Raw genomic sequence first — 72,089 nt, 5'->3', positions numbered from 1 at the left:
ACCATCTCATGCAGCACATAAAACATCTGCATCTCTGGCTGATATGGGCATAAAAGGGGACAAACTTATGGTGTGACCCCCATGCTCCCCTGACCTTTACCCCATTCAGAACCTCTGGAGCATCATCAAAAGGAGTGTCTATGATGGCGGGAGGCAGTTCACATCTAAGCAACAGCTCTGGGGGGGGTATTCTGTCCTCATGCAAAACAATTGAAGCAGAAACCATCCAAAACCTGACAAATTCAATGGACGAGAGATTTCAGAAGCTCCTTTCGAACAAGGGGTCCTATGTGAAAATGTAACATCACCTAGAATAAAGTTTTGAGTTGAAAACTGTTTGATTTCAGTTTCTAATAACCTGCTAATGCTTATAATTTCAAAAATGACCATTTTTTTGGTCTTTATTAAAATGAAAAGGTTGATCGAAAAGTTTGGGGGATCTAAGAGTGTGGCAACCCAGTAGTCATGATTACTTCGAATTCTGACAATATGAGGGTCATGTTGCAGGTAGTGCAGCAAGAAGGCACTTATGTGTCTTGCGCATCTCGGAGTCCCAAAATTATTTTCCGGGCTAGATGCAGCTAAAAATTATTATTAATTTTAAATCTGGTGGAGCTTAGTATAGATGGCCTAATAGGATCAGTGCTGCACACTGCTACAAAGCCCAAATTATTTTCCAGTCAAGATACAGATAAACATGATTAGTAATTTTAAATCTGGTGGAGCTTATTATAGATGGCCTAATAGAATCAGTGCTGCACACTGCTACAAAGCCAAAATTATTTTCCAGCCAAGATACAGATAAACATGATTAGTAATTTGAAAGCTTAAAACGGTTGGTAGGGTAATTTTAACCAATCATCAAGCTTTTACTCTCCCCAGGATGACACAGGGGTAGAAAAGTCATTTCGGATCCATGATTTGTTCATCTTTATGAACGTGAGTCTGTCTACATTATCAGTGGAGAGCCGCGTGCGCTTAGCTGTCAGCACACCAACAGCAGCGCTGAACACACATTCAGACAGAACGCTGGCTGCGGGGCATGACAAGATCTACAAGGCGTAAGTGGCTAGCTCCGGCCATTTATCCAGATTGGAAGCCCAAAAAGAGCAAGGGTCCAGTGACACAGTCATGGCTTCAATGTTTACTTGGAGATACTCCTGTACCATCGTCTCTAGGCGTTGACTATGTGTCAGACGTCTTGTCTCCTGTGGCCTTGCAAAGTATGGGCTAAAAAAGTGGTGAAATGATTCGGCAAAATTGATGTTACCAGCAGATACTGTGGTTCTGTTACGGTTTGAGTGCTGAACACTTGACGGTCCCACGGTTGGCAAGTTGGAACTGTGAGATTCACTACGTGCACCACTGGTGTTTTGTGGAAAAGCACATGTAAGATTCTGCAACAGTCTCTGCTGATACTCCTGCATGTGTGCATCCCTTTCTATGGAAGGAATAATTTCTGCAAATTTACTTTTGTACCGGGGATCTAACAGTGCGGCAACCCAGTAGTCAGGATTATTTCTAATTCTCACAATTCGAGGGTCATGTTGCAGGTAGTGCAGCAAGAAGGCACTCATGTGTGTTGCGCATCCAGGAGCACCAAGTCCCTGTTGTGTTGGTGGCGAGGTAACAATCATGCTTCCTTCCTCTGTCCTCTCCCCCCAACCTCGCACAACAGAAATGTGATCAAGGTCTCCCTCATCTGATGAGTCTTCCATCAGTTCGTCCTCCACTTCTTCCTGGGCTCCTGCACCTTCCTCACTAGTTTGGCTGCTACCATGCGCCCTGGTAAAACCATCTCCCCCACCCTCACATGCCTGCCGCCTTGGTGCTGCCGACCGTCTGGACCTTGCAGATGTTAGCCCTTCCGCATACAACTTCTCCTCCTCTACTTCCTCCACCTCCTCTTGTGCCACCACCTGACTCCGAATTCTGTTTAACATGTGCTCCAGCATGTAAATCACCGGAATAGTCATGCTGATAATGGCAGCGTCAGCACTAAACATCTTCGTTGCCATTTCAAAACTGTGCAGAAGGGTGCATAGGTCCCTGATCTGAGACCACTCCTCCAGCGTGATTTGCCCCACATCTGGATCTCGTTGGCCCAGGCTATACGTCAGAATGTATTGCACCAGGGCTTGTCGGTGCTGCCACAGTCGCTGCAACATGTGCAGAGTTGAATTCCACCAGGTAGGCACATCGCATTTTAGCCGGTGAAGTGGCAGGCCCTACGACTTCTCTAGAGATGTAAGTCGCTGAGCTGCGGGATGCGAACGGCGGAAGTGAGCACACAGCAATCGTGCCCTCTGCAGAAGGCCATCTAGTCTGGGATAGTGGGCTAAAAATTGCTGGACAACCAGGTTCAACACGTGAGCCATACAAGGCACGTGTGTGACATTGCCCCGGCGAAGGGCTGCACCCAGGTTTGCAGCATTGTCGCACACGGCCTTCCCTGGTTTCAGGTCCAGTGGAGACAACCATTCATGAAATTGGTTCTGCAGAGCTGACCACAACTCCTCAGCTGTGTGACTCACATTTCCCAGACATTTCAAAGTAAAAACCGCCTGATGACGTTGAGCCCTACTGCCAGCATAGTAAGGAGGTGTGCAGGATCCCTTCTGCGCAGTTAGAAAGCTTGTGGCATGACCAGACAGGCTTTGGGTGCAGGTGGAAGACCGAGAGGAGGTTGAGGAGGCAGAAGCAGTGGAGGAACTTTGACATAAAGTGGATTGACGCACAACTCGTGGGGACGGCAAGACTTGGAAAGCAGCCCCTTGTCCTGCTGTGACCATAGTTACCCAGTGCCCAGTCAGCGACATGTAACGCCCCTGTCCATGCCTACTCGTCCAAGTGTCTGTGATGAAAAGCACCCTGTCACACACAGAGTTTCTCAAAGAAGCGGTGATGTTGTGTGCGACATGCTGGTGGAGCGCAGGCACACCTTTCTTTGAGAAGTAGTGCCGACTGGGCATTTGCTACTGGGGCACTGCGACGGACATAAGGTCTCAAAAATCCTCTGTGTCCACCAGGCGAAAATGCAGCATTTCTGTAGCCAAGAGCTTGCAGATGGTGAAATTCAACCTCTTAGCTTTCTCATGGCTAGGAGGAAATGGTCTTTTACTTGTCCACATCTGAGGGACCGAGGGCTGGCTATTGTGCTTAGATGGGGTTGATAAGGGTGTCCCCGGCAAACTGCCGGTCTGTGAGGAAGATGCAGGCGGACATGTTAGGTTGCCTTGATCCAAAGGTGGTGCTATCGATGTCGGACAGCGCTCAACACCAGCTGGTGTTACCACCTACAAAGAAAATGATGACCTGCCAATCACGCTGGCTGTTGCGGGTAAAGAGGTGGCAGGTCTGCGCCCCAAAACAGGTGTGACTGCTGTCCCCCCAGTCACAGAGGATGAAGAGGCCGTGGATGCACAAGATATGGCAGACGGTGGTTGGCCCGGCCGGTTAGGCCGCATGGTAGCACACTGAGCTTCCCACTGCAACTTATGCTTCATGTCCATGTGCCGGTTCATGCATGAAGTACTCAAACTATGTATTTTTTGGCCTCTACTTAGCTTTTGCTAACAAATATTACAGATAACACGAGTTGGGTCATCTTTATCGATCTGAAAAAATGCCCAGGCTATGCAAGGCTTAGCACCCATGCGACCTGAAGAGCCACCACGACTTGTGGTGAGAGGCAGAGTTGTGTTTGAGGATGCAGTTGTTGACGTGCTTCCAGTACTACGTCTCTGTCCAGGAAGGCGCAACCTGACCTCGTCGTCACTAGCATCTTCCTCCACCTCCTCTGCTGACCTCATCTCTTGGCTGACTGTGGGTTGACAGTAAGTGGGATCAAAAACCAGGGGAGAAGTCCTGAGGAGATAATTTGCATATTCCCACTGCATTTTGGGGTAAGTGAAGAGTCTCCACGAGCTCAAAGAACACTGGATTTTGGCTGTTGGAGCTGAAAAGAGGACATCGGTAAACCAGGGGAGAAGTCCTGAGGAGATAATTTGCATATTCCCACTGCATTTTGGGGTAAGTGAAGAGTCTCCGCGAGCTCAAAGAACACTGGATTTTGGCTGTTGGAGCTGAAAAGAGGACATCGGTAAACCAGGGGAGAAGTCCTGAGGAGATAATTTGCATATTCCCACTGCATTTTGGGGTAAGTGAAGAGTCTCCGCGAGCTCAAAGAACACTGGATTTTGGCTGTTGGAGCTGAAAAGAGGACATCGGTAAACCAGGGGAGAAGTCCTGAGGAGATAATTTGCATATTCCCACTGCATTTTGGGGTAAGTGAAGAGTCTCCGCGAGCTCAAAGAACACTGGATTTTGGCTGTTGGAGCTGAAAAGAGGACATCGGTAAACCGCGCGCCTACCGGCGCGCGCATTTTGAAGCTTTTTTTTTAAGCTTTTTTCACTGTTTTCAGAACATTAACAATAAGAACATGGAAGAGTCCAGGAGCCATTTGGTGAACTGCATATCCTGCTACATGTTCACAGACTTGCCAGTGGAAAAGCCAAACTTCACATGCCAGAAATGCAAGCTTGTGTCCCTGTTGGAGGAAAAGTTGCGAAATCTAGAAGAGAGGTTAACTACCTTGAAAATCATTAAGGAAGGTGAAGAGTTCTTAGACAGAGCAGAATTATCTCTTCATGATTCAGAAAGAGAAGAAATTCGAACTGCACCTGAGGAAACAGAGGAATGGAAGCATGTGACCCACAGAAGCAGGAGGATCGAGAGGCAGTCAGCACCCATACTGCTCAGGAACCAGTACCAGGCTCTCACGCAGGAGAACCATGAAGAAATACAGCAAAATAAGACTTTGCCAGCAATGAATAACCTTGTAAGCCCTCAAAATCCTCCTGGATGGAGAAAGAAGAATGTTGTGAAGAAAAAACGGAGAGTGGTGGTCATGGGGGATTCCCTGTTAAGAGGAACAGAGGCCGCTATCTGCAGACCAGACATAACCTCAAGAGAAATGTGCTGTCTTCCAGGAGCAAAAATTAAAGATGTGTCTGACAGGATATCAAGACTCTTCAGACCTACAGATCACTACCCATTCCTGCTAATACATGTGGGGACAAATGACACCGCAAGAAAGGACCTGGAAACCATCTGCAGTGACTTTGAAGACTTAGGCAAGAAAGTGAAAGAATTGGGAGCGCAGGTGGTCTTCTCATCCATCCTCCCAGTGGATGGCCATGGAACAATGAGGTGGAATAAGATTCTACAGGTGAACAACTGGCCACGTCGATGGTGCCGTCAACAAGGATTTGGATTTCTGGATCACGGAATGAATTACCTATACGATGGACAACTTGCTAGAGATGGGGTGCACCTTACGAAGACTGGAAAACATGTATTTGGAAGTCGCCTTGCTACACTCATCAGAAGAGCTTTAAACTAGAACAATGTGGGAAGGGAAGCAAAAGGCCAGAAAAAGCCATACAACTGACAAATACTATTGAGATCTCTGCTACTGGAAGTGGAAAGGAAGAACAAAGACAAAACAATTTAAATAATAAAAATATGGGAGGAAGAGAAACCAATCACAAACTAAAATGTTTTTATACAAATGCACAAAGCATGGGCAACAAACAAGGAGAATTGGAACTACTAATGCAGGAAAAGGAATATGATGTCATTGGAATCACTGAAACTTGGTGGGACGATACACATGATTGGAATAAAAGGCTAAAAGGATACAACTTATTTGCAAGAAACAGACTTGATAAACGAGGAGGAGGTGTTGCATTGTATGTTAGAAAAGCGTATATCTGCACAGAGATTGAAGCTTCAGAGACTGGGAGTTCTGTGGAAACTGTTTGGGTAAGAATACAAGGAGAGAACAACGGAAAGGACACCATTGTAGGCATTTACTACAGGCCACCTGGGCAAGCTGAAGATATGGATGAACTCTTTATGTATCAAATGACCAAGTTCTCCAAAAAATATGACGTAGTGGTCATGGGAGATTTCAACTATCCAGACATTTGTTGGGAATCTCTCTCAAGTAAAACTAACAGGTCAAGCAAATTCTTATCCTCTCTTGCTGACAACTTTATCTTCCAAAAGGTAGGGGAGAAAACAAGGGGATCTGCTACTTTGGATCTAATCCTTATAAACAGGGAGGAAATGGTTGAGGAGGTAAAGGTGGCTGGGACCCTAGGAGGCAGCGATCATGCTATTATAGAATTTTGGATAACTAGAGGAGGAAGACATGTGAAGACTCAAACTTCAAGGTTAGATTTTAGAAAGGCAGATTTTAAGAGACTCAGAAAGAGAATAGGAGGGATCCAATGGCTGGATGTCCTTAAGGACAAAAATGTCCAGGAAGGATGGGAAATTTTTAAAAATGAGATTCTCAAAGCACAATCGTTAACAATCCCGAAAAGTAGGAAGAATGGGAAGCATTTAAGGAAACCAGGATGGATGAACACAGAACTTAAACACATGCTAAAAAGAAAGAAAGAAATGTTTATTAAATGGAAAGAGGGAGGCATATCTAAAGAAGATTATAATGCAGTCTGCAGATCCTGCAGGGCACGTATCAGGTTAGCTAAAGCTGACAATGAATTAAGGCTTGCAAGAGATGTCAAAAGCAATAAAAAAGGATTTTGGGGGTATGTCAAAAGTAAAAGAAAAGTCAAAGATGCTATAGGATTTTTACAGGATGAAAATGGAGAAATGGTAAGAGAGGATGTTGAGAAGGCCGAACTTTTTAATTCCTATTTTGCATCTGTTTTCTCTCAGAAACAAAATGTAACATCAACTGATCTTCACTGTCCTTTTAAAGGAATAGAGGAATCCAAGTTATCTGTAAACAGAAAGATTGTGAGGGAATTTTTAGCTAACATAAATGAGTTCAAGTCTCCAGGTCCAGATGAATTACACCCCAGAGTACTGAAGGAGATCGTAGAAGAAATTTTAGAACCACTCTCCATAATCTTTGAAAATTCTTGGAGAACAGGAGAAGTCCCAGAAGACTGGAGAAGAGCAAATGTTGTTCCTATCTTCAAAAAGGGGAAGAAGGTGGACCCAGGGAACTATAGGCCGGTGAGTCTGACTTCTATACCAGGAAAGATCTTTGAACAAATTATTAAACAACATGTATGTAAGTACATGGATAAGAATGAAGTGATTAACCAGAGTCAGCATGGGTTTGTAACTAACAAGTCATGTCAGACTAACTTAATTTCCTTCTATGACAGAATCACTGACTGGGTGGATCAGGGAAATGCTGTAGATATAGTATATCTTGACTTCAGCAAAGCATTTGACAAAGTATCTCACACCATCCTTATTGAAAAAATGACCAAGTATGCAATGGACCAGGCAACTGTTAGGTGGATTCATAACTGGCTTAGTGATCGGACTCAAAGGGTGGTTGTAAATGGCTTCACATCCAGCTGGATGAATGCCTCAAGTGGGGTACCACAGGGCTCCGTCCTGGGACCTGTATTGTTCAACATCTTTATCAATGATTTAGATGAAGGAATTGAGGGTAAACTGATTAAATTTGCTGATGACACAAAGCTAGGAGGGATAGCTAATACTAGAGAAGAGAGAGAGAGGATTCAAAAAGACCTAAATAAACTGGAGCAGTGGGCAGCAACCAACAGAATGGTTTTTAACAGGGAAAAATGCAAAGTACTACATCTGGGCAATAAAAATGAAAAAAGCATATACAGAATGGGAGGAATAGAACTAAGCAACAGTACATGTGAAAAAGACTTAGGTATACTAATAGATCATAGACTGAACATGAGTCAACAGTGTGATGCAGCAGCAAAAAAGGCAAATACAATTCTGGGATGTATTAACAGAAGCATACAGTCTAGATCACGTGAAGTCATTATCGGTCTTTACTCCTCTTTGGTCAGACCTCATCTGGAATACTGTGTACAGTTTTGGGCACCACATTTTAAAAAAGACATAGACAAACTGGAGCAAGTTCAGAGAAGAGTGACCAGAATGGTGACTGGTCTGCAAACCATGTCCTATGAGGAACGGTTGCAGGATTTGGGAATGTTTAGCTTGCAAAAAAGAAGACTGAGAGGAGACTTAATAGCTGTCTACAAATATGTCAAGGGCTGTCACATTGTAGAAGGATCATCTTTATTCTCATTTGCACAAGGAAAGACTAGAAGCAATGGGATGAAACTAAATGGGAGGAGACACAGATTAGATATTAGAAAAAACTTTTTGACAGTTAGGGTGATTAATGAGTGGAACAGGCTGCCACGAGAGGTGGTGAGTTCCCCTTCAATGGACGTCTTCAAACAGAGGCTGGACAGACATCTGTCTGAGATGATCTAGTGAATCCTGCTTTGAGCAGGGGGTTGGACCAGATGACCCAGGAGGTCCCTTCCAACTCTACCATTCTATGATTCTATGATTCTATGATTCTATGATCTCCAACCTCATCATCATCACCCTGTGCGTTATCACACCCGTCGTCCTCAGAGCCAACCTGTTCCTGCCCTGACAAAAAACTAAAGTTGTCGCTCCAATCAGGTATTTGAGTCTCATCATCGTCTTCCTCATTGTCTCCACCAACAGGAGTTACAGTTTGGGAATGAGGGTCTACATTATGGTCAGAACCTTCTGCGTCTGGTCCTGGATCCGACTCATAAAGATTCTGGGCATCAGTGCAGATCATTTCCTCGTCTGGATTCACAGAAGCGCTGGAGTCGACCTCTGATTCCCAGGCTATAGTATGAGTAAACAGCTCTGCAGACTCAACCATCTGTTCTACCTCATACTCAGTCGGGCAGCTGGAGATTTGGGAGCTGTGAGGAAGCAAGGGCGATTGGGGTGACACCTTTGAGGACTGGAGTATTTGTGATGTTGAAGTTGATGTGGAGGAAAGCCCACTTAAAGGAGCACTTGATATCCGTTGAAGCACCTGCTGTTTTTGTGCCTCATCTGGAATTTGTAGCAATTGGCGTGGCCGTAAGAAAGGGATCTTATCACATTGTCCGCTAAAAGAAGTAGACATTTTAGTTTGGCTGGAAGATGGTCTTTCTTCTGCAGATGTTACTGTTGCTTTAACACCTACCCCACGGACACAACCTTTTTTCCCCTTCCCAACACGCCTATTCCCCTTTCCACCAGCAGCAGGCCTTTTTCCACTCATTTTGTTGGTTAACTAATTCACAACTCTGGAGTTGTTTGCACAAAAAAACAATGGATGGGAACCGAGCAGAGCTGAGTGGCCAAACTGTGGTATTAGGCCAAAACTATTGGCTGGGTTAGATGCAGAAAAAAATTATATTCAATTTGCAACCTGATGGAGGTCAGTATAGATGGACTAATAGAACAAGTCCCACACACAGCTAGAAGCCCAAATATTTTTTCAGAGGTAGATGCAGAAAAAAAAAATATTCAGTTTGCAACCTGATGGAGGTCAGTATAGATGGACTAATAGAGAAAGTCCCACACACTGCTAGAAGGCCAATATTTTTTCAGAGCTAGATGCAGACAAAAAATTATTTTGAATTTGCAACCTGATGGAGGTCAGTATAGGTGGACTAATAGAACAAGTCCCACACACTGCGAGAAGCCCAATATTTTTTCAGAGGTTGATGCAGAAAAAAAATATATTCAGTTTGCTACCTGATGGAGGTCTGTATAGATGGATTAATAGAGAAAATCCCACACACTGCTAGAAGGCCAAATATTTTTTCAGATTTAGATGCAGATAAAAATTATTTTTAATTTGCAGCCTGATGGAGGTCAGTATAGATGGACTAATAGACCAAGTCCCACACACTGCTAGAAGGCCAAATATTTTTTCAGAGCTAGATGCAGATATAAATATTTTTAATTTGCAACCTGATGGAGGTCAGTATAGATGGACTAATAGAGAAAGTCCCACACACTGCTAGAAGGCCAAATATTTTTTCAGAGCTAGATGCAGATAAAAATTATATTCAGTTTGCAACCTGATGGAGGTCAGTATAGATGGACTAATAGAGAAAGTCCCACACACTGCTAGAAGCCCAAATATTTTTTCAGAGGTAGATGCAGAAAAAAATTATATTCAGTTTGCAACCTGATGGAGGTCTGTATAGATGGATTAATAGAACAAGTCCCACACACAGCTAGAAGCCCAATATTTTTTCAGAGGTAGATGCAGAAAAAAAATATATTCAGTTTGCAACCTGATGGAGGTCAGTATAGATGGACTAATAGAGAAAGTCCCACACGCTGCTAGAAGGCCAAATATTTTTTCAGAGGTAGATGAAGATAAAAATTATTTTTAATTTGCAGCCTAATGGAGGTCAGTATAGATGGACTAATAGAGAAAGTCCCACACAATGCTAGAAGGCCAAATATTTTTTCAGAGCTAGATGGAGACAAAAAATTATTTTGAATTTGCAATCTTATGGAGGTCAGTATAGATGGACTAATAGAGAAAGTCCCACACACTGCTAGAAGGCCAAATATTTTTTCAGAGTTAGATGCAGAAAAAAATTATATTCAATTTGCAACCTGATGGATGTCAGTATAGGTGGACTAATAGAACAAGTCCCACACACAGCTAGAAGCCCAATATTTTTTCAGAGGTAGATGCAGAAAAAAAATATATTCAGTTTGCAACCTGATGGAGGTCAGTATAGATGGACTAATAGAGAAAGTCCCACACACTGCTAGAAGGCCAAATATTTTTTCAGAGGTAGATGCAGATAAAAATTATTTTTAATTTGCAGCCTGATGGAGGTCTGTATAGATGGACTAATAGAGAAAGTCCCACACACTGCTAGAAGGCCAAATATTTTTTCAGAGCTAGATGCAGAAAAAAATTATATTCAGTTTGCAACCTGATGGAGGTCAGTATAGATGGACTAATAGAACAAGTCCCACACACAGCTAGAAGCCCAAATATTTTTTCAGAGCTAGATGCAGACAAAAAATTATTTTTAATTTGCAACCTGATGGAGGTCAGTATAGATGGACTAATAGAGAAAGTCCCACACACTGCTAGAAGGCCAAATATTTTTTCAGAGCTAGATGCAGAAAAAAATTATATTCAGTTTGCAACCTGATGGAGGTCAGTATAGATGGACTAATAGAACAAGTCCCACACACTGCTAGAAGCCCAAATATTTTTTCAGAGCTAGATGCAGAAAAAAATTATATTCAATTTGCAACCTGATGGAGGTCAGTATAGATGGACTAATAGAATGATGCTATGCCCAAAAGATTTTACTTCACTAGGTGCAGTAAAAAAATTGGTGTTCTATACACAGGTGGTATATCTTGCAACACAGATAGGCTACTCCACTGACTAACACACTCTGCATAGGCCAAAAAGGATTAGCTTTGCTAGATTCAGCCAAATGCTGTGAAAAAACTTGCACAGCACTGGCACAGACCTGCCTGGCAAAAACTGATAGGAACTGATGTAACCTAGTTCTGAAAAGGACTGCAATTACAATTAGTCTTTACTCCCACAATCTATCTATTTAAGAGCACAGACCTGCCTGATAAAAGTCGTAGGAAATGCTCTAACCTAGTCCTTAAAAGGACTGCAATCCCAACTATTCCCTACTCCCAAGCTATCTGTAGATTTGTGCGAAAATTGGCTTGAAATTAACAAGGTATAGCGCACACAGCAACAGCGGTGCCGTCTAACATGCAGCTGCAGCAGTGAGAAAATGGTGGCGACGGGGAAAATGGCTTGGTCTTATAGGGCAAGGACATGTGACATACACTGCCAATGACACATGCCCTTGCTTGTGTGAAAAAAATCACTTGGCTCCGTGTGTGCGCTGCTGATAGGCTGACAGATTGCACCTCCCCACTGTAAATGTGGGAAAGAGAAAAAAAAATGGAGATCTTCATTATTCCTGCAGAGATCCATCCCCTGCCCCTCCCCCCACCCCGCTGTACACTCAAACTGCGTATTAACATTAATTTTCATCATTACTGAGAAAAAATCCAGTTATGATTTTGGTGCACGAACAGTTATCGAACATAACCTCGAACAGCCGAATTTTTCTCAAATCGTTCGTGTTCGCCGAACGGCTCGAACACCGCCCAAAACAGCTCGAATTTGAGATTGGCGAACAGTTCGAGTAGAACAACGCTCATCTCTAATCATCAGCACCTCCAATGGGGCAGAAGTCACAATGGTTTATATGGGGACTCGCCGCTCGGGGGGCTTAACCAGCTCACAGCTCCGGCATCTTTGACAAGTGTCTTCTATTGTTGTTAGCAGTCGAGGGTGATACACCAGCCTCTGCAACCACTGAAATGTCTTCTCTGGTCCGAAGTGAGCCCCTTATTCATGACCCTCCTTAGCCACTACTCCGACCAACTTCTCTTGGATCTCCACTTGTCAGGTGGTCCTGAACTCTCGTAGTAGCTGTCCTCGTCAGTACAGCAGCCCATCTCGCAATAAAGGCTCTCCCATTGTCCCAGCATTTTCAGCACTCACAGGGACAGGGTACTCTTCTCCTCTCGACTGGGGACCTTCCTCACAGCCACCCATTGACATAATTGAGCAACTTCTCTCAGTCTGTTGAAGTTGGACCCAGTCATCACTTGGTTGCCCTAGCACTTGTTCTTCAGACGGCTCTCCGATCTGTCCCTGCACCGCGACCAGCGGTCTGACAAAACTTTGGAAGCTAAGGATCTCATCCGCCTCCAAATCTTCATCGTGGTCATGATCAGGCCGTTCATATGTCACTCTGGAGAGGGCGTCGGCGTGAGTATTCTCTGCCTTAGCCCGGTAGGTGATCTTATACCAGTACCTGGCCATGCGGGCCACCCACCGCTGCCCCAGGGCCCCCAATTATGCATTCTCCTATTTAGCCAGCGGGTTGTTATCTCTTCTCACCAGTACTTTGGACCAGGACAAATTCTATGCAAACTTCTCAGTCATTGCCCAAACCAGAGCCAGCAACTCTAATTTGAAAGAGCTATAATTATCTTGGTTCCTCCCAGAGTCGTGAAGGGAGCGACTGGCAAAGGCAATCACGCACTCTTTCTCCTCCTGTACTTGGGATAACACGGCTCCCAGACCATGTAGGCTCCCATCAGTGTGGAGTATGAATGGTTCGGAGAAATTCGCATAGGTAAGTATTGTGGCCTCGGTCAGGGCCATTTTTAGGGCACGGAAGGTCTCTTCCTTGCTGCTTTCCCACCGAATCTCCCAATTCTTGGAGCCCGCCGGCACTCCCTTAAGTAGCTCCAGCAATGGGTTGGCTATGCGGGTGAAGTTCATCACGAATCTTCGGTAGTACCCGCAAGTCCCAGGAAGGCCCAAACATCCTTCACTGTCTTCAAGGTGGGCCACTCCTGTACGGCGGCCACCTTTTCCCAGGTGGGCCTGACTCCTTCACCGGACACAGTATGACCGAGATATTCGATCTGTTGGTTGAACAGGTGGCACTTCTGGGGCTTCAACTTTAGGTCATGACCCTGTAGGCGACTCAGTACTTCCTCCAGTCGCTGGAGGTGCTCCTCGAAGGTGGCGGCATAGACAATTATGTCGTCTAGATAAATCAGTGTAGTCTTGAAGTTCAAATCACCCAGGCACCTCTCCATCAGATGCTGGATCATCCCGGGGGCATTAGTCAGGCCGAAGGGCATCCGATTGAATGCAAACAGTCCCATGGGTAAGATGAACGCCATCTTCACATGGTCATGTTCATCCACGGGCACCTGAGAGTACCCGCTGGCCAGATCAAAGGAGGAGAAGTATCTTGACTTCCCTAAGGCCGACAGGGACTCTATGATTCGGGGTAGTGGGTAAGAGCCTCGTACTGCACAGGCATTCAGTCGTCTATAGTCCACACAAAACTGCAGGGTCCCATTTTTCTTCTGGACCAAGACAATCGGGGCTGCCCACGGACTTTGACTCTCCCATATTACACGATTCTGTAACATATGGGCTAGCATCTCCTTAACCTCTTTATACATAAAGGGAGGTACAGTATCTGCCGATATCTCTCCTGCACTGGGGCAGTGCTCCCCATGGCAATCTCATGGGTAATGGCTTTGGTGCCACCAAAATCATCATCATGGCGACCAAAGATTTCCTGGTACCAATCCAGTACCTCCTCAACCTGTTGCACCTGTCGAGGTGAAAGTCCCATCAATTCAGCCCACATTCATTCTAGGATTCTTTGTCCCCCCTTCACACTAGCACGGTGGGATTACGGCGACACGGTGACCGTCAGAGTCCAGGGGTCTCCTAATACAGAAGACAGCTGTACTCGATCAGGTTGCATCAACTTCTCTGGCATTCCCAGAATCTGGGCTATTTCTGCCCTCGGAGGGAGTGTGAGATCACGTTCGCCCAGATTAACGCACCGCACTATAACATTGCCACCCTGGACGGTGGCCAGTGTTCGAGCCATCAGGAGTCCGGGGGGGTACTTTGTCCATCGATGTTAATTCTATCTGAACTTCGACCCCCTCAAGAGGTGTGCAGGCCCATGTGGGTAACATGAGTACAGTTTTTCCTGGCGGTAAGGTGAGTGCCGTAGCTTCAAGTACTATTATTTTCCCCAGGACCTTCCCTTCACTTGACGTCTCCTGACCCTGCGCGGCTCGGATTGATTGTTGAAAAACCCTACTTTGGGGGGCTCGTGTGTCCCACCAGTCTAGAGAAATCTCTTTTGGCTCACTAATCAGGATTTGCCCTATCTCTTTCAGCACAATCATTCCGAGGGTCACCGGGGGTCCACTTCCGGTTCCCCTTGCGACCAAGACAATTCCTTTTTTCCCACATCTTTTCCACACACTCGGATCTTTATCCATACCACCCCTGCGACCGGGTTTCAGGCCACGCTATCTCTGGGAATCGTTGTTGAAAGTAGGCTTCTGTCATCATAGTTACCTGGGATCCCCTGTCAATCAGACAGTGAACAGCCCGACAGCTTATTTCGTCCCAGACAGTCGGTCTGGTGGAAACTAGATCCTTGGGACTTCCTCTCTTTCTTTCCTCTTCCTAAGGCTCCGGGCTGTGTCCCCCAAACACGGAGCCCGTTAGTTTAATGGCTGCTGCGACAGGGGCTGCCCTCGGCTAGCACAGCAATTAAATTCTTTCCCTAACTGGGGAAATCGATCTGGGTATCTCTGGTGTCAGTGCAGGGGTCTTCTTGAGACTGGACCATTCACTCCACATCTCCTGTATCTCTTTTCGCATCTCTCGAGCCCATTCCAACTCAGCTGCAGGCGGGGTGGGTACCTTGTTACTCCGGACCATCCCTGCCAGGGCTGTCACTCCCATCTTCTGCTCTCTCACACGTGCCTTCACCCCCACTTCTAGAAAAGTCATACGTGGGTTAGCGCACAGGCGCTACCGCAAGGCCTGCTTCAGCTGCACATCCCTGAGGCCTGCCACAAATTGGTCCCTTAAAAACACATCAGGGGGGCCCATTCCAAAATTCCCCATGTTGTCTTTTCTGGTGATATAGGCATGCACCCTCTGTAATGCATTAACATACTGCGTCACAGTCTCCCCCTCCTGCTGCACTTGGTGAAACAGCCGTATCCTCAGTTTTCCTACATTGGTGGGATCACCATGCATCTCCTCCAATATCCGTACCACTTTTTCTACAGTATCCCAGTCATGGGGAGGGCGGTACATCACGGATTGTCTGGCTCCGCCTTCCAGGGCCAGTAAGGCTATTTCGGCTTGCATGGCTGGGGTCATCGGATGCATACGTACCATACTCCTAACTCTCTCAATCCAGTCCCACAGCAGCATATTGTCCCTGGTGAACTTTGTGAGATTGCTGAGAATGGCCCCCAGCGGCAAGTTAGATCTAGGGGCTCCCAGGATTTACTGCTCTGCAGTGTCTGGTTCTAAAGACTGCATCCTGCTGACTACGCCAAATGTAACACAGGTACTTTAGATGCAGTGACACAGAAACACAGAGCAGCCAGTACAGGGTTAAAGAACAGGGGGGATTTATTATAACAGGGTCAATCTCCACACCGGGAGTAATAGGGGAAATATGGAGACAACAAGGGAAGTAGCATGTAACATGCTATAACCAACAATCCACAGTTTGGCTAGATGTAGCAGAGTCAACACGGTTGTATTCAGCAGTTTTACACTGAGCTGATTCTTGTTCCTCACAAGGCTGTTGCCAGCTGATGCCAGTGTTGTTTTCTTCTGGCTAAAATAAACTTCTATCCAGTTTGACCCACTGAGCCCCTAGTCCATAACACTGCATCTCACTTGTTCAGCTCCACGGAACCTGCATCTCTTCTCCATCTCGTCGAGCTTGACTCCCACTGTTCACATGCAAAACTCCTTTGTTACCCTCTTCCTAGGCACGACACCAACTCGCCAGTCACCTGACTCCTCAGCTCTCCCCCTGGACACGCCCACAGCTTTCCAGTCACTTGACTCCTGTCCTCGCAGTCTGTCTTCCCCCCACAACAAGAGGCACGGTCCCGGCATTTCCGGATCCCTTGTTCTGAAAGTACTTACACCCCGGTTTTCCCCCTTACACATATGCAATAACAGTATTTAAGACCTACTCTCTTTTGTTCCCAATTATTAAAGCATAGCCGGCTGATGAACGTCTAATAATAGTGAGGGCTGACTTCTGGCCCTTTAACAGTAGTAAAGGCCACCTGATGGCCCTTTAAAAATAGGGTTTGTGACTTTCAGAGTCCCTCATTCATAAATGAAACAGGGTTTGTCATGTCTCACATACCACATGGGCAGATAAGGTAGTAAAATGTTAAATTGACATTTACTGGTGAATGTACAGTTAGGTCGATATATATTTGGAGAGAGACAACATTTTTCTAATTTTGGTTCTAAACATTACCACAATGAGTTTTATTCTTGAATGGCCAAGTCAGTCACCTGATCTCAACCCAATTGAGCATGCATTTCACTTGTTAAAGACTAAACTTCAGACAGAAAGGCCCACAAACAAACAGCAACTGAAAACCACCGCAGTGAAGGCCTGGCAGAGCATCAAAAAGGAGTAAACACAGCGTCTGGTGAGGTCCATGAGTTCAAGACTTCAGGCAGTCATTGCCAACAAAGTGTTTACAACACTAGAAATGAACATTTTATTTACAATTATTTAATCTGTCCAATTACTTTTGGTCCCTTCAAAAACAGGGTGGCACATGTTAAGGAGCTGTAACTCCTAAACCCTTCATCCAATTTTAATGTGGATACCCTCAAATGAAAGCTGAAAGTTTGAACTTCAACTGCATCTGAATTGTTTTGTTTAAAATTCATTGTGGTAATGTCTAGAACCAAAATTAGAAAAATTTGGTCTCTGTCCAAATATATGTGGACCTAACTGTATTTTTCACCTTGGAAAGCAATGCAAAAGTGCAAAAATTCATCTAAAATGCATTTTTTTGTGTTTCTTTTGCCTTATATACAGGTAATTACCCTGGAAAGAATGTACCTTAACATTTTTACCAGGAAAATCCATTTTGCCTTCATTTTTGTATGTTTTATTGTGAGTCTGTAAAAGAGGTGTAATACTCTGACAACGTTGTTCACAGCAGTGACCTGGAAGTCAGAGATGGTCCCGGGGTCTTCCCCATCCTGTTCCCATGTCATTTCAGCATTGTTCCCATCGATTTGGGCAATTTTTAGGTCCCATACAGACATGCAGGGGGGAAGGCACGCTGGAAAAATGCTCGAGTTTCCCATTGGCTTATGAAGCACCAGAGCATTATGATTTGCTCGACCCGAGCAATGAGTACCCAAGCATTTTAGTGCTCACTCATCACTAACCATGACAGTCTCACCCTTTCACTAGCTTGCCAGTGATTAGAACCTTCATGACTACAGGGCATTAAGAGTAGTGTTGAACCACCCCCGTAGTGTTCGAGTTCGGTTCGGTTCGTCGAACACCCGTGTGTTCGCCGAACTGTTCGTCAAACTGTTCGTCGAACACCTTCGAACACCGTTAAAACCAATGGCAGGCAAACAAAAACACATAGAAACACATAGAAAACACCTTCAAAGGTGTCCAAAAGCTGACAAACTGCTCAGAAGACACAACTAACACATGGAAAAGTGACAAGTACATATAGTCATGCGAAAAGAAAAGAGGTGGAGGAGTAAAAGGAGGGGGAGACACAGATATAGGCATGTCATGCCCTTCTAAAATCCAAAAAGTGAGAAGCCGACACGTTCAGTCCGCTCCTGCCCGTGCCACCTCCGTGTCGCCGGGTTTGTGCCAGAGCCGCGGTGAATCCTGACGGCCAGCCCCCCTCTCCCAATACTGGTGCCTGTCCGCTGGTGGGTCGAGCGAGCCCCCCTGTGGTGGAGGCAGCTCTAAGCTTTTTAATTTAAATTGTCTCTCTAATTTGAATAAATACACTTTAAATCCATTTACAAGGATCTATTGGAGTGCAAGTCTCATGCCAGCAGCCGCGTAATTCCAGCTCCAGTAGCGTCCACTAAAGCTGCTGCAGTTAAAAAGCTTTTATAAGGATCGAGCTCGGCTGTCCACCGCAAGGCATCCTACTGCCAGTCCGAGCCCCTATGCCTTGGGGTGCCTCCTGATGCTCTTCACTGAGTATACCGTGGTCCCGAAGCATTTCCTTTGAAAAAATGAAGTGTCCAAACTACAGGTGGTGTAGCTTGCTTAACAGCTGGGATAATCCGCTGACTAGCAGACACTGCTACTAGGCACAAAGTATTTCCTGGGCTAGATGCAGTTAAAAATTTGTAATTAGATACTCTCGTTGGATGCTGAGAAAGCATTCCATAGAGTCTCCTGGCACGCCATATATGATTCTCTTAAAAAGCTTGGGGTAGGGGTCTAGGGGACCCTTTTATAGCCAAAATCACGGCCCTGTATCGCAATACGTCACCTAGGCTGAAGATAAATGGAACTGTAGCACCCTGAGGGCTCGGTTGCTACAGAGGTATAGCACCTCACCCAGAGGTGTGATATCTCACTCTCAGGTAAGGATGTAGTGTGGATCAGGACCCGACACCTGCATGCATTACACCACATTGCCATGGGGCAGGGCGACCAATATGCCCCTGAGATGGGCACGACAGTCCCTGTCCCTGGCTTGGGTGGGGGGAGGGAACACTGAGGAAGGGGAACCCTGTAGTGCATGAGCAGGGAGGAAGCAGTTCCTGGGTGCATTGAGAAGGGAGTATAAAAGGTGGGCACCATCTTAGTTCAGTGCAGAGAAGTCTGAGCAGAAGTGGCAGGGAGCAGGGGCTCTGCATGAGCTCTGCTCCGGAGGCGGGCCTAGTAACAGAGGCCCAGGCCTGGAAGAGGGAGAAGGAAGGAAGAGGAGCGGAGAAGGCTCCAGGAACGAGGAATGAAGGGATCTCAGGGGTGCGGACGGGCGAGTCGCCACCGCACGCCCTAATCCACCTGCGTGGAGGGGTCAGGCCAAAGGGGGAGACCGGTCCCCGAAACTAGTGGAGGCAGGAAACGACCCTCAGCTAGAAACAGGAGGCTGTGACATTTTATGTGGCGCAGCCCCTCGCTACACCCGCTAGGAAGGCACCACATAGGGTCAGGGAAACTGGCGCCAAGTTTACCAAGAGGAGGCCCGAGGCAGCCAGACAGAAGGGTTGGTAAGAAAGGCCAGACAAAGGACACACAAAGGGGGTCCTGTGAAGCACTCCAAAGTTATCTGGGAGTTGTCTGAGCCCCTCACCTGGTGAGCACAGTACGACGTGGGCAGCCGTTACCTGCAGACGTGGTCTGGATAATAAGAACTGTGAGTAAAGGCCCTGGACTGCATCACTGACTCCGTGTCATTACTGCTGCAGCCCTGCACCATCACCCCCATCCTCCGCATACACTGCCCTGAGTCTATACTCCTCCCGTGGGGAGTTATGCTACGCTCTGCTGCACCCACAACACCAGCCTCAGCGGTCTGCCCTGGAGCGGCGGTTCACTCTGACCGCAATCCACGGGTGGCGTAGTCGGACATTTAAACATCAAAACCACATAAATAGTTCCGCCACTGCTTTGACCGCCCTGAGCCACAGAACCGGGTCGCCGCCACGGAGACTACAACCACCAGCATCCACCAAAAAGGGTCCGGCTCCGGGTGTCCCAAGGCCCAGGGGGAGCGTCAGAACATTTTCATCACCTTTCACAATCACCAATGGGACAAGGCAGGGATGTTCTCTCTCCCCTCTCTTATACATCCTAGTGATGGAGCACCTGCTCTCATCAATTCGCCATAACCCCAATATTAGGTGGATTGAGGTGGGAGGCACCGAGTACAAGTGCTCTCTATTTGCTGATGATGTCCTAGTATATATCACTCAATCACATATATCCATCCATGCTGTTATGGCTGAAATAGATCACTTTGTTACATGGTCAAATTTTAAAATCAATGCAGCGAAGTCTGAGGCCCTCGATGTCTCCCTCCCCAAATCCATATAGGATTCCATCCAGTCTAACTTTACCTTTGCCTGGCCCTCACAGGGTATCAAATACTTTGGAATTCCTATTCATAGAGACCTCTCCCATCTATGTTATCTTAATTTTGGGCCCTTTATTGAACAACTCCATACAGACCACGGTTGGCAAGTTAGTACTGTAAGATTCACTACGTGAACCACTGGTGTTTTATGGAAAAGCACATGTAAGATTCTGCAACAGTCTCTGCTGATACTCCTGCATGCGTGCATCCCTTTCTATGGCAGGAATAATTTCTGCAAATTTACTTTTGTACCCGGGATCTAACAGTGTGGCAACCCAGTAGTCAGGATTATTTCTAATTCTCACAATTCGAGGGTCATGTTGCAGGTAGTGCAGCAAGAAGGCACTTATGTGTGTTGCGCATCCAGGAGCACCAAGTCCCTGTTGTGTTGGTGGCGAGGTAACAATCATGCTTCCTTCCTCTGTCCTCTACCCCCAACCTCTCACAACAGAAATGTGATCAAGGTCTCCCTCATCTGATGAGTCTTCCATCAGTTCGTCCTCCACTTCTTCCTGGGCTCCTGCACCTTCCTCACTAGTTTGGCTGCTACCATGCGCCCTGGTAAAACCATCTCCCCCACCCTCACATGCCTGCCGCCTTGGTGCTGCCGACCGTCTGGACCTTGCAGATGTTAGCCCTTCCGCATACAACTCCTCCTCCTCTACTTCCTCCACCTCCTCTTGTGCCACCACCTGACTCCGAATTCTGTTTAACATGTGCTCCAGCATGTAAATCACCGGAATAGTCATGCTGATAATGGCATCATCAGCACTAAACATCTTCGTCGCCATTTCAAAACTGTGCAGAAGGGTGCATAGGTCCCTGATCTGAGACCATTCCTCCAGCGTGATTTGCCCCACCTATGGATCTCATTGGCCCAGGCTATACGTCAGAACGTATTGCACCAGGGCTTGTCGGTGCTGCCACAGTCGCTGCAACATGTGCAGAGTTGAATTCCACTGGGTAGGCACATCGCATTTTAGCCGGTGAAGTGGCAGGTCCAACGACTTCTGTAGAGATGTAAGTCACTGAGCTGCGGGATGCGAACGGCGAAAGTGAGCACACAGCGACCGTGCCCTCTGCAGAAGGCCATCTAGTCTGGGATAGTGGGCTAAAAATTGCTGGACAACCAGGTTCAACATGTGAGCCATACAAGGCACGTGTGTGACATTGCCCCGGCGAAGGGCCGCACCCAGGTTTGCAGCATTGTCGCACATGGCCTTCCCTGGTTTCAGGTCCAGTGGAGACAACCATTCATGAAATTGGTTCTCCAGAGCTGACCACAACTCCTCAGCTGTGTGACTCACATTTCCCAGACATTTCAATGTAAAAACCGCCTGATGACGTTGAGTCCTACTGCCAGCATAGTAAGAAGGTGTGCAGGATCCCTTCTGCGCAGTTAGAAAGCTTGTGGCATGACCAGACAGGCTTTGGGTGCAGGTGGAAGACCGAGAGGAGGTTGAGGAGGCAGAAGCAGTGGAGGAACTTTGACATAAAGAGGATTGACGCACAACTCGTGGGGACGGCAAGACTTGGACAGCAGCCCCTTGTCCTGCTGTCACCATAGTTACCCAGTGCCCAGTCAGCGACATGTAACGCCCCTGTCCATGCCTACTCGTCCAAGTGTCTGTGGTGAAATGCACCCTGTCACACACAGAGTTTCTCAAAGAAGCGGTGATGTTGTGTGCGACATGCTGGTGGAGCGCAGGCACACCTTTCTTTGAGAAGTAGTGCCGACTGGGCATCTGGTACTGGGGCACTGCGACGGACATAAGGTCTCGAAAATCCTCTGTGTCCACCAGGCGGAAAGGCAGCATTTCTGTAGCCAAGAACTTGCAGATGGTGAAATTCAACCTCTTAGCTTTCTCATGGCTAGGAGGAAATGGTCTTTTACTTGTCCACATCTGAGGGACCGAGGGCTGGCTATTGTGCTTAGACGGGGTTGATAAGGGTGTCCCCGGCAAACTGCCGGTCTGTGAGGAAGATGCAGGCGGACATGTCAGGTTGCCTTGATCCAAAGGTGGTGCTATCGATGTCGGTCAGCGCTCAACACCAGCTTGTGTTACCATCTCCAAAGAAAATGATGACCTGCCAATCACGCTGGCTGTTGCGGGTAAAGAGGTGGCAGGTCTGCGCCCCAAAACAGGTGTGACTGCTGTCCCCCCAGTCACAGAGGATGAAGAGGCCGCGGATGCACAAGATATGGCAGACGGTGGTTGGCCCGGCCGGCTAGGCCGCATTGTAGCACACTGAGCTTCCCACTGCAACTTATGCTTCATGTCCATGTGCCGGTTCATGCATGAAGTACTCAAACTATGTATTTTTTGGCCTCTACTTAGCTTTTTCTGACAAATGTTACAGATAACACGAGTTGGGTCATCTTTATCGATCTGAAAAAATGCCCAGGCTATGCAAGGCTTAGCACCCATGCGACCTGAAGAGCCACCACGACTTGTGGTGAGAGGCAGAGTTGTGTTTGAGGATGCAGTTGTTGACGTGCTTCCAGTACTACGTCTCTGTCCAGGAAGGCGCAACCTGACCTCGTCGTCACTAGAATCTTCCTCCACCTCCTCTGCTGACCTCATCTCTTGGCTGACTGTGGGTTGACAGTAAGTGGGATTTCCAACCTCATCATCATCACCCTGAGCGTTATCACACCCGTCGTCCTCAGAGCCAACCTGTTCCTGCCCTGACAATAAACTAAAGTTGTCGCTCCAATCAGGTATTTGAGTCTTACCATCGTCTTCCTCATTGTCTCCACCAACAGGAGTTACAGTTTGGGAATGAGGGTCTACATTATGGTCAGAACCTTCTGCGTCTGGTCCTGGATCCGACTCATAAAGATTCTGGGCATCAGTGCAGATCATTTCCTCGTCTGGATCCACAGAAGAGCTGGAGTCGACCTCTGATTCCCAGGCTATAGTATGAGTAAACAGCTCTGCAGACTCAACCATCTGTTCTACCTCATACTCAGACGGGCAGCTGGAGATTTGGGAGCTGTGAGGAAGCAAGTGCGATTGGGGTGACACCTTTGAGGACTGGAGTATTTGTGATGTTGAAGTTGATGTGGAGGAGAGCCCACTTAAAGGAGCACTTGATATCCGTTGAAGCACCTGCTGTTTTTGTGCCTCATCTGGAATTTGTAGCGATTGGCGTGGCCGTAAGAAAGGGATCTTATCACATTGTCCGCTAAAAGAAGTAGACATTTTAGTTTGGCTGGAAGATGGTCTTTCTTCTGCAGATGTTATTGTTGCTTTAACACCTACCCCACGGACACAACCTTTTTTCCCCTTCCCAACACGCCTATTCCCCTTTCCACCAGCAGCAGGCCTTTTTCCACTCATTTTGGTGGTTAACTAATTAACAACTCTGGAGTTGTTTGCACAAAAAAACAATGGATGGGAACCGAGCAGAGCTGAGTGGCCAAACTGTGGTATTAGGCCAAAACTATTGGCTGGGTTAGATGCAGAAAAAAATTATTTTGAATTTGCAACCTGATGGAGGTCAGTATTGGTGGACTAATAGAGAAAGTCCCACACACTGCTAGAAGGCCAAATATTTTTTCAGAGCTAGATGCAGAAAAAAATATATTCAGTTTGCAACCTGATGGAGGTCTGTATAGATGGATTAATAGAACAAGTCCCACACACAGCTAGAAGCCCAATATTTTTCCAGAGGTAGATGCAGAAAAAAATATATTCAGTTTGCAACCTGATGGAGGTCAGTATAGATGGACTAATACAACAAGTCCCACACACAGCTAGAAGCCCAATATTTTTTCAGAGGTAGATGCAGAAAAAAATATATTCAGTTTGCAACCTGATGGAGGTCTGTATAGATGGATTAATAGAACAAGTCCCACACACAGCTAGAAGCCCAATATTTTTTCAGAGGTAGATGCAGAAAAAAATATATTCAGTTTGCAACCTGATGGAGGTCTGTATAGATGGATTAATAGAACAAGTCCCACACACAGCTAGAAGCCCAATATTTTTTCAGAGGTAGATGCAGAAAAAAATATATTCAGTTTGCAACCTGATGGAGGTCAGTATAGATTGGCTAATACAACAAGTCCCACACACAGCTAGAAGCCCAATTTTTTTTCAGAGGTAGATGCAGAAAAAAATATATTCAGTTTGCAACCTGATGGAGGTCAGTATAGATGGACTAATACAACAAGTCCCACACACAGCTAGAAGCCCAATATTTTTTCAGAGCTAGATGCAGAAAAAAATTATATTCAATTTGCAACCTGATGGAGGTCAGTATAGATGGACTAATAGAATGATGCTATGCCCAAAAGATTTTACTTCACTAGGTGCAGTAAAAAAATTGGTATTCTATACACAGGTGGTATATCTTGCAACACAGATAGGCTACTTCACTGACTAACACACTCTGCAATAGGCCAAAAAGGATTAGCTTTGCTAGATTCAGCCAAATGCTGTGAAAAAAACTTGCACAGCACTGGCACAGACCTGCCTGGCAAAAACTGATAGGAACTGATGTAACCTAGTCCTGAAAAGGACTCCAATTACAATTAGTCTTTACTCCCACAATCTATCTATTTAAGAGCACAGACCTGCCTGATAAAAGTCGTAGGAAATGCTGTAACCTAGTCCTTAAAACACTGCAATCACAACTATTCCCTACTCCCAAGCTATCTGTAGATTTGTGCGAAAATTGGCTTGAAATTAACAAGGTATAGCGCACACAGCAACAGCGGTGCCGTCTAACACGCAGCTGCAGCAGTGAGAAAATGGTGGCGACGGGGAAAATGGCTTGGTCTTATAGGGCAAGGACATGTGACATACACTGCCAATGACACATGCCCTTGCTTGTGTGAAAAAGAGCACTTCGCTCCGTGTGTGCGCTGCTGATAGGCTGACAGATTGCACCTCCCCACTGTAAATGCGGGAAAGAGGAAAAAAAATGGAGATCTTCATTGTTCCTGCAGAGATCCATCCCCTGCCCCTCCCCCCACTCCGCTGTACACTCAAACTGCGTATTAACATTAATTTTCATCATTACTGAGAAAAAATCCAGTTATGATTTTGGTGCACGAACAGTTATCGAACATAACCTCGAACAGCCGAATTTTTCTCAAATTGTTCGTGTTCGCCGAACAGCTCGAACACCGCCCAAAACAGCTCGAATTTGAGATTGGCGAACAGTTCGAGTAGAACAACGCTCATCTCTAATTAAGAGCCAATTATCCAAACCAGTAGCATCCCACTTTTCGCAGGCATTCACAAAGAGGAGGTAGCAGCAAGCTTAGGAAGCTGGCCAAGCACAGCAAGAAGTGTGACCAGTTGACCGGATTATACCAACCAGCATTTGCCAAATGTTTTCATGAATTTCGTGATGGGCATTGGAGCAGATCTCTATTCCACCAGCTGGATCCATAATTCCTGGGCTGACATCCAGTAGAATCACACCGGTGACAGGGACAGGCCCCTTTTATAGTCCTTAGAATTGGAGAAAGATGGAGGGAGGTTATCCCTCATTGTTCACATGTCCAATTAGTATGTGTAACATACCTGGCGGCGTCCTTGCATAGTGGTCCATCTCCCACTGTGCAAGAGCGCGCACTTGATCTCCTGTCCAGAATGTCTCTCTGGCTTCCCTCCATGCTGTCTGTTTGTGTCTGTTTCTGCTGCTTAAGGGCGGCGCCCGATCACTTCCTGCTTTTTGTACCTGCTGTGGGTCACACCTCTTGTGCGTCCTCAGCCTATTGCTGTCTGTCACCTGGTATATAGCTCAGCTGCGCCCATCTATCCCTGCCTGAGCATAGTGTTTCTTTCAGTGTGTGCTTGCACTCTGAAGGTGCCAGGTCCCGTTCTGTGTTCTCTTGTCTGCCTATCCTGGAGGCTGTATTTCCAGGCCTGTCTGAACACGCTCCTAGCCTGTTCCTCCTGCCTTCTAGGGGCCGATTACCTAGACCTGTTCCTGTATCTTGTCTGACCTGTCTGAACACGCTCCTAGCCTGTTCCTCCTGCCTTCTAGGGGCCGATTACCTAGACCTGTTCCTGTATCTTGTCTGACCTGTCTGAACACGCTCCTAGCCTGTTCCTCTCGCCTTCTAGGGGCTGATTACCTAGACCCGCTCCTGTATCTTGTCTGTCCTGTCTGAACACGCTCCTTGCCTGTTCGTCCTGCCTCTCTGGGGGCCGTATTCCCAGACCCGCTCCTGTATCCCGCTGCAGTGTCGGTCTCCTCCGTACACTCAGTTCCAGTCTGAACTCTCTCCTATCCTTTACCTGTTTTGCCTCTATGTCCGTTCCCTTCCTTTTTCTGCAGAGTCTGAACTCGTACCTAACTCCTGCTTGTTGTCTCTGTACTCCCGTTTGTGAGTTTGTGGTCCACTCGCTACTTCACTGCAAGTACCCTGTGGGTGTCTGGCTCTGCCTTTCCCTTCCTGTCTGTTCCGTGTGAACAGAGCCCTGTCCCCCCTACTCAGCCTAGCCTGCTCTGACTCCTTTGCTCACCGCTCCGGCGGTTCTAGCCTGCTCTGACTCCTTTGCTCACCGCTCCGGCGGTTCTAGCCTGCTCTGACTCCTTTGCTCACCGCTCCGGCGGTTCTAGTCTGCTCTGACTCCTTTGCTTACCGCTCCGGCGGTTCTAGCCTGCTCTGACTCCTTGCTCACTGCTCCGGCAGTCCTGTCCTGCCCTGCTTCTGCCCGCTGCTCCGGCAGTCCTGTCCTGCCCTGCTTCTGCCCGCTGCTCCGGCAGTCCTGTCCTGCCCTGCTTGTGCTCGCTGCTCCTGCAGCCCTGTCCTGCTCTGTTCTTGCCCACCGCTTCGGGCGTTCCCTCTCTGCTGTGGTTGTCTACCGCATCTGCGGTTCTGTGACCCAGTCTGTACTGGGTCTTAACCTTTCTGTGCTCCAGCCCGTCCTTTCGGCCAGTACCTCCCTGCCTGCATACTCGCCTGTATCCACCCATCTGCATACCTGCCGTGTTTGCTTATATCCACCAGTCTGTGCCAGCCTAACCTGCCTGTTCCTGAGTCCCAGTGTGTACTGGGTCCTATCCCGCCTGTGTTCCTACCTGCTAGTGCCTCCCTGTCTGCACTCTAGCTGTGTTTGCCTGTACCCCTCTACCTGTATTGTTCCTGAGTCCCAGTGTGTACTGGGTCCTATCCCGCCTGTGTTCCTACCTGCTAGTGCCTCCCTGTCTGCACTCTAGCTGCGCTTGCCTTTACCCGCCTGCCTGCATACCAGTCGTGCCTGCCTATACCCTCCAGTCTGTGCGCCAGCCTAACCAGCCTGATCCAGTAATCCCTGTGTGGGTCAACCCCCGTGTCCGGAGTTTGACCTGGAGTAGCACCTGGTCCCTCTGCCCGGTTTCTCCCTGGTGCACTGGCGTCGTATGCCGTCGTGCCATCTTGGTCGGATCGGCCAGATACTTAGTCACGCCCCTCCAGGCACTCTCCGGTTCATGGTCCAGTGGAATCACTACAATCACACGCACACGCCGCTCAGCCCGGGCGTGTGCATAACAGCATGCTCAGGCCATGGTTCCCGTTGAGCCCCACGGCCTTCGCTCTCTGAGAAGTTTTCCAGCGAATACATGCATTAAAATAAATAAATAATTTTTTTTTTTTTTCCCTTTAGCTGAGTTCCAGGCGAATTACGCACCCGTCCAGATGGATCTATCTGCTCTCGTTCCCGCGGATCCGCTACGTTATTATGGGGATCCTAGACAAAGTCGTGCATTTGTGGAGCAATGCATGCTACACTTCAAGTTCTACCCTCTATGTTTTCCCACCGATCGGGTTAAGGTGGCATTCATTATGTCTTACCTGGCGGGTGATGCCTTGGAATGGATCAACCCCCTATATGAAACACAGGATCCGATCCTCCTGGACCTAATGGCCTTCCTGGTGGCCTTTCTAATGGTCTTCGATGATCCTAACCCGGAGGCTCCTGCTGAAGCTTCACTTCCCAATATCCCGGAGCAGCCCCAATGGGTAATGTGTGTGGGTAGCGCAATAGTCCTCCAGCCCAATGAGACTACTGCCCACCCAGAATCCTCACAGGGTGACTACGCTTTCCGGAATACTTCTCCCAACCTCAAGAAGCAGTCCAGACGTGCTAGACGTAGAGGCAAGCCGTCACGCCAGGGTCTGTCCTCCCTGAGACCTCCTGACTCCAACCTTGAAGTCCCTACTGAAGCTTCATCTCCCTGTATCCCAGAGAAGCCCCAACGGGTAATGTGCGTGGGTAGTGCACCAGTTCTCCTGCCCGAAGAGACTTCTGCCCATCCAGACTCCACACAGGAGAACTTCCTGCACCCGGCATCAGATGCTTCACCCACTTTAACCGGTGTGCATGTCCAAGGATGCTCCAAAGATGTGGTTACCTCAGAGTCTGTGCACCTCTACTACCTGGCGGAGGACCCCCTGTTGCCTCCTGAATCCTCCGGGATACCACTCGATGACAAATGGAGAGAGAATTCTCTACACCCGGTACTCGATACTTTGTCCGCTTCGTCCTGTGAGCCTGACAATGGGTACCCCAAAGTGGTAGTTACCTCCGAGTCTCTACACCCCTCCGACCAGGCGGAGGACCTCCAGTTGTCTCCTGAACCCTTCGGGGTGCTACCTGGTAGCGAAAGGACAGAGACTCTCCTATACTCTGTACCTGATACCTCGCTCGCTTCGTCCAGTGAGTCCAACCTAGTGTACTCTGAAGCAGTGGTTACTCCCGAGTCTCTACACTCTTCTGACCAGGCGGAGGACCTCCAGTTGTCTCCAGAACCCTTCGGGGTGCCACCTGGTGGTAAATGGACAGACACTTTCCTATATCCTGGATCTGATACCTCGCTTGCTTCGTCCAGTGAGTCCGACCTAGTGTACTCTGAAGCAGAGGTTACCCGTGAGTCTCTACACCCCTCTGACCAGGCGGAGGACCGCCAGTTGTCTCCAGAACCCTTCGGGGTGCCACCTGGTGGAGAATGGACAGAGACTTTCCTATACTCGGTACCCGATACCTCGCCTGCTTCGTCCAGTGAGTCCGACCTAGTGTACTCTGAAGCAGATGTTTTCTCTGAGCCTCTGCACTCTTCTGACCCGGCGGAGGACCTCCAGTTGTTTCCTGAATCCTCCGGGGTACCACCAGAAAACAAAGAGACAGTGACTTTTCCTCATTATGTACCTGATAACCCGTCTATTTCTTCCTGTGAGCTTGACAAGATGTACCTCGAAGCAGAGATTACCCCCAAGTCTCTGTCCCCCTCCAACCCGGTGGAGGACTTCCAGTTGTCTCCTGTACCCTCTGGGGTGCCACCTGAAAATATGTGGAGAGAGACTTCCTTGTGTGCTGTTCCTGGTACTCCACCCGTTTCGTCTGTTGCTAAGGGTGGCTGGATGGGAGGTAGCATCCTAGCTACCCAGAGGAGACCAGTTTTTCCGGTGGACAGTGGAAGTGATCTCTTCGAAGTGAAGAATTGGCCCTCGAATTCCCTGCGGAAGATTCTGGCAGGCCTGAAGAAGAGGGGGCGTAAGGGGGGGGTACTGTAACATACCTGGCGGCGTCCTTGCATAGTGGTCCATCTCCCACTGTGCAAGAGCGCGCACTTGATCTCCTGTCCAGAATGTCTCTCTGGCTTCCCTCCATGCTGTCTGTTTGTGTCTGTTTCTGCTGCTTAAGGGCGGCGCCCGATCACTTCCTGCTTTTTGTACCTGCTGTGGGTCACACCTCTTGTGCGTCCTCAGCCTATTGCTGTCTGTCACCTGGTATATAGCTCAGCTGCGCCCATCTATCCCTGCCTGAGCATAGTGTTTCTTTCAGTGTGTGCTTGCACTCTGAAGGTGCCAGGTCCCGTTCTGTGTTCTCTTGTCTGCCTATCCTGGAGGCTGTATTTCCAGGCCTGTCTGAACACGCTCCTAGCCTGTTCCTCCTGCCTTCTAGGGGCCGATTACCTAGACCTGTTCCTGTATCTTGTCTGACCTGTCTGAACACGCTCCTAGCCTGTTCCTCCTGCCTTCTAGGGGCCGATTACCTAGACCTGTTCCTGTATCTTGTCTGACCTGTCTGAACACGCTCCTAGCCTGTTCCTCTCGCCTTCTAGGGGCTGATTACCTAGACCCGCTCCTGTATCTTGTCTGTCCTGTCTGAACACGCTCCTTGCCTGTTCGTCCTGCCTCTCTGGGGGCCGTATTCCCAGACCCGCTCCTGTATCCCGCTGCAGTGTCGGTCTCCTCCGTACACTCAGTTCCAGTCTGAACTCTCTCCTATCCTTTACCTGTTTTGCCTCTATGTCCGTTCCCTTCCTTTTTCTGCAGAGTCTGAACTCGTACCTAACTCCTGCTTGTTGTCTCTGTACTCCCGTTTGTGAGTTTGTGGTCCACTCGCTACTTCACTGCAAGTACCCTGTGGGTGTCTGGCTCTGCCTTTCCCTTCCTGTCTGTTCCGTGTGAACAGAGCCCTGTCCCCCCTACTCAGCCTAGCCTGCTCTGACTCCTTTGCTCACCGCTCCGGCGGTTCTAGCCTGCTCTGACTCCTTTGCTCACCGCTCCGGCGGTTCTAGCCTGCTCTGACTCCTTTGCTCACCGCTCCGGCGGTTCTAGTCTGCTCTGACTCCTTTGCTTACCGCTCCGGCGGTTCTAGCCTGCTCTGACTCCTTGCTCACTGCTCCGGCAGTCCTGTCCTGCCCTGCTTCTGCCCGCTGCTCCGGCAGTCCTGTCCTGCCCTGCTTCTGCCCGCTGCTCCGGCAGTCCTGTCCTGCCCTGCTTGTGCTCGCTGCTCCTGCAGCCCTGTCCTGCTCTGTTCTTGCCCACCGCTTCGGGCGTTCCCTCTCTGCTGTGGTTGTCTACCGCATCTGCGGTTCTGTGACCCAGTCTGTACTGGGTCTTAACCTTTCTGTGCTCCAGCCCGTCCTTTCGGCCAGTACCTCCCTGCCTGCATACTCGCCTGTATCCACCCATCTGCATACCTGCCGTGTTTGCTTATATCCACCAGTCTGTGCCAGCCTAACCTGCCTGTTCCTGAGTCCCAGTGTGTACTGGGTCCTATCCCGCCTGTGTTCCTACCTGCTAGTGCCTCCCTGTCTGCACTCTAGCTGTGTTTGCCTGTACCCCTCTACCTGTATTGTTCCTGAGTCCCAGTGTGTACTGGGTCCTATCCCGCCTGTGTTCCTACCTGCTAGTGCCTCCCTGTCTGCACTCTAGCTGCGCTTGCCTTTACCCGCCTGCCTGCATACCAGTCGTGCCTGCCTATACCCTCCAGTCTGTGCGCCAGCCTAACCAGCCTGATCCAGTAATCCCTGTGTGGGTCAACCCCCGTGTCCGGAGTTTGACCTGGAGTAGCACCTGGTCCCTCTGCCCGGTTTCTCCCTGGTGCACTGGTGTCGTATGCCGTCGTGCCATCTTGGTCGGATCGGCCAGATACTTAGTCACGCCCCTCCAGGCACTCTCCGGTTCATGGTCCAGTGGAATCACTACAATCACACGCACACGCCGCTCAGCCCGGGCGTGTGCATAACAGTATGCATATTTGTCGTCCAAGTTGTGCAGACTAATACACCACATGGGGCTTATGCAATATGTAATCAGCAGGCATTCCACAAATTAACATCTAACAATGGTCAACTAACAGTCTCACATGAAACACAGGCTCAAGTCCGTTGACCTACTGAACAAAGGAAAAGTATGTCTGGCATAATTAAGAATAATTCACCCCTGCACCAGTGGGCAGATTGACGCTTTGCTGTCATACCTAGGTATGAATAACATTCACGATGCAAATTTTGCTGCTTCAGTCGAAACCTGGAACATTTTTAGTTTTTGCTGTAATATTGATTATCCTTAACAAATATATTATTTTGTGTATTTATGAGGGCAATTAAATTTTTCCACTTATTAATAGAAAAACTGAAAACAAAAATAAACTTCCTTCTAAAAAGTCTAAACTAATAGGACATAAAAATATCCCAAACCATGAACACCATATAATGAATCTAATTGTTAGAGCTGCTGTTTTTTATTCAGAATTTTAAGAAAGGAAATTAAAAGCAAACAAAAAGTCATATAAAAAGTTATATGTTCCCCAAAATGTTTCCAATAAAAACCAAAGTACATCCCACCAAAAACTAGCCCTGACTTCATAAATGTGCAAAAAATGGTTATGAATGTTGCAGCAAAAAATACATTGTTTCTTTTTTTTTCAGTTTTTAGTTTTTCATGCAATCAAGTAAAAAAATTACTGCAATTTGGTATCGTCCTAACCTTACTGACTTTCAAAATACATTTCACCTCACAGACAATTTGTTTTCTGGGGGATGCGTTACATTATTTGGCAAATTAAACGTTTCATTAAAAACTATACATCATCCAGTAAAAATCAATACCTCATTTTGTAATATTGATGAACAATTAAAAGCAGCATATAGGAAGGGATGAAAAACTAGTTAAACTGGTCCCTAATAAATCAGTGGATGTAATGAAATAATGATAAAATTCAACTGTAGATTTTTGTAGCAAAATAGTAGTTTTTAATTGATGTTAATATTTTTTTTACTACTTCACTTATATGTTTGTTCCTTAGACAACCCCTATAATGGTGTTGATAAAAGGAGTGAATACAGTATACAGCAGTGATAGGAGTTTACTGATATTTATGGCTCGCTGTTGTGTTGGGAAAATGTAAACACTGAACATGGTCCAGTAGATTATGGAGACCACAGTGAGGTGGGAGCTACAGGTGGAGAAGACTTTCTGTCTGCCAGCACTGGATGAGATCCTTAATATGGCGGCAATAATCTTGGCATAACATATAATTATTATTATGATTGGGATCATTACTGAAGGAGTACCTAACAATGTGATTTCAAGATGAACAATGGAAGTATCGGAGCAGGCAATGTCCAGTAGAGGATTAAGGTCACAGAAAAAGTGGACAATTATATTGGGTCCACAAAATGTTAGCATTGCTATTGTGATAGATTCAATCAATGTAATGGAAAAGCCAAAACCCCAAGAGATAATGGCCAACTTTACACATCAAGTCCATGTCATTATAGAAGCATAACGGAGGGGATTACAGATGGCCACATATCTGTCATAAGACATAACTGCGAGGAGAAGACATTCAAATGCTTCTGAGGCACAAAAGATATAAAGTTGGGTGATACATTCAATAAAATGAATGGTCCCACCATTATGTAGAAGAAGTTGAAGCATCTTAGGGACAATATCGGTGGTCAACAAGATGTCACCAATGGACAGATGTGAGATGAAGAAGTACATTGGAGTGTGGAGGTTCTTGCTGGTGGACACCAAGAAGATGATCAGAAAATTCCCACATATTGTCCCACAGAAAATCACCAAGAAAAGGCAGAATTGGAAAATTCTAAAATATTTGCTAGCTTCAAATCCTAAAAGGAAGAAATCTGTGGCCAAAGTCACATTTCTTCCCTGGAAGAAGAAAAATAGTCAAGAGAAAATTACTCAGTATTTGTAAAAATCAAGTTATATGTTTGTGGCTCACACTGGTAAACCGAGGCTGGATTTAGCGGGCAAGTGAAGTCTGTGCCAGAATACAGATGAATATTGAGTGAAGTCTACTTCATAAAGCTTTCAGCCAAACTATTACTCAGAAAAAAACACAAAATTTGAGCTTGGTTTAAGTTGGTATACATGCAGCACATAAATGTATGTTTCACAATGGCCATAAATCAGAAAAACCTACAAGAAGCAAAATGAACAAAAACCCTGCTGTAAATAAATAAAAAGCAAGTGCATTAAATAAAATAGGGTCCTTAGTAACACTGTTTTTGATCAAAAATAGTATATAAGCCATCCCACCATCAACAATGGGAACCCTCTCAGAACGGTCCTACACGGTCTAATATTAAATACCTTACCATGTGTCAAAGTTGACCTCAATGTGTGAATAAGGGCAGACTGAGTCCTAAACTGTGAACACCAGCCTTGGGAAGCTTTAAATGTATTAACCAGCTGTAGGGAGGGAGGCCACACCCAGGTTTGCACAGAATGCAAAAAATACAAAGAAAGAACACAAAATTTGAGCTTGGCTTTTGATCAAAAACAGTGTTACTAAGAACCCTATTTTATATAATTGCACTTGCTTTTTATTTACAGCAGGGTTTTTGTTCATTTTGCTTCTTGTAGGTTTTTCCAAACTATTACTCAGCCAAAAGTTATGTCCTCAAACGTTCCCATAAACAAAAATGTAAAGAACTGTGAAACATGAAGTTTATGTTGAGATACCCCATTGCCAGACTCTTCTGGTTGTACTTTATTATCTGACAGAATAGAGGTTCAGGAATATTGAGTTCCCCAATTACAAGAATACAACAAGAAAGCAATAAGATTATTCGGATTTTTTAATTAAAATTATTTTTAAAAGTTATTTGAACTCAACTTTAACTTTTTAACAGTATGTTGTGATGCAATATCTGCCTTTAACCAAGTAATTAAAATTCGTTGCTCATGGTCCAATAAATCTGGTTGTCTCAGATTTGATGCTTTCTTCCTTTTAACTCCTTTTCAAAACCTGATGAAGGTTATCGGAGGTAATACACAGTGATATCCTGTGATTGGAGAAAACTCTCAGCTCTGTGCTGCGATTAGTGTTGAGCCACCCCCATAGTGTTCGGGTTCGGTACGGTTCGTCGAACACTGGGATGTTCGTGGAACTGTTCGTCGAACACCTTAGAACACCGTCGAACACCATCGAACACCATTAAAACCAATGGCAGGCAAACAAAAACACATAGAAACACATAGAAAACACCTTCAAAGGTGTCCAAAAGCTGACAAACTGCTCAGAAGACACTATCTTTAATAAAGCCGGCCGGCAATTTAGCAGCGGCATACACCGGTACCCGACAATTTAGAACAGAAAGAATAGAGCATCACACATAGATTAGATAGATAGAAACATGTCAGTCACATATATAAGAAGTACAGTGACAGTGTTGGTTACTGTACTTGTCATTTAGTGTTAAAGGATTTATTAAAAAAAAATAATAGTGTTTTCATGCACCTTCTCTTTAAAAAAGCCGGCCGGCAATTCAGCATCGGTACCCCACAATTTATAAATAGTGTTGAGCGATACCTTCCGATATCGGGAAATATCGGATCGAATTGGATCGGACCGATACCCAAAAAATATCAGATATCGCCGATTCTGATACCGGAAACCAAAGCAAGTCAATGGGCCACAAATATCGGAATGAAAATAAACCCTTTCTTTCCTTGTAGGTTAATTCTACATGAAGGAAAAAAACTAAGAATAATGTTGAATGTATTACATGAAAAGCCGGCAATTCAACAGCGGCATACACCGGTACCCGACAATTTAGAACAGAAAGAATAGAGCATCACACATAGAATAGATAGATAGAAACATGTCAGTCACATATATAAGAAGTGGTGTTGAGCCACCCCCGTAGTGTTCGAGTTCGGTTCGGTTCGTCGAACACCCGTGTGTTCGCCGAACTGTTCGTCGAACTGTTCGTCGAACACCGTTAAAACCAATGGCAGGCAAACAAAAACACATAGAAACATATAGAAAACACCTTCAAAGGTGTCCAAAAGCTGACAAACTGCTTAGAAGACACAACTAACACATGGAAAAGTGACAAGTACATATAGTCATGCGAAAAGAAAAGAGGTGGAGGAGTAAAAGGAGGGGGAGACACAGATATAGGCATGTCATGCCATTCTAACATCCAAAAAGTGAGAAGCCGACACGTTCAGTCCGCTCCTGCCCGTGCCACCTCCGTGTCGCCGGGTTTGCGCCAGAGCCGCGGTGAACCCTGACGGACAGCCCCCCTCTCCCAATACTGGTGCCTGTCCGCTGGTGGGTCGAGCGAGCCCCCCTGTGGTTGAGGCAGCTCTAAGCTTTTTAATTTAAATTGTCTCTCTAATTTGAATGAATACACTTTAAATCCATTTACAAGGATCTATTGGAGGGCAAGTCTCATGCCAGCAGCCGCATAATTCCAGCTCCAGTAGCGTCCACTAAAGCTGCTGCAGTTAAAAAGCTTTTATAAGGATCGAGCTCGGCTGTCCACCGCAAGGCATCCTACTGCCAGTCCCAGCCCCTATGCCTTGGGGTGCCTCCTGATGCTCTTCACTGAGTATCCCGTGGTCCCGAAGCATTTCCTTTGAAAAAATTAAGTGTCAAAACTACAGGTGGTGTAGCTTGCTTAACAGCCGGGATAATCCGCTGACTAGCAGACACTGCTACTAGGCACAAAGTATTTCCTGGGCTAGATGCAGTTAAAAATTTGTAATTAGATACTCTCGTTGGATGCTGAGAAAGAATTCCATAGAGTCTCCTGGCACGCCATATATGATTCTCTTAAAAAGCTTGGGGTAGGGGTCTAGGGGACCCTTTTATAGCCAAAATCACGGCCCTGTATCGCAATACGTCACCTAGGCTGAAGATAAATGGAACTGTAGCACCCTGAGGGCTCGGTTGCTACAGAGGTATTGCACCTCACCGAGAGGTGTGATATCTCACTCTCAGGTAAGGATGGAGTGTGGATCAGGACCCGACACCTGCATGCATTACACCACATTACCGTGGGGCAGGGCGACCAATATGCCCCTGAGATGGGCACTACAGTCCCTGTCCCTGGCTGGAGTGGGGGGAGGGAACACTGAGGAAGGGGAACCCTGTAGTGCAGGAGCAGGGAGGAAGCAGTTCCTGGGTGCATTGAGAAGGGAGTATAAAAGGTGGGCACCATCTTAGTTCAGTGCAGAGAAGTCTAAGCAGAAGTGGCAGGGAGCAGGGGCTCTGCATGAGCTCTGCTCCAGAGGCGGGCCTAATAACAGAGGCCCAGGCCTGGAAGAGGGAGAAGGAAGGAAGAGGAGCGGAGAAGGCTCCAGGAACGAGGAATGAAGGGATCCCAGGGGTGCGGACGGGCGAGTCGCCACCGCACGCCCGAATCCACCTGCGTGGAGGGGTCAGGCCAAAGGGGGAGACCGGTCCCCGAAACTAGTGGAGGCAGGAAACGACCCTCAGCTAGAAACCGGAGGCTGTGACATTTTATGTGGCGCAGCCCCTCGCTACACCCGCTAGGAAGGCACCACATAGGGTCAGGGAAACTGGCGCCAAGTTTACCAAGAGGAGGCCCGAGGCAGCCGGACAGAAGGGTTGGTAAGAAATGCCAGACAAAGGACACAAAAAGTGGGTCCTGTGAAGCGCTCCAAAGTTATCTGGGAGTTGTCTGAGCCTCTCACCTGGTGAGCACAGTACGACGTGGGCAGCCGTTACCTGCAGATGTGGTCTGGATAATAAGAACTGTGAGTAAAGGCCCTGGACAGCATCACTGACTCCGTATCGTTACTGCTGCTGCCCTGCACCATCACCCCCATCCTCAGCATACACTGCCCTGAGGCTATACTCCTCCCGTGGGGAGTTATGCTACGCTCTGCTGCACCCACAACACCAGCCTCAGCGGTCTGCCCTGGAGCGGCGGTTCACTCTGACCGCAATCCACGGGTGGCGTAGTCGGACATTTAAACATCAAAACCACATAAATAGTTCCGCCACTGGTTTGACCGCCCTGAGCCACGGAACCGGGTCACCGCCACGGAGACTACAACCACCAGCATCCACCAAAAAGGGTCCGGCTCCGGGTGTCCCAAGGCCCAGGGGGCGCGTCAGAACATTTTCATCACCTTTCACAATCACCAATGGGACAAGGCAGGGATGTTCTCTGTCCCCTCTCTTATACATCCTAGTGATGGAGCACCTGCTCTCATCAATTCGCCATAACCCCAATATTAGGTGGATTGAGGTGGGAGGCACCGAGTACAAGTGCTCTCTATTTGCTGATGATGTCCTAGTATATATCACTCAATCACATATATCCATCCATGCTGTTATGGCTGAAATAGATCACTTTGTTACATGGTCAAATTTTAAAATCAATGCAGCGAAGTCTGAGTCCCTCGATGTCTCCCTCCCCAAATCCATATAGGATTCCATCCAGTCCAACTTTCCCTTTGCCTGGCCCTCACAGGGTATCAAATACCTAGGAATTCCTATTCATAGAGACCTCTCCCATCTATGTTATCTTAATTTTGGGCCCTTTATTGAACAACTCCATACAGACCACGGTTGGCAACTTAGAACTGTAAGATTCACTACGTGAACCACTGGTGTTTTGTGGAAAAGCACATGTACACTGTGTTCCAAATTATTATGCAAAAAGTGTTTAGGAGTGATAAGGGAAGAATTTGTTTGTTTGTCAGTTAAACTCATTGATGGTGATGTGTGTCAGGGCTCTTTATATCACTGTAAGCAATTGCAGACACCTGTGCTAATTAGTTTGGCAGGTGTGTCCAATGAAAGGCAAGACTACATAAGAAGGCTGTCTCACATTATTAAGCAGCCTACATTTTTTGCCAAAATGGGAAAGAAAAAGGATGTGTCGGCTGCTGAGAAGCAACAAATTGTGGAGTGTTTAGGTCAAGGCATGACTACAATCAACATTGTGCGATGATCAGGATGAAGTGTCTTGGCAATCAAGAAGTATGTAGCACGTGTGCGTGCTGATAAGGGCAAATTGAGGACTCTTTCCTACAAGCAATTACGTCAGGTTAAAAGAGCAGCGGCAAAAAAGCCTTGTTATAGCAGCAGACAAGTTTTTGAAGCTGCTGGTGCCTCCAACGTCCCCCGAACAACAAGATGCAGGGTCCTTCAGAGGTTTGCAGCTGTGCATACGCCATCCTGTCGACCTCCTCTATCCACTTCACACAAGCAGAAACGGCTCCAGTGGGCCAAACATTACATGAAGACTGATTTCAAAACTGTTTTGTTCACGGATGAGTGCCGTGCAGCGCTCGATGGTCCAGATGGATGGAGTGGAGGATGGCTGGTTGATGGACACCCCACGCAAACACGGCTACAGCGCCAACAAGGAGGAGGTGGAGTAATGTTTTGGGCTGGAATCATGGGGAGAGAGATTGTCGGCCCCTTTAGGATCCCTGAAGGCTCTAAAGATGAACTCCATAATGTATGTGGATTTTCTCAAACAGCACTTCCTGCCATGCTTCAAGAAGAAGAACCGTGTATTTCAGAGCAAGATCATTTTTTTGCATGATGATGCACCATCTCATGCTGCACATAAAACATCTGCATCTCTGGCTGATATGGGCATAAAAGGGGACAAACTTATGGTGTGACCCCCATGCTCCCCTGACCTCTATCCCACTCAGAACCTCTGGAGCATCATCAAAAGGAGTGTCTATGATGGAGGCAGTTCACATCTAAGCAACAGCTCTGGGAGGGTATTCTGTCCTCATGCAAAACAATTGAAGCAGAAACCATCCAAAACCTGACAAATTCAATGGACGAGAGAGTTCAGAAGCTCCTTTCGAACAAGGGGTCCTATGTGAAAATGTAATATCACCTAGAATAAAGTTTTGAGTTGAAAGCTGTTTGATTTCAGTTTCTAATAACCTGATAATGCTTATAATTTCAAAAATGACCATATTTTTGGTCTTTATCAAAATGAAAAGGTTGATCGAAAAGTTTGGCGGATCTAAGAGTGTGGCAACCCAGTAGTCATGATTACTTCGAATTCTGACAATATGAGGGTCATGTTGCAGGTAGTGCAGCAAGAAGGCACTTATGTGTCTTGCGCATCTCGGAGCCCCAAAATTATTTTCCGGGCTAGATGCAGCTAAAAATTATTATTAATTTTAAATCTGGTGGAGCTTGGTATAGATGGCCTAATAGGATCAGTGCTGCACACTGCTACAAAGCCCAAATTATTTTCCAGCCAAGATACAGATAAACATGATTAGTAATTTTAAATCTGGTGGAGCTTATTATAGATGGCCTAATAGAATCAGTGCTGCACACTGCTACAAAGCCCAAATTATTTTCCAGCCAAGATACAGATAAACATGATTAGTAATTTGAAAGCTTAAAACGGTTGGTAGGGTGATTTTAACCAATCATCCATCTTTTACTCTCCCCAGGATGACACAGGGGTAGAAAAGTCGTTTCGGATCCATGATTTGTTCATCTTTATGAACGTGAGTCTGTCTACATTATCAGTGGAGAGCCGCGTGCGCTTATCTGTCAGCACACCACCAGCAGCGCTGAACACACGTTCAGACAGAACGCTGGCTGCGGGGCATGACAAGATCTCCAAGGCGTAAGTGGCTAGCTCCGGCCATTTATCCAGATTGGAAGCCCAAAAAGAGCAAGGGTCCAGTGACACAGTCATGGCTTCAATGTTTACTTGGAGATACTCCTGTATCATCGTCTCTAGGCGTTGACTATGTGTCAGACTTCTTGTCTCCTGTGGCCTTGCAAAGGATGGGCTAAAAAAGTGGTGAAATGATTGCGCAAAATCGATGTTACCAGCAGATACTGTGGTTCTGTTATGGTTTGAGTGCTGAACACTTGACAGTCCCACGGTTGGCAAGTTGGAACTGTGAGATTCACTACGTGCACCACTGGTGTTTTGTGGAAAAGCACATGTAAGATTCTGCAACAGTCTCTGCTGATACTCCTGCATGCATGCATCCCTTTCTATGGCAGGAATAATTTCTGCAAATTTACTTTTGTACCGGGGATCTAACAGCGTGGCAACCCAGTAGTCAGGATTATTTCTAATTCTCCCAATTCGAGGGTCATGTTGCAGGTAGTGCAAGAAGGCACTCATGTGTGTTGCGCATCCAGGAGCACCAAGTCCCTGTTGTGTTGGTGGCCAGGTAACAATCATGCTTCCTTCCTCTGTCCTCTCCCCCCAACCTCGCACAACAGAAATGTGATCAAGGTCTCTCTCATCTGATGAGTCTTCCATCAGTTCGTCCTCCACTTCTTCCTGGGCTCCTGCACCTTCCTCACTAGTTTGGCTGCTACCATGCGCCCTGGTAAAACCATCTCCCCCACCCTCACATGCCTGCCGCTTTGGTGCTGCCGACCGTCTGGACCTTGCAGATGTTAGCCCTTCCGCATACAACTCCTCCTCCTCTACTTCCTCCACCTCCTCTTGTGCCACCACATGACTCCGAATTCTGTTTAACATGTGCTCCAGCATGTAAATCACCGGAATAGTCATGCTGATAATGGCATCGTCAACACAAAACATCTTCGTCGCCATTTCAAAACTGTGCAGAAGGGTGCATAGGTCCCTGATCTGAGACCACTCCTCCAGCGTGATTTGCCCCACCTCTGGATCTCGTTGGCCCAGGCTATACATCAGAACGTATTGCACCAGGGCTTGTCAGTGCTGCCACAGTCGCTGCAACATGTGCAGAGTTGAATTCCACCGGGTAGGCACATCGCATTTTAGCCGGTGAAGTGGCAGGCCCAACGACTTCTGTAGAGATGTAAGTCGCTGAGCTGCGGGATGCGAACGGCGAAAGTGAGTACACAGCGACCGTGCCCTCTGCAGAAGGCCATCTAGTCTGGGATAGTGGGCTAAAAATTGCTGGACAACCAGGTTCAACATGTGAGCCATACAAGGCACGTGTGTGACATTGCCCCGGCGAAGGGCCGCACCCAGGTTTGCAGCATTGTCGCACACGGCCTTCCCTGGTTTCAGGTCCAGTGGAGACAACCATTCATGAAATTGGTTCTCCAGAGCTGACCACAACTCCTCAGCTGTGTGACTCACATTTCCCAGGCATTTCAAAGTAAAAACCGCCTGATGACGTTGAGCCCTACTGCCAGCATAGTAAGGAGGTGTGCAGGATCCCTTCTGCGCAGTTAGAAAGCTTTTGGCATGACCAGACAGGCTTTGGGTGCAGGTGGAAGACCGAGAGGAGGTTGAGGAGGCAGAAGCAGTGGAGGAACTTTGACATAAAGAGGATTGACGCACAACTCGTGGGGACGGCAAGACTTGGACAGCAGCCCCTTGTCCTGCTGTCACCATAGTTACCCAGTGCCCAGTCAGCGACATGTAACGCCCCTGTCCATGCCTACTCGTCCAAGTGTCTGTGGTGAAATGCACCCTGTCACACACAGAGTTTCTCAAAGAAGCGGTGATGTTGTGTGCGACATGCTGGTGGAGCGCAGGCACACCTTTCTTTGAGAAGTAGTGCCGACTGGGCATTTGGTACTGGGGCACTGCGACGGACATAAGGTCTCGAAAATCCTCTGTGTCCACCAGGCGGAAAGGCAGCATTTCTGTAGCCAAGAGCTTGCAGATGGTGAAATTCAACCTCTTAGCTTTCTCATGGCTAGGAGGAAATGGTCTTTTACTTGTCCACATCTGAGGGACCGAGGGCTGGCTATTGTGCTTAGACGGGGTTGATAAGGGTGTCCCCGGCAAACTGCCGGTCTGTGAGGAAGATGCAGGCGGACATGTTAGGTTGCCATGATCCAAAGGTGGTGCTATCGATGTCGGACAGCGCTCAACACCAGCTGGTGTTACCACCTCCAAAGAAAATGATGACCTGCCAATCATGCTGGCTGTTGCGGGTAAAGAGGTGGCAGGTCTGCGCCCTAAAACAGGTGTGACTGCTGTACCCCCAGTCACAGAGAATGAAGAGGCCGCGGATGCACAAGATATGGTAGACGGTGGTTGGCCCGGCCGGCTAGGCTGCATTGTAGCACACTGAGCTTCCCACTGCAACTTATGCTTCATGTCCATGTGCCGGTTCATGCATGAAGTACTCAAACTATGTATTTTTTGGCCTCTACATAGCTTTTGCTGACAAATGTTACAGATAACACGAGTTGGGTCATCTTTATCGATCTGAAAAAATGCCCAGGCTATGCAAGGCTAAGCATCCATGCGACCTGAAGAGCCACCACGACTTGTGGTGAGAGGCAGAGTTGTGTTTGAGGATGCAGTTGTTGACGTGCTTCCAGTACTACTTCTCTGTCCAGGAAGGCGCAACCTGACCTCGTCATCACTAGCATCTTCCTCCACCTCCTCTGCTGACCTCATCTCTTGGCTGACTGTGGGTTGACAGTAAGTGGGATCTCCAACCTCATCATCATCACCCTGTGCGTTATTACACCCGTCGTCCTCAGAGCCAACCTGTTCCTGCCCTGACAAAAAACTAAAGTTGGCGCTCCAATCAGGTATTTGAGTCTCATCATCGTCTTCCTCATTGTCTCCACCAACAGGAGTTACAGTTTGGGAATGAGGGTCTACATTATGGTCAGAACCTTCTGCGTCTGGTCCTGGATCTGACTCATAAAGATTCTAGGCATCAGTGCAGATCATTTCCTCGTCTGGATTCACAGAAGCGCTGGAGTCGACCTCTGATTCCCAGGCTATAGTATGAGTAAACAGCTCTGCAGACTCAACCATCTGTTCTACCTCATACTCAGACGGGCAGCTGGAGATTTGGGAGCTGTGAGGAAGCAAGTGCGATTGAGGTGACACCTTTGAGGACTGGAGTATTTGTGATGTTGAAGTTGATGTGGAGGAGAGCCCACTTAAAGGAGCACTTGATATCCGTTGAAGCACCTGCTGTTTTTGTGCCTCATCTGGAATTTGTAGCGATTGGCGTGGCCGTAAGAAAGGGATCTTATCACATTGTCCGCTAAAAGAAGTAGACATTTTAGTTTGGCTGGAAGATGGTCTTTCTCCTGCAGATGTTACTGTTGCTTTAACACCTACCCGAGGGACACAACCTTTTTTCCCCTTCCCAACACGCCTATTCCCCTTTCCACCAGCAGCAGGCCTTTTTCCACTCATTTTGGTGGTTAACTAATTCACAACTCTGGAGTTGTTTGCACAAAAAAACAATGGATGGGAACCGAGCAGAGCTGAGTGGCCAAACTGTGGTATTAGGCCAAAACTATTGGCTGGGTTAGATGCAGAAAAAAATTATATTCAATTTGCAACCTGATGGAGGTCAGTATAGATGGACTAATAGAACAATTCCCACACACAGCTAGAAGCCCAAATATTTTTTCAGAGCTAGATGCAGAAAAAAATTATTTTGAATTTGCAACCTGATGGAGGTCAGTATAGGTGGACTTATAGAACAAGTCCCACACACTGCTAGAAGCCCAAATATTTTTTCAGAGCTAGATGCAGAAAAAAATTATATTCAATTTGCAACCTGATGGAGGTCAGTATAGATGGACTAATAGAGAAAGTCCCACACACAGCTAGAAGGCCAAATATTTTTTCAGAGCTAGATGCAGAAAAAAATTATATTCAATTTGCAACCTGATGGAGGTCAGTATAGATGGACTAATAGAATGATGCTATGCCCAAAAGATTTTACTTCACTAGGTGCAGTAAAAAAATTGGTATTCTATACACAGGTGGTATATCTTGCAACACAGATAGGCTACTCCACTGACTAACACACTCTGCAATAGGCCAAAAAGGATTATCTTTGCTAGATTCAGCCAAATGCTGTGAAAAAAACTTGCACAGCACTGGCACAGACCTGCCTGGCAAAAACTGATAGCAACTGATGTAACCTAGTCCTTAAAAGGACTCCAATTGCAATTAGTCTTTACTCCCACAACCTATCTATTTAAGAGCACAGACCTGCCTGATAAAAGTCGTAGGAAATGCTGTAACCTAGTCCTTAAAAGGACTGCAATCACAACTATTCCCTACTCCCCAGTTATCTGTAGATCTGTGCGAAATTTGGCTTGAAATTAACAAGGTATAGTGCACACAGCAACAGCGGTGCCGTCTAACACGCAGCTGCAGCAGTGAGAAAATGGTGGCGACGGGGAAAATGGCTTGGTCTTATAGGGCAAGGACATGTGACATACACTGCCAATGACACATGCCCTTGCTTGTGTGAAAAAAAGCACTTCGCTCCGTGTGTGCGCTGCTGATAGGCTGACAGATTGCACCTCCCCACTGTAAATGCGGGAAAGAGAAAAAAAAATGGAGATCTTCATTATTCCTGCAGAGATCCATCCCCTGCCCCTCCCCCCACCCCGCTGTACACTCAAACGGCGTATTAACATTAATTTTCATCATTACTGAGAAAAAATCCAGTTATGATTTTGGTGCACGAACAGTTATCGAACATAACCTCGAACAGCCGAATTTTTCTCAAATCGTTCGTGTTCGCCGAACGGCTCGAACACCGCTCAAAACAGCTCGAATTTGAGATTGGCGAACAGTTCGAGTAGAACAACGCTCATCTCTAATAAGAAGTACAGTGACAGTGTTGGTTACTGTACTTGTCATTTAGTGCTAAAGGATTTCTTAAAACAAATAATAGTGTTTTCATGCACCGTCTCTTTAAAAAAGCCGGCCCTCAATTCAGCATCAGTACCCGACAATTTAGAAAAGAAAGAATAGAGCATCACACATAGATTAGATACATAGAAACATGTCAGTCACATATATAAGAAGTACAGTGACAGTGTTGATTTCTGTACTTGTCATTTAGTGTTAACATAAAGGATTTATTTAAAAAAAAAATTGGCTTGGGGTTCCCCGTAATTTTAGTCTCTAGCGGAGGTTAAGCAGATGGCTGGGGCAGATGTTTGAAGCCTGGGAAGGGGGTAATACCCACGGAGCATCCCAGGCTACTAATATCAGCCCCCAGCTGAATACCTAGCCTTTGCTAGCTAATAAAATGGGGGACCCCCCCAAAAAATGAGGTTGGGTCCCCCCTATTTTAATAGCTAGCATAGGCTAGGCAGACAGCGGGGGGCTGATATTAATAGCCCAGGAAGCGTGCCATGAATATTGGCCCCCTTCCACACTAGAAACACCATCCGTCAGCCGCCCCAGAAATGGAGCATCCATAGGATGTGCCAATTCTGGCACTTAGCCTCGCTCTTCCCACTGCCCTGTAGCGGTGGAAGTGGGGTAATAGGGCTGGGGTTGATGTCAGCTTATAATGCCAGCTGACATCAAGCCCAGGTTAGTAATGGAGAGGCATCTATAAGACACCCCCATTACTAACCCCATAGTCAAAGTTAAAAAAAAAACACAAACACCCAGAATAAAGTCCTTTAATTGAAATAAACATTTTGGCTGCAATGATAATTGGCAGCGGAAATTTCCACAGCATGTGCACAGCACATACAGATTATCGTTGGGGAACGTGGCAGACCATCTACCAAGCATTTTTTAAGCGTTTATGCAGCAGAATTGCCGCTGCGTAAATGCTTAAAAACGCATAGAGGGCACACAGCCTAATAGTTAAAAAAAGATTAAAAATGGTAAAATAATAAAAATCTTTTTACTCACCTTCTGATGGCTCCCGGTTTCTCTCCGGTGCGTCCGGTGTCTTGGGCGGCTTGCGGTAGTGTAAAAGGACCTTCCATGATGTCATGTAGTCATGTGACAGGTCACGTGACCGCGGACGTCAGCAGTTGCGTGACCTGTCACATGACTATATTATGTCATGGAAGGTCGTTTTATACCACCGTGAGCCACCGGGGAGCCAGGACACAGTGGAGAGAAGATCGTGGGCCATCAGAAGGTAGGTATAATGTATATTTTTTTATTTTAAATTCTTTGTTTTAACAGGTACTATGGTACCCGGGTCTGGATGAGAGTCTCCTCTTCTCCACACCTGGGTACCATTCGCACATTTAATCACTTAATATCCGCATATGCACATATAGTCATGCAGATATTAAGCGATTTAATGCAAGTTAATTGCGGCAATTAAGCCGCCTTTCCGCAAAAATAATGGACATGCTGCAGATTTTTCCGATAATCCACAGCGCAATTTCCACAGCTTTTGCACATCACATGCGGATTCTCATTGGGGACCATGGGGCACGTATTACCAAGCATTTTTTAAGCGTTTTCACTGTGGAAATTCAGACACAAAAAAGTTTGAAAAATGCATAGTGGGCACGCAGCCTTAACAGCAAAAGATGAGACAAAAATATTGTCATAAAGCAGGATCATTGCAAGATGCTGTATGGTGCAGAAAAAAATCACAATTTATAACTCCTGCTATAGTCTGTAAACACAAAAGGAAGCAGTAGAAATTAGTTTGGTCAGTTAATGTGGGTGAAATATATACAGTGGTGGCTAAAAGTATTGGCACCCCTGCAATTCTGTCAGATAATACTCAGTTTCTTCCTGAAAATGATTGCAATCACAATTTCTTTGGTATTATTATCTTCATTTAATTTGTCTTCAATGAAAACACACAAAAAGAATTGTCCTAAAGACAAATTGGATATAATTCCACAACAAACCTAAAAAATGGGTTGGACAAAAGTATTGGCACTGTTTGAAAAATCATGTGATGCTTCCCTAATTGGTGTAATTAACAGCACCTGTAACTTACCTGTGGCACCTAACAGGTGTTGCCAATAACTAAATCACACTTGCAGCCAGTTAACATGGATTAAAGTTGAGTCAACCTCTGTCCTGTGTCCTTGTGTGTACCACATTGAGCATGGAGAAAAGAAAGAAGACCAAAGAACTGTCTGAGGACTTGAGAAACCAAATTGTGAGGAAGCATGAGCAATCTCAAGGCTTCAAGTCCATCTCCAAAGACCTGAATGTTCCTTTGTCTGTGTTCCTGGCCAATTTTTGGAGTTTTGTGCGAAATGATCAATGATTTGATTTTTGCTTCATTCTCTTTTGTGTCTTTTCCTTGCAAGCAAATTAAATGAAGATACTAAGACCAAAGAATTTGTGATTGCAATCAATTTCAGGAAGAAACTGAGTATTATCTGACAGAATTGCAGGGGTGCCAATACTTTTGGCCACCACTGTAGATTTTGATGAGCAGATGAAGCAAAACCTGATCTCTTGACAGGAAAGAAGCTTCAGCAAAAATGCAGGTTTTGGTGCTTTTTTTGGTGTGTTTTGCAGGATTCTAACATTTAGCTTTTCATCCACCACAGAAGCATGAACACAGATCACCAATAAAGACATATGTGAAACCATAGTAACCAGAATTAGAAATGTAACAGTAGAGAGAGGTGAATTGTTCAGGGATAGTTTAACTAAGACACTGGCAGTGCATTGAGTTTGTAGTACACTGTTTATTTTCACACTATGGTCTGCCATTGAGTTGCTCAGTAATTGCTCAATTTCACACCATCTTGGGCCATAGGTATTGTTCAATCTCACAACTTGCTCAGCCAATGTTTCCTGTGTACACATCACTAATTTAATTAAACTGTACTAATCCCAACTGCCATCTCAGGTGACCAAGACAAGATGCTAAAATCGCAAAAATAAATGAGTTTCACATACTGCTGTAGCAGTTTTTTTTCAATAACAACACAGTAAAACCTGATATCTATGTTAACACTAGGGGTATTTTCAGCATTTGCTTTCAATGGGTGAAAAAAACTGAAAAAGCGCTGACAGAAGTGAAATGCTTTTTTGTACAAAAAAACATGCAATGCACAAAATACTGATAGCACCAAAATCAATGTGTGTGCATGAGATTTCTGAAATCTCATAGACTTCGATGCGTACTGTAAATTGCAGCTGAAAATTTGCATAAAAAAAACATAAAAAATGCTGAAAAGACACCTAGTGTGAACATACCCTTAGACAAATTTGTGCATATATCCCTGATATACATCATGTTTTATGAATAAATGAAAATATTCACAATTAATGATCTCAATGCCAGTAAGGGTCTGTGTACTTACATCAGATATGTACATGATTTTATACAGATGGGAATATATGTAGATGCCATTGGTAGTCATCCATTTAGAGTATAATTTGTAAATATATGAACCAACATCTGAGATCATGTGCGGCTATCATCCATATAATGGAGCATGATGAGTACCTCTATTTATACCAATATGAGAGGAGGTGAATTATTCATGTTTATGGTAGTTGTTTCTCATTTCTCCTGTGTCTCTCTCCACTGAGAAAATATAATATAATGATTAGACAATTGTATCCAAAATAACTCACGTCATTTTATAAAAAAAATAAAAGACAAAAATAAAAGACATAGAATAGCTCAAGGAGCAATAGGAAAAGTTGGAGGAAAAGTAAAATGAAAGATAAAGTTACCCTTTTCTTATATTTTTTTAAAGTATATGAACTGTGAATGGTCAGTAGCCAAATTATCTCATATGCATACGGTTCTTCCCTGTATGTTCCCATAAGTTGATGTATTAAGGACATCCTATACCCTCAAATAATTGCTTTTAGGAGACATTATCATATGGTGCTCTACACAAGACACATAGCTGAAGAAATTGTTCAAGAAATGCACTGTGTTTTGAACCCCATTGTGTCTTACACCAGGATCACAGGTTTCTATTTGTATTTTTCCCCCAATAATCCTGCCCTTTCAAAAAGAGGGAGCCAAAAATTATCTCCTAGATTCTAAGCAATATGTTAGGAGGGACATTTATGTATTAAATCAGCCTTCACAGTATTATTTTGCAGAAGATAAGTAGAAATGAGTGAACTTTTCAAGGTTAGATTCGGTTCCGATCAATGAATTTCCTAATGATCGATCGAATGGTTAGACGAACATATCCAAACACCAAGGGATTCAAAGGGAGGCAAAACCAAACACATAGACAAAACCATCAACGGGGGCCCTAAAGCTTCCCAAACCACTCAAATTTGGGACAGACTCCAGGAAAAGTAGCATCAATTGACCCATAGTTGAAAATTTCATAATGGCACAGCAGCAGTCAGGCATGGGCCATGCATGAGGTACAAGGGTCTGGGCCAGCATTTACAGCTTTGAATTGAACTTCAAGGTAAGACGAGGTGGGTGAGGGATCGGAATAGGCCTGCTGTGCTGGGAGCCCTGATACCAAATGCAACAGCTCAACCTGCTTTTCTGCTTATCCACATTCAGGTTTCAGAAAAATCAGTTTTGTAGACTACTATTGCTAGAAAAATGTAAGGATAGTTACACAGGTAGTTGAATAATAGTAAGTGCAGGCCTGCTGGTCTGAGAGTCGTACTTCTACAGGCAACACACATGGAGACCAAATTGGAGTGTCCACATTTCAAAAATTATTGTCATACAACACTAAAGTGGCATAAATTTCACCAGAGTAGAAACAGTAAATGAGGACTAACATCGCTTCCACTAGAGTAAACACACCAGATGGTGACCCAACCAGGAGTCTCCACATTTCAAAATATTATTGGTGTCACAGATTGCAATAACGCGAGATCAATTCCGGACACAAAAAACTACAATATCGCCTAGTGTGCACAGCCTGCAATCGAGGTGTAAAATTCCTTAGAGATCCATGACTTGTTCATCTTGATGAACGTTAGGCGGTCTACTCTTTCAGAGGATAGCCAGATGCCCTTATTAGTGTTGAGCGAGCAATAAAATTGTAGCATCGGCGTCTCTGCCCCGTACTAGGCAGAGACGCCGTCCCTCTCACCTCCCCGCTCCTGGCGCGGCGTCCTCCAGCGCTTCTCTCCCCGCTGCTTCCGGCACGCGCTCCTTCCCCGGCAGTGTGCTTAGGGCGCGCGCGCGCTCCCCCGCTCTTAAAGGGACCGCGCGCGCCGTCCTAAGGAGTTCCCGGCCAATTGCCGGAGGACCTCCCATTTATAAGGCACCTCCTCCAAAATGGAGGTGCCCGAGCTATGTTGTTTGCACTGTGTCTCACCTGTGCTTCAGCCCTCAGGTTCCGCTGCTAGCCTGACTTCTCGTCCTGCCTGCCAGCCTGTTACTTGCCTTGTCCGTCAGACTGCTCACCTGGGAGCGTCTACTACTAATCTGCCTTGTCTGCCAGTCCGCTCACCTGGGAGCGTCCTTCAGTTACCTGCCTGTTACCTGCCTCGTCAGTCAGACCGCTCACCTGGGAGCGTCCACCAGTCACCTGCCTGTCTCCTGCCTCGTCTGTCAGACTGCTCACCTGGGAGCGTCCACCAGTTACCTGCCTGTTACCTGCTGTCACCGTCAGCCCGCTCACCTGGGAGTGCCCACCAGCTACCTGTCAGGTACCCGCCTCGCCTGTCTACCTAGAGACTGTCCCGGTCACTTACCGTGACCACCTGCCCGTCTACCCAGAGACTGTCCCGGTCACTTGCCATGACCACCTGCCTATCTACCCAGAGACTGCCCCGGTCACTTGCCGTGACCACCTGCCTATCTACCCAGAGACTGCCCCCGTCACTTGCCGTGACCACCTGCCTGTCTTCCCAGAGACTGTCCCCGTCACCTGCCATGACCACCTGCCCGCTTACCCAGAGACTGTCCCCGTCACTTGCTGTGAATACCTGCTTGCCCTCCCTGGGAGTCACCCGCTTCCTTACAAGGACTTCCCCCTTGTATTGCAGCTCAGAGTTTCCACCTCCCGGACCCGTAACAAAAATGCTCGGGTGCTCGAAGCTCAGGCCTAGCTCACCGTGATACTCGAATGCTCGACCAGAGCAACAAGCCCAATGTAAGTCTATGAGAGACCTGAGCATTTTTGCGGCGGCACCCCCGGCAGTCTGTAGAAAGCCTAAAAAGTGCCCAAAACGATAGTGACGATGCTCAAATGACATGGAGACAGCATGGGGATCGCCCCAGGAAGCATTTCTGACCCCCAGGTCACTGCTGTCAACAACGTGGTCAGAGGTATTGAGCCACTATTACGGCCTCACAGTAAAACATTTAAAAACAAAACTGAAACCGTTTTCCTGTGAAATATGTTAAGGAACATACTTTCCAGGGTAAAGACTTGTGTATAAGGTAAAATAAATAACCAAAAACAAAAATACTCCCCACACCTTGGGCTATGTTCACAAGTAGCATTTTTTATGCGTTTTTGCACTTTTATATTGCTTTCAACCGTGACAAATGCATTCACCGGGAAATGTCATTTTAACATTTTACAACCTTATCTGGCATGTGCTGTGTGACACATGCATACAGTGCTGAAAAGACATGGGAACAGCATGGGGTAGATGTCTGGAAGCATCTCTGACACCCAGGTCACTGCTTAAAAGTGTGCACATCAGAAGTGATCCTTGCCGCATCAGAAGATGCAGACTTGCAACTATCCCCGTGCAAGTCCTTGTCCCTGGACAGTGTTCATTTTTACCTCCCACATTCCTTGCAATGCAAGCGACAGTATGCAGCCTGCCACCAACCCATCCCCAGGCTGCAACACCAAACTGCTTGCTTGCTTGCACTTGAAATTGGGCCTTTTAGGCATGTGGAGGAGGAATCTGGCCACCACATCATGGCTGCATCGGCGGCCTGGTATCCATACTCAGTCCCCAGCCGCCTGGCGGCCGGGTGTCCATGCTTGGTCCCCAGCTGCCACGGGACCGCCGGGTTTCCATACTCAGTCCCAAGCTTCCCCGCAGCCGGGTGCCCACACACCGTCCCCCATACAGTGCTGAAAAGACATGGGAACAGCATGGGGAAGACCCCTGGAAGCATCACTGACACCCAGGTCACTGCCTAAAAGTGTGCCCATCAGAAGTGATCCTTGCTGCATCAGAAGATGCAAACTTGCATGTGGAGCTGTCCTGGGAAACATGGAAAGGTAAGGATGAGGTTGGTTTATTATTTTACTTTTATTGCAGAAGACATTGGCTTCAGCTGGAATTAGCGTGATGGTAAGTAGAGTTTAATTTAGAACATTAAAGGAATGTGTATTTCAATTAAAGGATTTTATTCACCATGTGGGTGTCTTTATTTTACATTTCACTTTCACTATGGGGTTAGTAATGGGGGTGTCTTATAGACGCCTCTCCATTACTAACCTGGGCTTGATGTCAGCTGGCATTATAAGCTGACATCAACCCTAGCCCTATTACCCCACTGCCACCACTACAGGGCAGTGGGAAGAGCGAAGCTAAGTGCCAGGATTGGCGCATCCTATGGATGCGCCATTTCTGGGTCGGCTGACGGCTGGTGTTTCTAGCTTGGGAGGGGGCCAATATTCATGGCACCCTTCCTGGGCTATTAATGTGAGCCCCCAGCTGTCTGCCTAGCCTTTGCTAGGTATTAAAATAGGGGGAACCCACCTCATTTTTTTGGGGTCCCCCATTTTAATAGCTAGTAAAGGCTAGGTATTCAGCTGGGGGATGATATTAGTAGCCTGGGAAGCTCCGTGGGGATTATCCCCTTCCCAGGCTTCAAACATCTGCCCCAGCCATCTGCTTAACCTCTGCTAGAGACTAAAATTACAGGGAACCCCACGCCATTTTTTTTTTTTTTTATAAATCCTTTATTTTAACACTAAATGACAAGTACAGGAACCAACCCTGTCACTGTTCTTATTATATATGTGACTGACATGTTTCTATCTATCTAATCTATGTGTGATGCTCTATTCTTTCTGTTCTAAATTGTCGGGTACCGGTGTATGCCGCTACTGCATTGCCGGCTTTTCATGTTTCACTGTGAACAACTGTTCCCATCGATTTGGGCAATCACTGTAATGCGATAACCACCATGGCTGCGGCATTACAGTGAGTGGCAGACAATCCCTGCACGTATGGTGCCCTAAATAGCGCAAAACATGCAGGACGGGGACTCGAGCTCCGGCCTGAGCATCTCGAGTACTGAGATACTCGGGCGAGTACCGAGGAGTGGCGAGCATGCTCGCTCATCACTAATTAACAGTATTACTGTGAAAAAATCCAGTTACGCTTTTGGAGCACGAACAGTTATCGAACATAACCTCGAACAGCCGAATTATTTGCAAATCGTTCGAGTTCGTTGAATGACTCGAACACCGCCCAAAACAGCTCGAATTTGAGATTGGTGAACAGTTTGAGTCGAATACCGCTCATCTCTAGTCAGAGGGCCTTAACTAAGCCGTTTTTTTCATTTATAGCAACTGGGTCTCCTGTACACTGTTGGCCTAAGCAGTGAATGGAAGGCTTTCAAAAAATTATGAGGAACTGCAATGCCCCTTGAAACAGACGTGGATTACAGCATATTAAAAACCTTCTACCTATTATTGGGGAGTGGGTCTCCCTTAGTTTTCGCCTATGCATTGATAAGCAAAAGCTGACTAAAATTAGGAGGAAATGCAATGCCCGTTGGAAGAGTCGTGGAGGTTAGAGGTAATTAAAAACAACATTTCAATGCCCCTTGGAAGAGCTGTGGAGTTCAGAGTGGTTTAACAAGACAGATTTAATGCCCCTTGGAAGAGACGTGGAGGTCACAGTAGCTTAACGAAACGGTTTTAATGCCCCTTACAAGAGCCATGCAGTATAGCATATTAAAAACATTATTCCCATTATTGGGGAGTGGGTCTCCCATAGTCTTTGCCTATGCCTTCCAAGCAAAAGCTGCCAAAAATTAGGACGGAGGAACTTGCAATGCTGGCAAACAAGAGCCATGCAGAACAGCATATTCAAAACCTTTTTCACATTATTGGGGAGTGGGTCTCCCATAGTTTTTGCCTATGCCTTCCAAGCAAAAGCTGCCAAAAATTAGGACGGAGGAACTTGCAATGCTTGCTAACAAGAGCCATGCAGTACAGCATATTAAAAACATTATTCCCATTATTGGGGAGTGGGTCTCCCATAGTCTTTGCTTATGCCTTCCAAGCAAAAGCTGCCAAAAATTAGGATGGAGGAACTTGCAATACTGGCAAACAAGAGCCATGCAGTACAGCATATTAAAAATAGTATTGCCATTATTGGGGAGTGGGTCTCCCATAGTCTTTGCTTATGCCTTCCAAGCAAAAGCTGACAAAAATTAGGACGGAGGAACTTGCAATGCTGGCAACACGGACCACGGTCAGCCTGGTGGTGGTGTAGTGGTGGTGGAGGCTGAGGATAAGTAGAAGAGCAAAATACAGCCGAAATGAGGAAGCATATACCCATGTGTGGGTGTGAAGTGGTGCATGGGAATATACCTCCCGAAATTACACAGTAGATTTGACTTTATGTTACTCTGCTGTCATTTGGTGGTGATGAGAAGTCTGGCCCAATCCAGCCATTCTTCATTCTGATTAGGGTCAGCTTTTCAGCATTGTCAGTTGACAGGCGAGTGCGCTTATCAGTTATAATTCCCCCAGTGGCACTAAAAACACGCTCCAATAACACGCTAGTGCCAGGGAACGCCAGAACCTCCAAGGCGTACAGAGCAAGTTCATTCCAGAGGAATCACGGAGGACGATGGTAAGGTCGGCAAGGTACTCCCTCACCATCTTTTGAAACTTTCCACTCCTTGTGAGAGTTCCCCATGCCTCAGGGCCTGTAAGCTGGGCGGGTCTCAGAAAACTGTCCCAGAACGTTGACAGTGTTCCCTCTGCTGGATTGGAGTTGCGTCTCTCTTTCCTGTACGCCTTGGTTGGGCAACGAACTTTGACCTCTGCCGCTAGCGTGTTCAGATGGGAATTTTTTTAAAAGATCTGCAGCAAGGGCCTTTTAATACTGCCCCATTTTTGCAGACCTCTCCACCTCAGGAATAAGAGAGTGAAAGTTCTCCTTGTATCGGGGGTCTAAAAATGTCACCAACCAGTAATGACTGTCACCCAACATTTTGACAACGCAAGGGTCACGGTTAAGGCAGCGTAACATAAAGTCAACCATGCGTGTCAGACTGGTAACAGGCAAGACTTCCGTGTCCTCACCAAGATGATGACGGACCATGCTCTCCTCCTCCTCCTCTTCCTCCTCATCCTTCCCCCTGTCCTCAGACCACCCACGCTGAACCGACGGTATGACAGTTGTACAGGTACTACCGTCTACAGCGCATGATACCAGCTCCTGTTCTTCTTCCTCCTCCTCCTCTCCCTCATTGTCCCCCAGTGCACGTTGGGATGAGATGAGCCTGGGATGTGTGTTATCGCTCGCTATGGCTTCTTCATCCATCTCATCATACTCTGGCTGCAATGCCTCCTCTATAATTCTCTGCAGAGAGCATTGCAAAAGATAGACAAGTGGGATGCTGACGCTAATGATTGCGTCATCGTCACTCACCATCTTGGTGGACTCCTCAAAGTTTGTCAGGATGGTACATATGTCAGACATTCAGGTCCACTCTTGAGGTCTTATATGTGGAGTCTGACCTGAATATCGACGGCCTTGTTGCAGCTGGTACTCCACAACTGCTCTCTTCTGCTCAAAAATCCTTTGCAACATGTGGAGGGTAGAGTTCCAACGTGTGGGGACATCACACACCAGTCGGTGTGACGGAAGCTGCAAACTCTGCTGCAACACAGCAAGGGCGACTGAAGCTGCAGCCGACTTCCGAAAATGAGCTGACAGACGTCGTACTTTGATGAGCAGATCTGGCAACTTGGGGTATGAGTTAAGAAACTGCTGAACCACGAGGTTAAGCACATGAGCCAGCCATGGTACGGGTGTGATCTCGTCTCGACTCAGAGCCGCCACCAGGTTATGGCCATTGTCAAGCACGACCATGCCTGGATGTAGGTTCAGCGGTCTCAGCCACAGATCTGCCTTCTCTTTCACAGCTGTCCACAACTCACAAGCAGTGTGAGGTTTATCACCTAAGCTTATGAGTTTCAGCACAGCCTGTTGCCGCTTGTTGGAGGCAGTACTGCAGTGCTTCCAGCTTGTAACTGATGTGGTGATATCTGAGATGGAGGCTGAACATGAGGAGGAGGATAATGCACAGGAGCTGTACACTGTGGGGGCAACTCTGACTGACATAGGGCACGCAATCCTCGGTGTGGTGAGCATGTGTTCCGTCCCAAGGTCTGACTGGGTCCCGGCTTCCACTATGTTTACCCAGTGTGCCATCAGGTAGATGTACCGTCCCTGGCCACAAGCACTTGTCCACGTGTTCGTTGTTAGGTGGACTCTACCAGTAACTGTGTTGTTGAGGACACGGCAGATGTTTTGGGACACGTACTTGTGCAGTGCAGGGATGGCACACTGGGAAAAATAGTGTCAGCTGGGGACCAAGTACAGAGGGACGGCCACCGCCATAAGGTTGCGGAAGGATTCCGTCTCCACCAGCCTAAAAGGCAGCATTTCCAATGCAAGCAGTCGTGAAATGTGCAAATTTAGGACTGTGGCCTGTGGGTCGTTGGCTGCAAATTTGCACTTTTGTTCAAAGGTCTGGGATATGGACAAGTGAATGCTGCGGTGGGATGTGGACGTTGATGCTGTTTCTTGAAAAACTGCCATAACAAGTGAAGATTGAGAGGAGGGGGCATCTTTGCATGCAGTATGGACAGGGGATTGCCTTGCACGCACAACAGGGGGTACAATTACATGCACAACAGTGGAAAAAGCAGAGGTGACACCCGCTGACACTGGTCTTGGACCCTGGGGTTCGCCCCACAATGTCGGGTGCTTTGCTGCCATGTGCCTGATCATGCTGGTGGTGGTCAGGCTGGTACTTTTGTCACCCCTGCTGATGGTGGCATGGCAGGTGGTACAAATGGCCTTTTTGAGGTTATCAGCAGAATCCTTAAAAAACTTCCAGACTCTGGAAGATCTACCGGTTGTACGGGCAGTGTCCCTCGTGTTCTTGTTACGGGGAACTGTTGCCCGCCTTCTGTCTGCTGCCACCACACTGCTTCTTCCTGCCTGTTGGGGTACTCTGCCTCCCTCCCCCTGTGTGCTGCTGGCCTGGCTCTGCGTGTCCTCCTGCCACGTTGGGTCAGTTACTAGATCATCCACCACCTCCTCCTCTTCCACTTCTGCACCACGATCCTCCTCCTCACTTCGTGGCAATAGTGTCTCATCATCATCCACCTCTCGTGACAAATTGCCAGCGTCGCCTTCCTGTGGCCATGGCTGTTCAAATATTTGGGCATCGCTACATGGGATCTCCTCTTCCCCCACTTCAAGCGGAGCAGGCGATGGGCACAAATATGGAAATGGACCAGTGAACAGCTCTTCAGAGTGTCCTAATGTGAGATCAGTTGCTGTCTGATGACACTCAGCATGGTGGGAGGAAGGAGAATCAGGGTGAGGAGGAGTATGCGGTTGAGACTCACGGCTACTAAAAATTGACCGTGTGGAAGACTGACCGGAGGTGGTGGTGCCCAGGTAACTGGAAGTATTATCTGCTATCCAATTAATAACCTGTTCACATTGATCAGTTCGCAATACTGGTGTTGTGTAAATCGGTCAAGAAGTGGGAGCGAGAAGAAGTGGCTGTTGGTTGTGGCACATTTATACCTTGGCCACGGCCCCATCCTCTACACGCACCATCACCAGAACGTCCAGTTCCACGTCCCTTGTCACGCGCCTTGCCCATTGTAAATAAAGTAAAATAGCTTATACTCGCAGTATCAATGGAAAAAGGGTAATAAAAAGGAGATTACAACCGTGGAAGAGGAAAACCACAGTTCTATTTCTCGGGCCTACACCCGACTTTTTTAAACAGATATATTTGTGTCTGAACAGTCAGCAAGACACAATTGCTGTTTTTTTTTATGGAAAAAAGGCAAAAAGTTGGATAATACAGAGATTTGAACCGTGAAACTGCAAAACCACAGTTATAGTTATGTGGCCTACACCAGAATCTTTTAAACAGATATAAACAGACTCATTTAATTATTTTTTTTTTGGGGGGGGACACCAATAGGTTAATAAGACGGGTATTTGCACAGTCTGATTGAGAAAAAAAAGAGGATTTAGATGAAAAAAAAGGATTTTTCCTGGCCCCCGAGACCTGGGACTAAGTCAAGCAATTTGAGCAGCACCACACAGGACTGTAATGCAGTGTTTGCTGGTATAACCACTGCGTCTCCTATACAGCCTGCCTGCCTGCCTGATATCTGGGATGGATATTAGTCCTGAGAAGGACTGTTTGTTTGATTTGGCAGGCTTTAGAGACCCTACACTAACTATTTTGCACTATATATCTCTCACTAACTCAGCAGCACTGTCCATACACTGTCTTATCCCGGGCGACTGTATCCAAGTTGGCAGCGCCCGGTTTTAAATACTCGAGGTGACACTGTGCGGCCAGCCAATCAATGTAATGCCCACAAACAACATGGCTGCGGCATTACAGTGACTGGCTGGCAATCCCTGCATGTTCATTGGCTCTGTAAAGAGCGCCAAACATGCAGGGCGGTGACCCGAGCTCCTGCCCGAGTAACCCGGAAATGCTCGGTACTCGCCGAACATCCCAAGTAGTGAGATGCTCGGGCGTGTACCGAGCAGTGTCAAGCATGCTCGCTCAACACTAATTATGAGGCCATTTTTACCTATTTACACTTCTGAAAATAAAATATGGTAAAGTGGTAAAAATGTAAACTATTACCATTCTTCCTCTTTGTGACGATTTCTCTTTTTAGTTTTTGTGGGTTTTTCATAGATTTCTTGGTAATGCGAATGGAGTAATTCACAACTATAGTTTGTTCTGTTGAAAAAGCAATTATATGGCCACATTGAAGGGTAAAAAAAAAGTTAAGGAAGAAAGGAAGGGTCAAAAATGTAAGCTAAAAATAAATTGCCTCTTCATACAAGGTCTAAATATTCTTCATCTTTTTCCTAATTAAATACTGTTCTTTGCTGGTAGCAAAGACTATAACTGAATATTTTTAGTTGACATGACATAATTTAATACACTGTTTAATTTATTTAAGGACTATTTTATGTACGATTTCCTTGTCTCTTTATCTCACACGACTGTTTTCTCTCCATCTGAGAAAACAGTCAGATTAGGCTAATCAGACTGATCAGAGAAGTATCCTTTTTTCTCAGTGGTGGAGAGAAAAAAAAATATTACTCCTTCTCCAAAATCGGACAACACTTGGATGTCATTTGAGTAAGGTTGAATGTTTTCCACATATCCATACTTACATTGATGATTTTGATCTTACACCCAAATCTAAATCAGACCGATTTTTTCCTCGGGCCAAGTGGTCAGAGGAAAAAATTGCACATTTGCACAGCCCCAAAGAATAACATGGGTATTAGCGCTGGTCCATCAATCTACAGTGTAAAAGATAATTCACTGTTGGAAAACATACAAGGAACATTACAATATTCCCAGGAGTGTAAATCCCAGCAAATCAGCCCCAAGGTCAGCTGTGCAAAGCTCGGAGAGATTGTGAAAACCCAAAGTAGAATGACAACATTGGCACCAATTAGTACGTTAAATGCTCAAGTTCTTGACAGTGAAAATAAATAAAATACTCAACAAATATGACTTGATTCATAGAGTCACCAGCAGAAATCCTCATCTTTTTACAAAAGAACAAAGGGGCATTGTGTAAGCATGCAAAGTTGCCGACTTCAGGAATAATGAACAGATGAGACTGAAGGTCATAGTGCCCTGGGTCACGTTTGGTCGAAACCAGACACATCATATCAACAAACACCTTGTGCCAATTATCAAGCACAGTGGGTGAGGGCTGATCATTTGGGCTTGTTTTACAGCATCAAAACCCTGGTAAATTAAAATCATTGGGTCATAGAGCGAGGTATAAAATGCAACTTTTTTTTTTAAAATAAAATTGAGATGACACGGTCCGGATCATGTCCCTTAGGGTGGTGTTTCCGGGCAGCGTCTTCGGACCGCCTCCCTTGACACGACCTCCGGATGCACCTGTCTGGGCAAATGGGTGGACACGCGCCACTATGGGCGCTGGTGGAGACGCATAGAGGAGACAGTGGGGTGACGCCCCCTTGCCTCACTCTGTTTTTCTCCTCCCGCCCTGTGCCATCTGAAGTAGTAACTGGTCTGCTGCTCTTGGCGGTGGAGGTGGAGTGTGAGGGGGGAACACAGAAATAATATGATAAAAGAATATGGTGATGTTCTGAACATAGTCCTCCCCCTCTCCTCGGGTTCCCCTTTCTCCTTCTTTTTCTCCTCCTTCTCCCAACATTCCCATTCTGACGTTGTAATGGGAAGCAGGTGTGTGTGTCTATGTTCATTGGTGGCAGTATACTATTAAATGAGACCCAATCTAAATTGTGGCAATACCCCGGAAGAAGGGTAAGTGAAATGAAACATGCGTAGGGTATGTGACGCCCTCTAGCCCACATCAGGCTACCTTGCTTTGTCAATAACTTGCCCTATGGGAGGGGTGGGACTATTGTACTCTTAGAATACATACTACTTCATTCCAAGTGATTTTGTATGGGGGAATTTGCAGCAATGTGTTGCACCTATGGTAATAGTTAGCTAGGCGTGTACTAAACCTAAACTAGTAAAGTGTATATGGGCTATGGTGCCACCTGGTGGTTGCTCCCATTTTTTTAAATGTTGTCTGTTTTTATTAATTGTTTTCAATAAGGATTAATTAATTATATGAAGTATTTCTTGGGTGTTGTTTTCTACTCTAAATTAAGCTTGGTTCTAATATACACTGATCTCTTTATATGATATTATTACATTTGTATCTGGAACGGTAGTATATATCCATGTGAAATCCTAGGCATATAGAGAGATTCAATATGTAGAGACATAAAATACCATGTATGTGGACAAATGTACTAAAATAAAATTCATGTACATCCATGACTACAATTTTGTTCTCCGTTGATATGGAAATCTGCACTTTTTGGGAAAGATTTGGTCTTCACGGGTAATTTGAATAAAAATAAAATTTATTTAGAATAAAAGTTAGAATTAAAAATGGACAGACAAAGCTAAAAGTTAAAAATATATGTATATGAAGATCCACATGAGTATGAGAGAAAGGGATCTTATGTGCTGCAAAAGGGTACAGTATTTAGGTCAAAATTCTGGCTTACAGTCATGGCATTTCTATACATGCCCAAATTAAAATAATATGACAGATTTGCATAAAAAAATTCCAATATTCCAAGGATCATTTTTATACCCCAAAGATCAACATACTGTTCTCATACTGATAACAAAATCAGCCTTGTCCTACATTTATAGATGAGATTTCTGTCTTCCAAATCTATGTTTTCCAAAACATTCAGCATAAAAGTAATTGAACAGAGAAATGTGCAATGCATTATAATATATATTAAGAAGAAGATAATTATTAAAGAAGCTCTCCTGCTCCTCCTCCCATCAAAGCTTTTATGCTTAGTATTTTAAAAACATCCTAATATGTAGCACTGTGCACTTACAATTGCTCATTTTGTCTTTCTTCCCAGTCAATTCTCCTCTTTTCTCTGCTCTATGTAGAAGCAAGAAGTCTCTTCTCCCTGCATTTATCATTCTCCACTTCAGCTTCTTACCCAGCTGCTCTGCTCCTCCCCGTCAGGGACTTTTGCAGTGATTCATGACTTGTGCAGAGAAAATTGACCTCCTCCTTCTACATATAGCTTAGAAGGATTCAGCTATTCAGCCTTCATTCTCGTGATGTCATTGACCTAATGGGAAAGAGAAAATTTGCTGAGTAGAAGGGAAACATAAGCAGTTGTAGTATGCCGTGCTATTTAATATGGTTATTGCAATATATTAAGAGGATAAAAGCCTTGATGGGAGGAGGAGGAAGAGGAGGATTGCTTCTTTAAGTAAGCTAAGCAATATTACAAAACTAAGTGCCTAATCTATTTACTGTAATTTCACTAATTCTGGAAATGTTTCTTTCTATTCCTGTGTCCCTCCTTTGCAAAGTTATGCCCCCTAATAAAGAAAGAAGCAACTTTTTATCTTCAACCAACTGGTGGTATACCATAGAAATTTTGTCATAGAGGAGAGAAAGGAAACACCCACAGAGAAATGACCAGGTATGGACCTTGATGGTTAAGAGGATGGTTAAGGAGGACCTTGATGGTTAACAGTTCATCTTTAATACCAAAAGGCAACTTTGGGACAGATGGGAAGAGAAAAAAAAATAAAAAAAATTCTCCAGAATTATTAAACAGTTGCAACTCAAGGGCAGCATGGTGGCTCAGTGGTTAGCACTGTATGGTGGCTCAGTGGTTAGCACTGTATGGTGGCTCAGTGGTTAGCACTGTTGCTTTGCAGCTCTGGGGTCCTGGGTTCAAATCCCACCAAGGACAACATCTGCAAGGAGTTTGTATGTTCTCCCTATGTTTGTGTGGGTTTCCTTTGGCTTCTCCAGTTTCCTCCCACACTCCAAAGACATACTTATAGGGAAATTAGATTGTGAGCCCCAATGGGGACAGTGCCAATAATGTCTGCAAAGCGCTGTTGAATTAATGGTGCTATATAAGTAAGTAAAATAAATAAATAAATAAACTCAATTTAAATGAAAAAAAATATATATTAATAATAATGAAAGGTCCTTCTTAAAACACCACTGCGGCATTTTGTTTTTTTTCAGAGCTGGAGTGGTGCTTTAAATTAAGATCCATGCCCTTGCTTTTATACTCACCCTCATGCACCTTTTTCTTTTTTCGGTACTGCTCCAGTCCCACGGTGCCAACTTGTGACTACAGTATCTGACTGGCTGGAAGTCAGAAGTTACTTCAAAAGTTTTCAATGCGAGTCTATGAGAGCCAGAACGAGGCCAGAGCGAGGCGCTAATAGGCTTGCATTGAGTTGAGACCTCCCTCTTGCTCCATAAAATACTGGAACAACTTGTAGGTCATAAACCGCTGGAGACTGATGTGAGTGATAACAGATGAAGATGCCAAAGGTGAATCTAAGGGGGCAGGAGAATGGGATTTGAAGAACCACTCGAGCGGTAAAATAAAAAAAATGCAGAAGTGGTGCTTTCATAAGTTTATTTGTTGGGATACCAAGTTATTGAGTTTCTTTTATTTTTCTTTTAGTTTTATCATGTGCAAATTATTTGAATTTTTTAAATTTGCAATTCTATATTTTATACATTTGTAAATTCACAGTAAATATAAGTCGTTAATTAGTCAACGGTAATTTTTTTTAAAGTGATATAGGTCACTAATGACTTTTTCAACCCCATTTCTTAAGTCTTTGTTTCGAAGACTATATATTATGGGATTCATTAGCGGAGTCACCACTGTGTACAATAAGGACAGGAACTTGGTAACATTCCAAGACTGATTACTGTTAGGAACCAAATAAACACAGAGAAGAGTCCCATAGTACATCGACACCACAAACAGATGGGCGCTGCAGGTGGAGAAGGCCTTCTGCCTTCCAGTGATCGATGGAATCTCAAAAATCGTGACTAAAATATAAATATATGAAATAATGATGATGAAGAACGGGATGACCACCAGAAAGGCGCTCAGCATTGTAACTTCTATCTCAACGGCTGTGATATCCGAGCATGAAAGCTGAAGTATGGGATCAAGATCGCAGAAGAAATGATCGATAATATTGGGTCCACAAAAGTCGAGTTTGGTTATTGTTAGAGTGTGAATTAATACAACAGAAGCGCTCGTTATCCAGGTCGCAATTACCATTATCAGACAGAATTGGTGATTCACAATATATGTGTAGTGAAGAGGTCGACAGATGGCCAAGTATCTATCGTAACACATCACAGTTAGAAGGAGACAGTCAGCAGTTTCTGAGACATCGAAGAAGTAGAACTGAGCAATGCAGTCCATGAAAGACAGTATGTTGTCCTTAACCACAACAGCCTGCAGAATATTAGGAAGGATATCGGTAGCCAAGATGATGTCTGACACAGAGAGCTGTGTGAGGAAGAAATACATGGGAGTGTGGAGGATCCGGCTGTAGGACACCAGTGCTATAATGAGAAGGTTCCCACATACAGTCACACAATAAACCACAAAAAAAAACAAGAAGACTATGAAGGTTACTCTGTGGGTATCCTGAAACCCCAAGAGATAGATCAGAGATACGGTGGACGAATTTATCTCTTGCATTATCTGACAATAGATGAAAAAATAGATAGGTAGATTCCTTGAAATATCACAATAAAACAATGTTTACCTGGATTGTTCAAAAATGATGAGTTTTTCAAGAAAAAAAAATTATTTATAAAGCTACCTTTTTTAAGGAGTTTTTCTTTTTCCGAAGTGTTTCCTGAAGGGAAGTTGAAAAGGTTTTGGAAGAGCTTTATTTTTCCTGAAGCATTTTTTTGCTGCCTTTTGATTTCACAATGACTAGTTTGGTGCAATTCTGTCAGGATAGGCTTGACGTGGAATTTTTCATTCCTACATGCATTTGTCAAAACCTCTTTAAAAGAATAAAAAAAGGGGACTCAAAAAACTCATAATCAGCAAAAGTGGTTTCCCATAAAAATTGAACATGAAGAGGTTACTAAAGAATTTTGAAGTGATCTTTCGGGGATATTTTGGAAAGGATCCTCTAAAATTCCTCATAAAATTCTTCTCAATATAGCCTAAAGGCTCATACACATATCAATATTACAGGTATTCTTGTTAAGTAGTCATAATAAGGTCAGTCCCACAGTATTACTATAACGTGGTACTGTTCTTTTTGCTGTATATGTAGCGATTCTCAACCACTTGGAGTGAAATCCGCACTACTCCATGATGCTGATTGATATCACGTAGGTATTGACGGCACAATATGTTTCTGATTACCTCTGAATTCCTCCATTTTCTTTGTGGAATGATACATCCAATTCTATTTGTAGCAAACTATAAGGAAGCTTTGCCTTTAGGAAATATATTTGTTCCTTTGAGTCTGGTGGACCCTGAAAGGTCTGTCCTTTGTATTGAGAATCTGTGGAGGCCCTACTGGCTCAGAGTCAATGGCTAAATGTAGATTTGAAAAATATTAGATATTATTATATGCCAAGGCATTTGCCCCAGTGGTTCCAGTGCCCTGTAACAAATATACATGGTAAAAGACTGGCCATGATACAAATTTTGCACTTAACAAATTAGACTTCTTTGAAAATCAGCTGTTCTAAAGCAACAGCAGGAATAAAATATTAGTTTTTAGCATAGTCTCAGCCACTGTGCTTTCACTGTACAATGTATAACATGGCATCTGATGTACACAGTTTCAGAATATTCATACCTTTGTATCAAATGTCACCTCTCTAACCTCTACTTTGCCAGTTGCAAGTACGAAGAGACGGCGGAAGCCTATCAAATGTCACCTCTCTAACCTCTACTTTGCCAGTTGCAAGAACGAAGAGACGGCGGAAGCCTCTTACCCTCTCCTAGAGTCACAATAAACCTCTTACCCTCTCCTAGAGTCACAATAAACCTCTTACCATCTCCTAGAGTCACAATAAACCTCTTACCCTCTCCTAGAGTCACAATAAACCTCTTACCCTCTCCTAGAGTCACAATAAACCTCTTACCCTCTCCTAGAGTCACAATAAACCTCTTACCCTCTCCTAGAGTCACAATAAACCTCTTACCCTCTCCTAGAGTCCCAATAAACCTCTTACCCTCTCCTAGAGTCACAATAAGCCTCTTACCCTCTCCTAGAGTCACAATAAACTATGTTTAGTGATACAGATTGGAGAAAAGTGTGAAAAAAACTAATTTCATTTTTTGGTTCCTTTGTCTGATAATTATTTTTCAGAGCATGAACAAAACCCCTTCTAAAACCTCACCTTCATAGCACAGGAACATCTTTGTTGTTAATAATGAAATTGTTCTGTGAATGTTTTTAAATAATTTTTGCTAATTATGAAGAATCTCCGGCCTGGGTGACTTTCTGTGAAATGAGTAAAAAATGTGTCTCCCTATTTATGCAGCCTGAGGAAAACTGGTAATCACTACGGACCAATAAAGTGCTCACGGGGGATTGTATTATCTTTGGTGAATAAATAACAAAATACATGACATGCAGTACTGTGGAAAACAGCAAAATATTCTTAATGAAGAAAAAAAGTATGTGTATATTCATATGTATACATTCAAAAGTGTAAAGATATACAGATGAGTGAATTCTACTTGAATTTTACAAAAATCCACATCTGCCGAAATGGGAGTTTTTTCTAATTCACTTTTGCACGTATGAAGCAAAATAACAGCCAATGGTTGGCATATTTCTGAACCAAAAGAATGTCAAAAAGTTTGAAAATAATAATAAAAAAAAAACATATTTAGCTTTCTGGCTCGTCTGCTACTCGTCACCACTAGTGATGAGCGAGCACTAAAATGCTTGGGTACTCGTTGCTCGGGTCGAGCACATTGGAATACTCAGGTGCTCGAACAGAGCAACGAACCCAATGTAAGTCTATGGGAAACTCGAGCATTTTTCAGGCAGCTCCCCGCGGCGGTCTGCAGAGGGCCTAAAAATTGCCCATATCGATGGAAACAGTGCTCAAATGACATGGGAACAGCATTGGGAAGCATTTCTGACTCCCAGGTCACTGCTGTCAACAACGTGATCAGAGTTTTACGCCACTTTTACGGACTCACAATAAAACATACAAAAACTAAACAAAATGGATTTTCCTGGGAAATATGTTAAGGAACATCCTTTCCAGGGTAATGACTTTTATATAGGACAAAATAAATAACCCAAAATGCTACTCCACACCTTGGGCTATATTCACACGTAGCATTTTTGATGAGTTTTTGCACTTTTGCATTGCTTTCAACCAAGACATATGCATTCCCAGGAAATGTCATTTTAACATTTTACTAATTTATCTGGCCATGTGGTGTGTGACACATCATCAGACACATGTATGCAGTGCTGAAAAGACATAGGAACAGCATGGGGAAGACCTCTTGAAGCATCTCTGACTCCCAGGTCACTGCTAGTGTTGAGCATTCCGATACTGAAATATCGGGTATCGGCCGATATTCGCGGTATCGGAATTCCGATACTTAATTCCGATACTTTTGCAATATCGTATACCGGAATCGGAAGTTCCCATAATGAAATGAGCCATTTTCATTTTATTCAGCCAATGAGGATCCTAAGAAGTGTGGGCACATCCTGTTAGGCATGTAGGCATCTTAACTAATGGCATGGCTGTGATTGGCTGCTGAAATGATGTCATGATGCACTATAAAAGCCGCCGCCGCCATTTTGAGCTCACTCTGCTGTGAATTCAGTTAGGGATAGGACGCTGTTGTTCTGAGGGACAGTTTTAGCTACCTATTTGGTCGATTCTGCTTTACCCAAGCTACTTTATAAATCGCTGTGCCTTGCAGTGCTAGTGCACAGTTCTCTGTGCTGTTCACCGCTTTCTGCAAGGTCTGTGTGTGTGAGTGCAGCTCACCCTGTAGTGTGTGCTTCAACCACGTCAGGTTGTAGTGCACTCAGTGTGTGTCACTGCCTCATACATTGTCCTTTTTTGCCAATTCATAATTTTTCCTGATATCTCCTATTAGTGTGGTGGTTCCATCCGTATTCAGCTAAATTGGTTCCAAACACACTATATAGGAGTAGATAGAGAATTTTTTTTGGTCTTGCAGCCCTAGTGCACAGTGCTCTGCATCTGTACTGTTCACCACTGTCTGCAAGGTCTGGTGTGTGAGTGCAGCTCACCCTGTAGTGTGTGCTTCAACCACGTCAGGTTGTAGTGCACTCAGTGTGTGTCACTGCCTCATACATTGTCCTTTTTTGCCAATTCATAATTTTTCCTGATATCTCCTATTAGTGTGGTGGTTCCATCCGTATTCAGCTAAATTGGTTCCAAACACACTATATAGGAGTAGTTAGAGGAGCCTTTCTGCAGCATTGGGCCCTGCAGCCCCAGCCAGATTAGTATTAGCCTATTTTTTGCAGCCTCATCTATTGCATTGTAGGTTACCTTCCTACATTGTAATAGCTACAAAAAGTTTGTGATACTATCGTTATTACATCTTTAGGCACATCCAGTGTCATTTTGTGACAAAAAAAAACCTAAATAAAGTTCACCAAACACTCCACTTTACAGTTGTGTAGGCCACATTAGCTCATATTAAAGTCTAGTCCACACTTTATAAAATTAGTGTTTCTTATACCTGTTAGCAGCTGTTCAGGAATAAGCACACTAAGCCCTTAGTACTTTTCTGCCTATCTTTATCAGTCTAGAAAGATGAAGAAGGCAGGGAGTAAGGCATGCGGTCGTGGGCGTGGGCGTGGAGTTTCTGCAGGGAGAGGACGTGAGGATTCTGTGCCTGCAGGGAGAGGACGTGGGGATTCTGTGCCTGCTGCGGGCACCAGTGACTCAGCATCCCCCAGTTTTACCAGGGAACAGTCCTTTATGCGCAGCTTTGTAGGAGCTAGCCGTACCCCACTGCTGCGCGAGGACCAAATTGAAGCCGTTGTCGGATGGATGGCAGCTAACGCATCGACTTCAATTAGTTCCAGATCCTCTCAGGTCGTGAGCACTGAAGAGCACACATCTGTCTCTTCACCACCTGCCAAATTGCCCAGGCAGTCAGAGAGCCCTGGACAGGAGCCATCTCTACTTCTGTTCTCTGAATCTCTTGGCTTGGAAAGAGGGGGCCAGCCAAGCAGAATTCGAGAATTTGAAGAAGAGGTAGTATGCAGTGATGCGCAACCGTTTTGTCTCTCTGAATCTGAAGAGACGGGTGGGCCAGTGCCTATGGTCAGCAGCACACCTCAGTACGCATCTGATGATGAGACTCAGGTGCCACTTTCTGGTGCGTACTGTGCTGTCGAGACTACCCAGGAGAAGCAGTTGTTTGAAGAGGGTGGTGTAGATGATGATGTCCTTGACCCATCATGGCGTGAGGGACAGGAAGGTGGTGGGAGCAGCTCTAAGGAAGAGATTCCCCGAACGGCCCAAAAAAGAGGGAGAGGGAGGGGGCAGACTTGGTTGCCTGTAGCCTCCACTTCGGCACCCATTAGGAGCATGGCTCTTCCAAAATCCAAAGCGGGCGCTCCCAAGACTTGCAGTGCCTGGTCCTTTTTTGACACAGTTGCAGATGACATTTGCTTTGTCAAATGCAAGCTGTGTAATCAGAAGGTGAAAAGAGGGAAAAGTGTCAGCAACCTCAATACCACAAATATGTGGAAACATGTGCGGACCAAGCACGTGGTGAAGTTACAAAAACACACTGAAGACCTAGGCCAACCTACAGCGCCACCTACCACCTCTTCAGCTCGTGTTGTAGCCTCTTCCTCCAGCTCACACACAGCTGGTTCGGCTTCCTCACAGGATCGCCATGGAAGAATCTCTGGCACTGTTGCACAGAGACACAGTGTAATTCCACCCACAGCACCACTTTCCCAGTCATCCTCACACTCCCAGGCCAGTCTACAGCCATCGTTAGCACAGGCATGGGAGAAAAGGTGCCCATACTCGGCAAACCACCCCCGAGCACAGGCTCTGAATGCTGGCATTGCTAAACTACTGGCCCTTGAAATGCTATCATTCAGGCTGGTGGAGACTGACACATTCCGTAACTTTATGGCATTGGCAGTCCCACAATACAACGTGCCCAGCCGATTTTATTTCAGCAGGCAAGCCGTCCCTGCCCTGCAACATCATGTGGAGGGAAAAATTTAACATGCGCTACAAAACGCCGTCAGTAGCAAGGTCCACCTGACCACCGATGCGTGGACCAGTAAGCATGGACAGGGACGATACCTTTCCCTCACTGCCCATTGGGTAAATGTTGTGGAGCCGGGTACAGATCTTGAGAGTGGCGCTGTACGTGTTCTGCCAACTCCAAGGATTGCAGGAATCCAGTCTGTACACATTGACTCCTCCTCATACTCCAGTTCCTCTGAATCAGCGCTGCAGGAGCCGTCACGGTCTACCTCCACATCGACCCGTGAACGGTTACCTGTTATGGTGACCAATATGAGCACAGCCGTGGCCAAACGTCAACAGGCCATATTAAAATTAATTTCTTTGGGGAATCGAAGCCACACAGTGCAGGAGCTCTGGAATGCCATCAAGCAGCAGAGCGACGTGTGGTTTGTGTCAGCGAATCTCCAGCCAAGCATGGTAGTGTGTGACAATGGCCGAAATCTGGTGGCAGCTCTGGGCCTAGGCAACCTCACTCACATCCCATGTCTGGCACATGTGCTCAACTTGGTCATGCAGAGTTTTTTGAGGGACTATCCGGATCTTGATGCACTGCTTCACAAGGTCCGCATAGAGTGCGCTCACTTGCGGCATTCCAGCAATGCAAGATCACGCATTGCAGCTCTGCAGCGCCGATTACGTCTTCCGGAACATCGCATCATATGTGACCTACCCACCAGGTGGAATTCAACGTTACATATGTTGGAGAGGTTGTGTGAGCAGCAGGCAGCAGTAATGGAGTACCAGCTGCAGCAGGCGCAAACAAGTCGCAGTGCGCGCCGTTCACACTTCACCACCACTGAGTGGGCCTCTATGAATACATTTGCCACGTTTTGCGTGCCTTCGATTATTCCACGCGGATGGCGAGTGCAGATGATACACTAGTCAGCATGACTATCCCCCTTATCTGCCTGCTTGAAAAAACACTGCAAGCACTAAGGGACGAGGTTTTGGAAGAGGTGGAGGATGAGGAGTCACAAATGCCATCTGCTTCTCTACAGTCTGCGCAACGTGGTTCCTCACAAAGGCCTAGGCAGGGGACACTTTGTGAGGAGGATGAGGAGGAGTCAATGGATGAGGAAGACATCTGTCCAGAGGAGGGAGGTACACAATGCTCTAGTAGTCAGTATCTAGAGCGAGGGTGGGGTGATGCAGAGCAGGCAGAGATCACGCCTCAAGCAGGGGACAGCGTTTCTTGGCCAGTTGGCAGTCTGCAGCACATGCTTGATTTCATGCTGCAGTGCCTGAGAAACGACCGCCGCATCGCCCACATTCTCAACACGGCTGATTATTGGGTGTCCACCCTCCTAGATCCTCGCTACCGGGACAACTTACAAAGCCTCATAACACCGTTGAACCGGGAGCGTAAAATGCGGGAGTACCAAGACGCCCTGGTGCATTCCATCATGTTCTCCATTCCAACCGAGAGCAGTGCTGCTAGTGCTTTACAAAGCAGCTCAGTGCGTCGAGGCAGTGGAGGAAGCTCTGCACAAAGAGGGAGCAGAAGCAGCGCCTCAGCACAAGGCAAGACCAGTATGGCCAAAATATGGCAAAGTTTTGTGTCCCCGCTGCCACAAATGTCTACACCATCACAGACGGCACCAGTCAGCAGGAGGCAACGTTTCCGTCAGATG

At 46.0% G+C, this 72,089-nt stretch overlaps 1 protein-coding gene and 1 pseudogene across 1 annotated transcript; both read right to left on the bottom strand.

Annotated features, from left to right (window-relative positions):
• Nucleotides 1-32,877: 32,877 nt before the first annotated feature.
• Nucleotides 32,878-63,453, bottom strand: LOC141167502 (olfactory receptor 6P1-like; annotated as a pseudogene).
• Nucleotides 63,454-63,940: 487 nt separating this feature from the next.
• On the bottom strand, nucleotides 63,941-64,891 carry LOC141167501 (olfactory receptor 11L1-like). The gene has a single exon (XM_073654900.1). The coding sequence runs from the start codon at nucleotides 64,889-64,891 to the stop codon at nucleotides 63,941-63,943; it is 951 nt and encodes a 316-aa protein (XP_073511001.1).
• Nucleotides 64,892-72,089: the final 7,198 nt, after the last annotated feature.

This window comes from Phyllobates terribilis, unplaced genomic scaffold (genome assembly GCF_046119375.1).
Source record: "Phyllobates terribilis strain yellow unplaced genomic scaffold, ASM4611937v1 Scaffold_11__3_contigs__length_659146591, whole genome shotgun sequence".
In the NCBI taxonomy this organism is placed as follows: Eukaryota; Metazoa; Chordata; class Amphibia; order Anura; family Dendrobatidae; genus Phyllobates; species Phyllobates terribilis.
Note: the sequence above shows the minus strand (reverse complement) of the source record. Positions and strands in the feature narration are given on the sequence as shown.

What these genes read in the sequence shown, in the direction of transcription:
- LOC141167501 (XM_073654900.1), bottom strand. Translation starts at nt 64,891, where the DNA reads ATGCAAGAGATAAATTCGTCCACCGTATCTCTGATCTATCTCTTGGGG.